At 35.9% G+C, this 72,089-nt stretch overlaps 1 non-coding gene across 1 annotated transcript; it reads right to left on the reverse strand.

The window, feature by feature from the left end:
- Window positions 1–70,081: 70,081 nt before the first annotated feature.
- Window positions 70,082–70,188, reverse strand: LOC141662549 (small nucleolar RNA R71). The gene has a single exon (XR_012550659.1). It is a non-coding gene; the product is annotated as a small nucleolar RNA R71 (small nucleolar RNA).
- Window positions 70,189–72,089: the final 1,901 nt, after the last annotated feature.

The raw sequence follows: 72,089 nt of genomic DNA on the forward strand, positions 1-72,089 counted from the left end.
GTCGAGTTTTGAAATCGATCGTTCGCTTTAGAAAGTCCATTTGGAGTTTTAAGCTCAAACGTGAGAAAACGCGCGTCAAAACTAGGTTTTTATGCGTTTCTCGCTTGCGCTCGCTTTACCAAACCATTTTTATAAAATTAAAAAATTAATATTTTCTCAAATTTTTTTTTGAAAAGTCTTCTCTACTGTCATATCGATTTTTCATAATATTTCCAGAATCTCAAAATTATTTTAAGTCCTTCAAAATAACCATGCAAGTGGACTTAAGTGTAGTTGGCTAATCGCAGAAATATTTTACACTAAAATGACCATAACTCCTAAACCGTAAATCTCCTCATGATGATCTACACATGTATAGAAACTACAAAACAAGATCTATCTATTAATGGCCAGTGGTTTTCAAATTTTAACCATTTTCATGGCCGAATGTCCTGCAGAAAACAGATCAAGTGCAAGAATGCCCAAACTTAATTTCTACTACTTGATCTTAACACAATCACTATCTATAACCATCATAAACACAAGTACTTCTCACGATCCATCCATATACAGCTTATATGCTCTATCTAGTACCACATACATGGATTACAACTCAGCATCTCAAGCCTTTAGCAAGAACATAATCAATACAAACTCAAACAAACACAATCCTTTGGATCTTAACACTACAACAAACATAACTCTTAAATCCAACCATAAAACCTTAAAGGGTTGAAATTTATACCTTCTTAGACACTAGGAAGGTTAGTGCTAGGATGATTGAGGCTTGGTTTGCTTAGAAAACACTTAGAAGGGCAAGATCCTTAAGAAACAAAACCAAGAAACAAGTTCGAATTTTGGAGTTACCTTTCAACACCTCATTCAAACATTTTTATAAAATTTGAAACAAATAAATTGAGGCTTAAATTTTTTACGAAGCTTACCCATGATATAGAGAAGCTATGGTAAAAATTTCATGATATTTGAATGAGTATATTTTGAGTTATGATTTTTTCTTTCTCCCTTGCTCAGAAAACCCGAACTGCTGGAATGAAAAATGGGAGAGCTTTAAGTGAGGGAAAAGGGGTTGTTTTCTTTTATGGCTAAAGTGTGGGAGTGTATAATGAATATATGGGATGTATGCAGCAGATTTGAAAATAATTTGGCAAAGGTATGGGTTGGTTTGATTATGTGGTGAAGTGAGAAATGGGAGAAGTATGGCTTGTGTACTTGTTTGTCTCCCATCACTATTCAACACTATTCTACTAACTATTCTAGTTAACTTCTAATCATCTAGTTACACTCCTAACTAATAGTTAGGACTTGGTTATGCATGGCCAACTTGCATGGGATTTAATTTCTCATTCGTTTATTCATCGTAAACGCAATCGTCGTTCCATTCCGATAGTTTCCACGTATAACGACTTGTTTCGTAGTGATTTCTTTTATCGCTTATAATCCTATGACCAATTCCATTCCTTATCTTGATCATAGAAACACCTTGATATATTATTTATTTCACGTAGTATTCCCGGTTCTACGCTATTCTTTACTGATACGAAAACACGTAGTATAATCGTGAACCTTCGAATTCCGTCTGCTTTTACATTCACTTATTTTCCTCGATAAACAAGAATATGATCTCGGATTCTCAAAATTCCACTATTCATTTTATGATGATCCCCATACGTATTACTTAATCAGCTCAATTTACTATTCACATAAGTTTTAAAATATTACAAAAATCAGGGTTCTTACATATCACCTCAGAATTCTGAACAACATCCTTCATCTTTAGATCAAATATCCTTGTTGTTGCTTGTGGAGTTATTGTAGATGGTAGAGGTAATGCCAATACCTCAGCTGGCATGTGAGCACTAGTACTTGCTACATTCATCAAAACCTTGACTGGTCCGGTTGACTTGCATTCTCTAGCTATGTGTCCAGCCTTTCCACACTTTTAGCATGTAACTCCCGGCTTCGGTATCTTACACTCGTTAGCCAAGTGCCCCTTCTGGTTGCATCTATATCATGACATGTTCAGCTTATTACACACTCCTGGATGTCTTTTTCCACAATGCTTGCACTCTGGTCTCTGAAATCTATTTTCTCCAACTTGTCCTTGGCTTGACTGGTTGTTCCCTTTAGGATTTTGTCTCTAATTCAAATTTCCCTTCTTCTGAAAATTTCCTCCTTTGTGGAATCCAACCCTTTTCACACTCCTGTCTTGTGAGCTTTCGTCTTCAGGCTTCTCTCCATAAAATGGAACCTTTCTCTTCTTGTTATCCTTTTCTTTTCTTTCCTTGACAGCATCCCATTACTCTCAATCAGAGCAGCTTTCTGTACTACTCCATCATAAGTATCAAGCTCAAACATAGCCACTCTATCTTTGATCCAAGGCTCTAATCCTTGTTGGAATCTTTTTGCTTTCTCTTCCTCAGTGTTGGTATACTTAGTCACAAACCTTGACAGCTCCGTAAACTTCTTCTCGTACCCCAATACAGACATACTTCCTTGCTTCAATTCAAGAAATTTAAGCTCCATCTGATTCTGCATGTACTTAGGGTAATACTTTTCCCCGAATAACCTCTTAAACCTTTCCCAATAAACCGACTGATTTGCCTCCATAGCTTTCACTGAATCCCACCAATAGATGACTTCCCCTTTCAGAAAGTAGGTAGCATATGGCGTCTTCTGATCTTCTCCTAACTGAACTAATTCAAAAGCTCTTTCCATTTCCCTAATCCATGTGTTAGCTATTACCCGATCAGTGGTATCATGAAATGCAGGTGGATTCACATTCTGAAAAGCTTTGTAAGTAATAATTTGTCGAGGTGGTACTGGTGGATCAGGTGGTTGGTGTGGTTCACGGTTATCTTGGTTTTCAAATTGTTGTAGAAGAGTTATTTGTTGTTGAGCTATATCATTTTTTTATTGTTGTAAGGGTTCCAGTAATCGAAAAATATTAAGATCTGCGGTAGAAGTTGTTGTCGGGTTCTTCTTTAGGTGGTTAGATCCTGAAATAGAAGTTATATAAAAATAGGTATGAACAATACAGAAAATTTCAAGGTTAAGGTGTCACAAGTCATTATATTCATTCAATCCGGTTTCAAATTAAACAATAAGGATGGTGTGTATAAAGGCATGAGAACAATTGAAAGCAAATAGAACAATAGTGCATAATTATTGAAATTAAGGTCAAGGTACATCAAGATCGGAATAGAGTCTGAACTTAGGGATAACATGCTTAATTAAAGGAAAACAACATGGAATTCTACAAAGTCCAACAATTCAATGACATGAGAAGTAGATAATGGAAAGAACTAAGGCCCTACTCCATCAGATTGGGGTCCGGTAGTCTTCTCCTCACGAAGCATCTTCACAATACTCTGGAGCTCGTCCATAATCATCTGGATAGTATACTGCCTGGTACGGTCTCGGTGCGATGGCATCTTATCAAGCTTAGTGTTAACTTACTGAACCAAGGTCTCAAGTCTCACAGTCATCTGCTCCTTAGGCTTTCCTCCATAATTTTGGCTGTACGGATACACGTTCTTCAATCACTCTAACAGTTGATCGTACTTGCCTTGAAGCCTATCGAACTCACGCCTCAACTCAGCATACACGGAGAAAACAATTGTGTCGGACGGTTCAGAGGATGATTAGGAATGCGCCCTTTGCTACCAAGCAATGCATAGATATATATATATATATATATATATATATATATATAAGAGAATTATTAGCGGATGACTCGAATAACCTATACCTACACTCTCGTATAATACTATAAACCTATATACATATATAACCTATTTGGGCTATTTAGGGACTCTAAACCGTAGCTCTGATACCAAAACCTGTCACACCCCAACTTAACAATAGATATTATACAAATTATTACAATAGTTAACAAAAGGAAATAAATACATCATGATCCAAGATCTTACAATTTAGGGTTTGGAACAGCCCAATACTATTAACTATTACAACCAGATTTTTAAATATCGAGTCCTCACATAAAATGATCACTATTCTACCTGAGCTCGAACATACGAATTGGCATCACAAGTCTACGCGCTGTCTACTTGAATCTAACCATATCTGCTAGCTGTAATATTAGGGTGAAAGCAAGTAGTGAGCCAAATGCTCAACAAGCGCTATAATATACATAAACAAGAATGAAAGAATAATAATGGAAATGAAAGATTCAACAATATAGTATCAAGAGATAAAGTTTCAGGGTGATGGCATCTTTTCTTGTAATAAAAAAATTCAAAACCATTTCTTTATCAAAAACCATTTTATGACGCTACGGATTACAGCTGGTGATCAGCCACGAAGTAATCCCGAACCTCGCTGGGTTCTAGAACATTAATGAAATCCCTAGGCAACCTTTAAGCCTACAAATTAAGAGCGGAAAGGACTTGCATCTCAGTCCAGATCCACTATTTAAAGAAAATATTTGTCCCCTTTTGGGACTGAAAATCCACTTTTTAACTTTTTCATTTTAAAAATTTATTTGATGCCAAGTGCCGGTTAAACTATTAAACAATGAACATCTTTATCAAGGGTTCTAGATCAACTTTAAAGCCATGATCAACTAGACTGATACCTTATCAAATGGAATCGCAAAGTTTCTATTCACAAGGAATCTGACAATGAGGTTTCACAGGGTTGTTGCATAGTATAAAGGAACTAAGTCAAACTAGGTTCAAGGTAATGGTTCCAGATAAGACATAGGTATTAAAATATAAAGAAGATGAGCATCAGTTCAAAGTATAACAGGGTATCATGTTTCAGGGGTAAGAATAGGGTTATCAAGAAATCATGAACGAATTTAAGGAATAAATGACCTTTAGGTATCAAGATAAGGTTACTGAGTATAACTTGTACAGGGTTCAACATCACAATTACTTTGGTATATTAGCATGGTATGACTTTTGATTTACTTACATAGAAATCTTCAAGTAAAGTTAAACTACTTGCAATAAATACTTGAGGGTTCATGGCACTTGCATATAATACGAAAGATAGATTTGGAACCACTTGGATCATATACATCAAGGTGAATTAGAACACTCGCATCATATATAAGAACTGGGTTATCACAAACATGCAGTGTCAACAAAAAGGTAGGTTGAATCACTTGACTTGAGAAAGGCTTGACTTGACTGGCAGGTGGGAGCAACTGGAGCTTCACTCGACTTTAATGGCAAGCTTATCATCATCTCGAGAGCCTACACAAAAATAATAATAACCTCATTATAATATATACTCACTAACTCAACCTAATTATAAATAAAATTACGCACATTGGCACTTAGGCCTATATACACATACACGCTTATAATTACCTTATAAGAATAATAGTTCACTTAGCCACACATGTTCACATAACAGATTTAAGTACATTATAATATTTCCACACACACTATATTGCATCACTAGGCTTGGATGATCTCACTCCACTTACTCATGTCACTTAGTCATGCTAAACTAGCTAAAACTCTTAATATCGACCTCATAACTCGAAAAGCCTTTTCTAAACCATCAAGTTATTATGGACCCTGACTTAGGCCTTACACTCTAATGACATCATACAATCTTACAACTATGATGGTCAACCTAGGCCTCACTCATAAGTGCCCTAAAACTAAAGGTTAAGTGATTGTGCTCATTATAGTGATTTCAGGATGACACCAATGGGTTTTTGAGTATAATTGACACCCTTAATCTTCAAGTTTACCTCCCAAACTTTTACACTAGACTCTTCTGATCATAAGGCAACTCCCAAAATTGGTGTGGCTCAAGGGCCTAGCTTGGGCCTACTCGGGCCTACGCTTAAAGTCCAATGTTCCCCTATTTTCTGGACATAAAAGTGTCCTGATTTGTACTAACTTATGACACATAATTCTAACTCAATTCCTATGCATTATGGCTGGAAAAACTCCTCTGACACTCACACTAACTAGGGCTAACCAAGTCCTAATGAGGGCATACCTATGACATGATCAAAATTCCTCATTTCTAAGTTGTAACAAAACTGTCCCCTACTGGACAGATTTAATGTTTTCACTCGTGCACCTAACCAAGCAACCTACAAACCTCTAAAAAACACCTTAAATCTAAATTATATTCCTAGTGCTAGCTTCTGGTGACTTGGGCCTCAAAGTGCATTAGCATGACAATGTCAAATCTCACTGTAAACCTCATGAAACAAAACTGAAATTCCGCAGAATCTAATGTACCCCTTTTCACCATGTTTCCTACATGACAAACCAAATCAAACATCAACCAAAAATCAAACCAAACCCCAACCAAGGCAACATACTGAACTAACACTCCCACACACAATATTGGCTTAGTGGAGATCATCCTTACCTAAGGTGCAATATAGCAAAACAAGAGTTAACACAATATACTAATTACAAGTCATCTCAAATTTGAAAGTAATACTTAAATCCTTCAAATATATATATGAATCAAAAATACATAACAAGGAGCACAAATCATATTTTATATCTTACCTCAACTGATATTAGAGATTATTAACAAAAATCAAACCAAATGATCAAGAACTTTCGAAAATCATGAGTTGAATCCATGCATGCATGCTTTCGAATTTACAAGCCAAAAACAATATGGTTTCCAAAATAATTTCATAATAAAATCAACATACAAGCCTAGAATTAACCATAACTATGTTATCACTTAGCATGCAAAGAGTTTTATCAAGTTTTTATTTCCAAAACCAAGCTATTATCACATAAACATTCAAAAATCAACAAAGCAACAAAGAAACACCATTAAGAACCATTCAAACAGCTCCCTTATGGTCATGGCCGAATGAAATGGAAGGGAAATGACCATATAAGTAAGAGTTTCACTCTCATGACTTGGCATTCACCATTCCTTATAGTTCTCTCAATAATACAACCTTAAATCCATGAGGATCAAGATTATATTTTGAGTTCTAGTTAAAACTATGACATGCAAGATCAAAACATAAACTTTTCACCCTAAACTCTTTGGATTATTAAAGAACAAGATATGGGGAGTGAGATTACTTAAATGGAAGATGGATGTTTGAATGAAAAATGAAGAAAAGGAAGGGGGTGGGCTTCGGCTAAGGGAATAGCCGAGAGGGGGGTTTGCCTAGAGTGGGAGTGGAGAGGAAGGAGAGAGAGAGGTGAGGGTGGTGTGTGGAGTGAAGTGAGATGATTATAATATCTTGTACTTGATTTTTATTGTTTTGATTTGGCTAAATGAAGTGAGTGGAATTGAGAATTGACAAGAGTAACCTTCAAGCAAACTTGTGCTATTTTGCATGCAAGGATAAGGTAGTAATTTGGCTAGTGAATTAGTTTTTAGTGGGGTTGGAAATTCCAAGTTTACCCTTAACTTGTGTTTGGGAGAAAAATCCATGAATGGGCAACTAAGTAATTTGCAAATTAAAAATCAACTAATTTATATAAAACAATTTCTATAAATATAAATGCACCTCCATAAATCACAAAATATATGCCATAACATAGCTTATGATTTTAGAAATTTAATGATATAAAATTTGAAAATTTATTGTTAAAAGATTTTTAAAATCGATTTTTTTCATATAAAATGAAGTACTTTTGATTATCATTTAAAAATATTAAATGATAAGATTTTCCTTTCAAAATTTTTTTTATATAAAAATTAATACATTAAACACTTAATTTATAGGCACTCAACATATAGATCATCCACATTTATAATTCCACACAATTTAAATCTTAATTATAAACACACAATTATATATAAGATTTAGAAATACCGATCGTAACAGAGAAGCCCAAAAACTGCAGAGAACAGACAGCTACGAATTTTTATTATAGAATCCTACTCGGTATAGAATTCTCATTTATAATTTGATTAGAATAAGAAAATATTTTTATTATTAGACGAGACATCATATTTTATTATTAACTAAGGAGATAGATACATACGTTGATATATACATAGAGAACTAGGGTTTTTCTTGATCTCTTTCATTGGATACACTTGTTTTAGCTTGGATATTAATTTCTCCATTAGTATAAAGTTCAAGGTATTTCTTATTCTCTTGTTTTCATTAGTGTTGGGTAATGAGTTACACACAGAGGGGGGGGGGGGTGAATGTGTTTTTGTGTTTTAATGTTTTTCTTGAACTATTTTGGTTGTGAACAAAGTAAATCAAATCTTGTAGTGAAATGTGTTCATGCAGAAATTAAACATGCAATAATAATGAACACGGATCTTTCGAAACTCACTTAATTTTATATTAAAATTAAGAATGTTTTGCTACAAAATTTCTAGGCTCTTTGTTGATAAAGAGCTTATCTTCTTTTTTGAGAGAATACAAGAGTTCCTGATCTAAAATTGTTACATCTAACAAAAGACCAGTGTTAACTTTATAATTTTGTTAACTGTTGGTTTACAAAGTGTATAATAAGACATGTTATTAACTTTAGTAAACTGTCACTTGTCATTTCCATTTTAGGAAAAGCATATTCTTCATTTCTGGCTTAGCATATCTTTGCATATTGTGTTAACTTTGATCTTCCTTTGTCAGTTAATCTTCACCCTTGATCTTGCACACTCTTCAATCTACTTTTTGTAGACTTGTCAATCCATCTGGTTGGATTGTTTATTGATTGTTAATCCTGGATATTGAACTGGTCTGCACTTTGTACATTGAGATTTTACCTTGAGATCTCCAGTTAGGCATATAAAGATCTTGACATCTCGATAAGTATATTGGCTTATCAAGATCTCTAATACCACATAGTTGATTTGACTTGTAAAGGTCTCTGAGTTCTCTATAAGAGAATTTGGCTTATCGAGATCTCTAATCTTCATATCTTCACTTTGACTTATCGATATCTCTGAGTTCTCTAGTGACTTATTGACTTGTCGATAACTCAGAGTTCTCTAGTCAAATTTGACTTGTCGACAACTTAGTGTTCTCTAGTGAATTTTGGCTTGTCGATATTGAAAGTGTTTGTCCTAAATCCAATCATGTATGATGAGGTAGGAAAAACTTTCTTGTATTCCTATTTGATTTCATTGATATTAATAAAAGACTTGTTTTGGTTTTATTATGGGCTTTATCTATTTAAAGTATTTTAAATAAGATGCTCCATAGTTTAGAGTAAAGATTCTAGAATTATAATGAGATTATAATAGTGAGATCTAGAAGATGATAACTCTAGACTTAAATAGTTCTTGATCATAGGATAACTAATCGGATATTAGTGGATCCGCAAAGATTGGTACATACTATGCTTGCTCCCTTCAGGAGGATGTCTGCTCTCATAGGCATTTGTGTGGTGACACCATAGCTAGTATGTAGGTGCTTATTAGGGAATAAGTTCACTGAACATGACTCGATAAGTTGAATAACTAATGGAGATTACTCACGTGTCAATAGTTATTCACTGAGTGATAGTTGTACAAGTGTCCTTAGACTTGAGATCGTTAAAGTTATCTTATATATAATGAACTATGCTTTGGTTTAGTCCTTAGTCTCAAGGACATCCATTAGGTCTATTCTGGGCATAGGGATTTGTGTATAGAGATAGTTAACGTCAATAGAGGATCTACCCCTTCCAGTATAGGAAGAGAATACCTTATGTTATTCTTAGTATGCGAGTTCTGGAATCTCTGGCTAGAGTGTATGAAATTAGAAAGGAGTTTCTAATTTGCATTAATAGAACTTTGCATTATGAAATAAGAAATCATATGATTAAATTTGATAGGCCTGACACGAGATCCATGTCTTGCATTTAATCGGGATATTGTACGGGTAGAAGGAATTCATTGTACAGTAACTAATCACTGACAGGTTCTTCGTATTCTAAGCAGTGAATTCATATTATCCGTATAGTCGCGATATGTTGAGAAGCATCACTCACGATGTAGAATAAATATAATCAATCAGTTAATTATATTTAGTGAATTTTAGTATTTATGTAAATAATTAATAAAGGTTTATTATTATTTATTTCTACTACCGGCATAATATTGAACCTACAAGGTCACACCATAAAAGAATATTTTCTTTGATGAAATAATAAGAGAGAGAATTATTTTCTAAATAGTTTAGAAAAAGAAATAATGATTAAAATAGTTTTAATTATTATTAAAGCATTTTATAAAGATAAAATGTGGAGGTTAATATATATATATAAAGATATATTATAAAACCTTAGGAGAGCCCTATATATAGAATGAGATGGCTCATTCTATTTACATACTTGGTTTTGTGAAAACCCTAGCCTTCATATTCTTCCTCTCTCTCTCTCTCTCTCTCTCCAAAAAACTCCATTTTTATAAAAGCTTGGTTTTATAAAAGGCTTCATCGAAGAAGATCATTCTTGGTGGATACCGGTAGAGTGCTTCACACACTGAGGGCAACTGCTAGCAAACATAATTATAAAGCTTTGATTTTCAAGGTATGGTTACGATTCCTCCGTTTTTTTGATTTATACGTTTTTCTATATGTGGGATACATGGTTTTTACGGAATAATTATTATATCACGCTTCCGCTCATCCGTAAATTCCTTCATTGGCATCAGAGCTAGGTTTTGTATATAGAGATTCATATAAAAAATTTCAGATTTTTTAATGCATGTATGGATTTGTTATAATTTTTGCAAGTTTATTTAGATTTAATTATGAATTAATTCGAAATAATTTTTGCATAAATCTTGACTACTGATATGAGTTCTACAAGTGTTGTTGATCATCTACGTATTTTTTTCATAATTTTGTGATGTGTAGATTATTTGTTATGAATTTTTAAAATTGTTTTAATTAAAATTCATGTAATAATTATGCATGTTAATAATTATGATTAAAATTTGCACAAGGACCCATGGCTGATTTGATAATTTTCTGCTACTTTCTGATTTAAGAAATTATATTATTTTGATTTTTATTAATTTATTAATCAAATGTTAATTAATATATTAATAATAAAATTAAAATAATAACATATTAATAAAGGTTATTAAGTGAGGGAGTAAAGGAAGGGGGTTATTCCTCTTTTTGTAACAGCAGTCAGCAAAAGAAACGGCAAGGAGAAAACAAAGAAAAAAAACTGAACAACAGCAACGGTCGGCTGTGCAGGCGCGTATAGCGCGCACGCGGGGGGGGGGGGGGGGGGGGTTGTCGCGCATTCCGGGAATGCGTTACACCTTGTTGCGCATTCAAGGAATGCGTTACACACATTATTGGCCTAACCGTGTTGTAACGCATTACCGGAATGCGTTACAGCCCTTGTAACGCATTCTTGTAATGCGTTACAACCTGTCTGTCCACATTGAATTTGATTTTTGGGAGTTTCGTAACTCCGTTTTGGGCGTGCAATATATCGTTGGATTCGTTTTTCCGAGACGGATCTAATGGAGTGCTTAAATATTTTTTATATAAAAGGTTTGAACTGTTTATATTCCCGAAAGTGTTTTAAAGCATGTTTTAATTGTTTTAATTGCTTTTAAATGCTATAATAAATCCATACATCATTATATCAATGTATGACATGATATTACTTGCATGCTTACTTGTTTATGTATTTTTATATATGAGATATATGCCTATATTTACCATGCGATAATAGATTTAGGTGAACTTGAATCAAAATAAGGCGTGCTCTAGAAAATCTAGAATAGAAATCGGTTCTTGCCTTAACAATAATATTATGAATACAATCATGAGATTCTTGTGTTTATGAAACACGTAATTAAATATGAATTTTCAATTTTGAGAGAAAGGATGATTCTGTCAAAAGCAGATTATGATCTGTAAGAAAGGGGTATTAAGTGACGCCTCTTGACAATGCTCCCCCCGATCTGGGAATCATCTGATTATCGATTATTGATTTGAAATATTTAATTTAAAAGGAAGAATCTCTTTATAATATGATTATGATTGTAACATAATATAATCCCTCTAAAATTAAATAATATCAAGTGGTAATTGGCCAATGACACAACGAGCTCGTGTCGGTCAAAGCCTTCCAACATGGTAGAAAGTAGTTCTTATTTTTAAATCATTATCGTTTCGTGCTATAGCCGAGGGCTTTGATTTCGAAATAAGAAATACTTGTCTATTACATAGAGATGTGTACATTGAATTAGAATCTAAAGGTCGTTACATGCTGCAGCCGTGGGCCGTTGGAGACTGATTCAATTGTACGGAATGTTGGGTTAGACTTGACTTAGAATATTGAGTCTGTCGTGCTACAGCCGTACTCAATTATTCAAGAGGCTAAAGTTTTATTATGGAATAACATAAGATGTAATTGACAAGAGTTGTCTTCCTATCGAACATCACATGACATTTCGTGTTATAGCCGAGGTTGTGTGATGGAATGTAGGATCCCTATTCCCACTAGCATTATGAATGCTTAATTTTTCACTTAAGGGGGTTGTATAAATTAGATAAACTAGCGGGAGCTACTTATGAATAAAGACCAGATTCATATAGTGTTTTGAAATGAAATTGAATATTTGCTAAGTGTTGTTATGTGTTTATCATTTACAGATTTACTATATACGTTATGTCTTCTGCATTATCACTCCGGAGCATACTAGATGCTCACAAATTGATTGGTCCTAATTTTGCTGATTGGCTTCGAAACTTGAGAATTGTTCTCAGGGTTGAGAAGCTGGAATATGTGCTTGACTCACCTAAGCCTGCTGAACCTGCTGATGATGCACATAATGATGAACATGTTGTGTATCGTAAATGGATAGATGATGAAAATGTTGCTCAATGTATCATGCTAGCTTCCATGAACATTGAGCTACAGAAGCAGCATGAGCATATGGATGCTCACACTATCCTAGCGCATCTACAAGAGTTGTATGATGTGGCAGGTAGGACAGCTCGATATCAGATATCGAAGGAGCTGTTCGGTTGTAGGATGTCTGAGGGATCATCTGTGAATGACCATGTACTTAAGATGATCAATTTGATTGAACGTCTTGGACAACTTGGTTTTGCCATGGATGGGGAGCTGAGCCAAGACTTGGTCTTGTAATCAATTTCGGGTTCGTTTTTGCAGTTTGTTGTGAACTTTCACATGAATAAGTTGGATGTAATCCTGGCTGAATTCCACAATATGTTGAAGACTGCGGAATCGAATTTTCCCTCTAAGAAGAGCTCAGTTCTTCTAATTAGTGAAGGTTCCAATCCTAAGAAAAGGAAGAAGAACCTTTCTAAGAAGAAGAAAGTAGGTGAGAAAAAGCCTGTTCCACCAAAAGCTGAAAACCCCAAGAGCAAAGCTGTTTGCTTCCACTGTAATAAGGTGGGGCACTGGAAGAGGAACTGCAAGGTTTACCTTACAGAATTGAAGAAGAAGAAGGGTAGTGAGACTACCGCTTCTGTTTCAGGTATGTTCATGGTTGAAGTGAATATATCATTAAATCAAATTTCTACTTGGGTATTAGATACCGCCTGTGGTTCTCATATTTGTAATTCGTTGCAGGGACTAAGGAGAAGTAGGACTCTTGAGGAAGAGGAGGTGATTCTACGGATGGGAAATGGAGTAAGAGTTGCTGCTGAAGCTGTAGGATCATTTCATTTACATATGCCTACGGGCAAGACTATTGTTTTAAATAATTGTTATTTTGTTCCCTCGATTATGAGGAATATTATTTCTATTCCCATGTTAGACTTGACTGGATTTTCGTTTGTTATTTAGAATAATAAATGTTTAATTCTTAGAGATAACGTTCTTTATGGAAGTGGTATTTTAAATAATGGTCTGTATGTATGTGACGTAGAGCATAATTTACTAAAAATTGAACATACTAATAAAAGAAAAAGGGATGATAAAAATCTTACCTTTTTGTGGCACTGCAGACTTGGTCATATTAGTGAAAATAGATTGCGAACATTGCATAAGGAAGGGTTACTTGACCCCTTTGATTTTGAATCATATCCTACATGCGAGTCTTGTCTATTGGGTAAAATGACCAAATCTCCATTTAGTGGACATGGAGAGAGCGCTGCAGATTTGCTAGGATTAGTACACACAGATGTATGTGGACCAATGTCTACGCAAGCCATGGGTGGATTTTCATACTTCATTACTTTCATAGATGATCGATCTAGATTCGGATATGTGTATTTGATGAAACACAAGTCTGAAGCCTTTGAAAAGTTCAAAGAATATAAGCATGAAGTGGAGAAACAAACCAAACATAGTATTACAACTCTTCGATTAGATCGAGGTGGTGAATACTTGAATGGAGAGTTTCTAGATTATCTCAAAGAAAATGGTATAGTCTCCCAGTGGACTCCTCCATATACTCCACAGTTGAATGGGGTTTCTGAAAGGAGAAATCGAACTTTGTTAGACATGTTTCGGTCCATGATGAGCTATGCGAATCTTCCAGTATTCCTGTGGGGTTATGCATTGGAAACCTCAGCATATTTACTGAATAAGGTGCCTTCCAAATCTGTTCCTTAAACTCCATATGAGATATGGAAAGAAAGGAAACCGAGTCTTAAACACATTAAGATTTTGGGATGTCCAGCTTATGTCAAGAAAGTTGACCCAGATAAGCTGGAATCTCGATCCGTAAAATGTAGTTTTGTGGGATATCCTAAAGAGACTTTAGGGTATTACTTTTACACCAATCATAGGGTGTTTGTCTCCAGACATGCTACCTTATTGGAAAAGCAGTTTATCCTTGAAGGAAATAGTGGGAGCAAAATTGAACTTGATGAAGTTCAAGAAGCACAAACTACTACGGTTCAAGTGGAAATACATGTTCAGACTTAACAACCTTCCGTGGAACAGCCCATTCGTAGGTGAGGGAGAGTGTCTCGCCAACCTGAGAGGTATTATGGCCTTATCATTGAGAATGACAATGAGTTGTCAATCATTGATGATGACGACCCTATGACCTATAATGAGGCTATGAGTAGTGTTGACTCAGAGAAATGGCAAAGTGCCATGAAATACGAAATGGAATCTATGTATACCAACCAAGTATGGACTTTGGTTGAAGCACCTGAGGGATTGAAGCCTATTGAGTGCAAATGGGTATACAAAAGAAAGATTGGAGCAGATGGCCAGGTGGAGACCTATAAGGCCAGGCTCATGGCAAAAGATTCAGACAAAGTAAAGGGATTGACTTTGATGAAACTTTTTCACATGTAGCCCTGTTAAAATCAATTCGGATTTTGCTTGCGATTGCTGCTTACTACGACTATGAGATCTGGAAAATGGACGTGAAAACGGCCTTCCTCAATGGGAAACTTGAAGAGGAAGTGTATATGACACATCCAGAGGGTTTTCTGTCCAAGGGAAATGAACACCTAGTGTGTAAGCTGCTGCGAACCATATATGGTTTAAAGCAAGCTTCTCGTAGATGGAACATCCGTTTTGATGAGACAATCAAAGAGTTTGGTTTTATCGAAAACATAGATGAACCATGTGTCTACAAGAAGGTTAGTGGGAGTGCGGTAACATTTCTTGTATTGTATGTGGATGACATACTTCTTACAGGAAATGATATACCGATGCTGCAATCAGTCAAAGTGTGGTTATCAAAGAACTTCACTATGAAGGACTTGGGAGAAACATCCTACATTCTCGGTATGAAGATCTATAGAGATAGATCTAGAAGAATGATAGGTCTTACCAAGGGTACATACATCCAGAAAGTTCTTAAAAGGTTTAGCATGGAAAACTCCAAAAGAGGTCTCATACCGATGAGCCATGGAGTGTCCCTTTCCGAAAAGATGTCTCCTAAGACACCTAAGGAAAGAGAGCGTAGAAGTAAGATTTCTTATGTTTTAGCAATATGATCTATCATGTACGCGATGTTATGTACTAGGCCTGATGTTGCTTATTCAATTAGTGTGACGAGCAGATATCAGTCCGATCCAGGTGAAGACCACTAGAAAGCAATGAAGAACATCCTTAAGTACTTGCGAAGGACTAAGGATATTTTTCTTGTTTTTGGTGTTGGATCTGAGTTGAAAATAGAGGGTTATAATGACTCTAGTTTTCAATCAGAAAGTGATGATAGCAAATCCATGTCAGGGTACGTGTTTACTCTGAATGGTGGTACGATTAGTTGGAAGAGTTCCAAACAGTCTATAACGGCTGACTCCACAGCGGTAGCAGAATATATAGCTGCAAGTCAGGTTGCAAAAGAAGCCGTTTAGATGAGGAAATTTGTTTTTGAGTTGCAAGTTATTCCTAGCATTGAGGAGCCTATTGTGTTGTATTGTGATAACAACGCAGCAATAGCACAAGCCAAGGAACCTAGGTCTCATAAAAATTCCAAAAATGTTTTGCGACGCTTACATTTGATTAGGGAAATCATTGAAATAGGAGATGTCAAGATTGAGAGAGTTGACAAACACAACAACGTAGCAGACCCACTCACAAAGTCATTGTCTCAGATTCACTTTGATCGTCATAAAGAGAAGATGGGTATTAGATGAAAGAGATATGCCCAAAGTCCAATCATGTATGATGATTTAGGAATGACTTTTATGTAATCTGTTTTGATTTCATTGATATTAATAAAAGACTTGTTTTGGTTTTATTGTGGGCTTTATCTATTTAAGTGTTTAAATAAGATATACCACAATTTAGATTAAAGCTTTTTATGGATTATGATGAGATCATAATAATGAGACCTAAAAGATGATAACTCTGAACTTAAATATTTCCTGGTCGTAGGATTACTAACTGGTAATTAGTAATCCGCAAAGATCGGTACATACTATGTTTGCTTCATTATGAAGGATGTCTGTTCTCATAGACATTTGTGTGGTGACACTATAGCTAGTATGTAGGTGCTTATTATAGAATAAGTTCACTGAACATGACTCACACAGCTGAACAACTGATGGAGTTCACTCACGTGTTAGCAGATGTTCATATAGTGATAGTTGTACAAGTATCCTTAGACTTGAGGTCATCATAGTCATCTTGTGTACACTGAACTATACTTTAGTTTAGTTCTTAGTCTCCAGGGACAATAATAAGGGCTCTACTAGGTGTAGGAATTTGTACACAAAGATAGTGTATGATCAATAAAGGATCTACCCCTTCCAGTGAAAGGAAGAGAATGTTCAATGCTGATCCACTTATGCTAGTTCAGGAATCTCTGGCCAGAGTGAATGAAATTAGAAAGGAGTTTCTAATTCACATTAATTAGAACTAAGTATAGTGAATGGGAAAGCATATGATTAAATAAGATAGGCTTGACACGAGTTCCATGCCTTATATTTAATCATGACATTGTAGGGTAGAAGGAATTAATTGTACGGTAACTATTCACTGAATAGGTTCTTGGTATTCTAAGCAGTGTATTCGTATTATCCGGATAGTCGCGATTTGTTGAGAAGTATCCCTCACGATGTAGAATAAATATGATTAATTTATTAATTAATCATATTTAATGAATTATAGAATTTATATAAATAATGATAAAATAGTTCTATTATTATTTATTTCTACTACCGGCTTAATATTGAACCTACAGGGTCACACCATAAAAGAGAATGATTTAATGATGGAGGAATTAATTAATAATGGCTGGTAATTATTTATTTGTGAAATAAATAATTAATTAGCAAATTTAATAATTGATTAATTAAGAGAAGTTCTTAATATTATTAATTAAGAATTTAATTTTTGGAAATTAAATCAAGTGAGAGAATTATTTTTCTAAAGTGTTTTAAAAAAGGATTAATGATTAAAAGGTGTTTTAATTATTAGTTAATTGGTTAATAAGAATAATCAATTAAAGGGTTAATAATAATAATATTTTATGAGAAAATTTTCAGCTGGAATTTTTGCCTATAAATATACTATTATAAACCCTATTTGCCTCAACCCAAAATAAAAATCCTAATTCTAAAGCAGAAAAAGAAGAAAAACCCTAATTCTCTCAACCCCTTCCTCCTCCATTACATAGATCTCTTGGTGGATATCGGTGGAGTGCTTCACACTTGAGGAGCAGCTGCTAGGGATCTCCGCTCGTCGTTCTTGGATCACTTTTAAAGGTTAGAAACGATCCCATATGTTTTAATCACGATTTGTATGCGTTTATTTGGATTTTATATTAAGAAAATTGTTTTACCATGCTTCCGTGATGTATAAAATCCTACATTAGATACCAAGGTGATTGGCTTTAGTTCAAGTGGGAGATTGAAAGTGTTTGTCCTAAATCCAATCATGTATGATGAGTTAGGAAGAACTTTCTTGTATTCCTATTTGATTTCATTGATATTAATTAAAGACTTGTTTTGGTTTTATTATGGGCTTTATCTATTTAAAGTGTTTTAAATAAGATGCTCCATAGTTTAGAGTAAAGCTTCTATAATTATAATGAGATTATAAAAGTGAGATCTAGAAGATGATAACTCTAGACTTAAACAGTTCTTAATCATAGGATAACTAATCGGATGTTAGTTCCACAAAGATTGGTACATACTATGCTTGCTCCCTTCAGGAGGATGTCTGCTCTCATAGGCATTTGTGTGGTGACACTATAGCTAGTATGTAGGTGCTTATTAGGGATAAGTTCACTGAACATGACTCGATAAGTTGAACAACTAATGGAGATCACTCACGTGTCAATAGTTATTTACTGAGTGATAGTTGTACAATTGTCCTTAGACTTGAGATCGTTAAAATTATCTTATATATAATGAACTGTGCTTTGGTTTAGTCCTTAGTCTCAAGGACATCTATTAGGTCTATTCTAGGCATAGGGATTTGTGTATAGAGATAGTTAACGTCAATAGAGGATCTACCCCTTCCAGTATAGGAAGAGAATATCCTATATTATTCTTAGTATGCGAGTTCTGGAATCTCTGGCCAGAGTGTATGAAATTAGAAACGAGTTTCTAATTTGCATTAATATGAACTTTGTATTATGAAATATGAAATAATATGATTAAATTTGATAGGCCTGACACGAGATCCATGCCTTATATTTAATCGGGATATTGTAAGGGTAGAAGGAATTCATTGTACGGTAACTAGTCACTGACAGGTTCTTGGTATTCTAAGCAGTGAATTCATATTATCCGGATAGTCGCGATATGTTGAGAAGTATCACTCATGATGTAGAATAATATAATTATTTAGTTAATTATATTTAGTGAATTTTAGTATTCATGTAAATAATTAATAAAAGTTTATTATTATTTATTTCTACTACTGGCATAATATTGAACCTACAGGGTCACACCATAAAAAAATATTTTCTTTGATGAAATAATGAGAGAGAGAGAATTATTTTCTAAATAGTTTAGAAAAAGAAATAATGATTAAAATAGTTTTAATTATTATTAAAGAATTTTATAAAGATAAAATGTGGGGGGTAATATATATATAAAGATATATTATAAAACCTTAGGAGAGCCCTATAAATAGAATGAGATGGCTCATTCTATTCATATACTTGGTTTTGTGAAAACCCTAGCCTCCATCTTCTTCCTCTCTCTCTCTCTCCCCCAAAAACTCCATTTTTATAAAAACTAGGTTTTATAAAAAGCTTCATCGAAGAAGATCATTCTTGGTATATACCGGTAGAGTGCTTCACACACTGAGGGGCAACTGCTAGCAACCATAATCATAAAGCTTCGATTTTCAAGGTATGGTTACGATTTCTCCATTTTTCTGATTTATACGTTTTTCTATATATGCGATACATGGTTTTTACGGAATAATTGTTATATCAGGCTTTCGCTCATCCGTAAATTCCTTCAGATATCTCTGAGTTCTCTAGTGAAATTTGACTTATCGAAAACTCAGAGTTCTCTAATAAATTTTGACTTGTCGATAACTCTGAGTTCTCTAGTGAAGAAATGACTTGTCGATATCTCTCTGAGTTCTCTAGTAGCTTTCCTGACTTCTCGATAAGTCATTTGGAGTTCTCGAATGACGTCTCTATAACACTTAATCTGTGACTTGTAAAGATCTTGACTTAGAACATTTTTCCCAAAACAAATTTATTCAACTACAAGCTTCTTCATAATTCTTCTGAGGCATGATCTTCTTGATCTTCTTCCAGATAGAATTCTTAGGCTTGACACTGTATGCAGAAAAATACTCCAGTCTGCTCTTTGATATTTTTACAGACTTTAAATGTTACAAGTACAAAATACAAATTAATATTACAATAAAACTTACTTAGAGTTTTCAATTTGACTTAGTCTTGTTGAAGTACAAGTATGTCTTGCACAACAATCTCCCCCAATTTGTGAGAAGATTGATTAACACAAATTCATGCCTGTTAACAAGACTAATCCCAAGTTAAAATGGAAAATAAGACTAATATAAAAATTGACACAATTACAAAAATTGTACATTATATGATTTTGATTTGAGTAATTATAAATATTAGACAAAGACTAGAACTTTTGATTCTTCTCTAATGAGGTCCTTTAGCTATACAAGAATTTCAAGTTCCTTTATGACTGGAGTCCCAGTTAGAGCTTCTATTAGTTTGAGTCTGTCTTGCTTCGGATAACCATCTAACATTACAATTCTAAATTTTAAAAATGAGCCAGCCTTTATATTCAGAAATCTTCCATCTTTAGAAATTATGTTCATCCATTTAGCTTTAAGTTCTTCTGATCTTTTGATGTACATTTAAATCTCTTCATCATACTTTCTCCTTTTCTTCTCATACTCTGCTATACCCCTTGCTCTTCTTTCCTATCTTGCAATCAACCATTCAGCTAGAACTGATTTCCATGCTCTTGTAGCAGTATACTTATCTTTCAACAAACTAATTACTCTCTTGAATTCTGTTGGAGAGAGAGTGTCCATCAAATTGATGTCCAGAAAAGTGAAGGGCCCATCTTGAAAGTAGATTCTTACTTCCTTTAGAGTAACAACCCAGACTCTAACTATTTCCTCAGCCAGTTGTTGGAAATAATCTTCATCTGAATTGCACCAGTTTAAGGGTAGAAAATCATTTTGCTTAAAACAATTCCAGATGGCCTTTTCAGTAACTTCAACTTTTTATGTAGGCTTAGATTTCTTAGGTTTTCTCCCAACAGATTTGAAATGAACTTTGTGTGATGGTTTGACAGAAGGTAAGGTTGAGATTTTCTTAAGAGATGTTTGGCTTGTGGTGATTGGAATTTTTAGAAAAGAGGTAGCAGTTTTTCTGTATAGAAATTTGGGTTTAGAGGCTTGAGGTGGTTTGATGTTTGAGATAGTTAATTTTGAAGGTTGAGCTAGAGGTTGATGTAGTTGTGTTTGGATTTTTAGGGTCTTGTGTGGTTCTGAGCCATCATGATTTTTTTTACTTCTCCTCTCATTTCTTCTCTTTTTCTCCTCTGTTAGAAATATGTTGTGTACTTGATGATAAGCTAATCAAAACACCTTAGTAGATTTAGCTTGGTGAATTTTGTAGCACCCGAAGAATGATCAATTATAGTCCCGACGGATGATTCAATATAATCCCGATCGATGACTAATTGATATCCACCGGGTAAGTAGCTTATGTAACAATAAGTACTGTAGCACATTTATGCAAATAACTTTGTATAGATTATGTAGACTGCTAGTAGATGTGCAAAATAGGTTGATTAAATGTAAATATAAGATGTCTTATAATTCTGCATAAATGAAATGGAGTCAAGTGATAAATGGCTACCCGACGGATGATCAACAAGGCTACCCGATAGATAACAAGCATGTACCCGACGGATGATCAATTCAAATATCTGTTGACAGTGAAAACACAGTCACATGCGTCGAGTGTTTTCAAAAGGAATGTGGCAGCCTCTTTAGAGGGGTTTTGAGAACAAAGAAGCATTACCATTTCCATGCTATTATGAAGATATTCAAAGATGCTGGAATAGAGTAGTGAAGTAACATGGAGTTAGACTTGATAGGTTTTGTTTTATTATCTTGTCTTATTACTATGTAAACTTGGTGATATATAAACCAAGTGTAACAAGTAGAACAACTAACAAGACTAAGCAAATACACTCTCAGAGAAACATTTGTAAGCTAAATCCTGTAGCATTTCTCTGTAAGTTTAGTTATTCATATTTTTAAGCAGTTGTGAGCTATTCAAGCTTCACAGGGTTCTCACTCGATATATATATATATATATATATATATATATATATATATATATATATATATATATATATATATATATATATATATCTGGTGGATACATTCAAATCCATCAGAAAGTTTTAAAGACCTGAGTTTTTATTACTTTGTGTTTGATTTAGTTAACTCTTTATTCTGCACTTTGCAAATCAAATAGTTAGATATAAATTGAGTTAGAACCATTTTTCATAAATCTAAAAAAGAAGTCAGAATTACATTCAACCCCCCCTTCTGTAATTCTTGTTGTATTGTTAGGGAATAACAATTGGTATCAGAGCAAGCTCTTGAAGTACAAAGAGTTTAAAGATCACAACAAAACAACAAGATGAACAAGAAGGATGTTGGAGTGAAGATTCCATTTCTGGACAAAGACAATTATCACCACTAGAAGGTGAAGATGCATCTACATCTTATTTCTTAAGATGAGGCCTATGTGGATTATATAGAGAGAGGTCCTCATGTGCCAATGAGAGCTGCAACAGGCAATGAACCATCTGTTCCCAAGCCTAGGCATGAATGGTCAGATCCTGATATTGAGCAAGTCAGGAAAGACAAGAAGGCCATGAATATATTATTCAATGGAGTTGATGGTGATATGTTTGATAACATCATTAACTGCAAAACAACCAAGGAGGTTTGGGACACAATTCAGATTATCTATGATGGTACTGAGCAAGTAAGGGAGAATAAGATGCAGCTGCTAATTCAACAATATGAGCACTTTCATTGTGAAGATAGTGACTATCTCACTGACATTTTTAGTAGATTTCAAAAACTATAAAATGCTCTGAAGTTGCATGGAAGAGTCTATCAAACAAAAGACTCCAATCTCAAGTTCCTTAGATCTCTTCCAAAGGAGTTGAAACCAATGACACTCTCACTGAGAAATTCTCAGGATTACAAGGAGTTTACCTTGGAGAGACTGTATGGCATCCTGAAAACTTATGAGCTTGAAATAGAGCAAGATGAGAGCTTGGAAAAGGAGAATGAGGAGAAGGTAGAAGCTGTTGAGTCTGCTTCAAGGGTTTGTGAGAACAAGGGTAAATGGCTGGTAGCTGAAAATGAAGACAATTTGAGCCAAGATGACATGGATGATATTAATGAGCATTTAACATTCCTTTCCAGAAGATTTTCCAAGCTCAAGTTCAAAAATAACTTTGGAGCAGCCAAGCCAAATAGAAACATGGTGGATAAATCCAAATTCAAGTGTTTCAAAAGTGGTTTGGAAGGGCATTTTCCTAGTGAGTATAGAAAATCAGATTCCAGTAAAAAGAAGTTTGAGCCTGTTGATTATAAATAGAAGTATTTTGAGTTTCTCAAGCAAAAGGAAAGGGATTTCATTACACAAGGAAATGACTGGGTAGCGGATGGATTGGATGAGGTTGAAGATGTCAGCTATGTCAATCTAGCCCAAATGGCCAAGTCTCATGAAATAGAAACAAGTTCTTCGAGTAATCAGGTAATCACCACTAACCTAGCACACTTATTTAAAGCTGAGTGTAATGATGCAATTAATGACATATCTATAGAATTATATCATTTGCGTGTTATACTTAAGTCCCTCAGTAAGGAAAATGCTAAAATCAAATAAAACAATCTGTTATAAGTGAGAGGAATAATGTGCTAGAGTCTCAGTTTATTGAATTTGAAAAATTGAGAATTCAATGTAAGATTACTAAGGATGAATTAACTGAGTCCTTGAAGAAAGAGGAGATTTTGAAGAAGCAGCTTGAACAAGAACAAAAAGTGATTAAAGCATGGAAATCATCCAGAGATGTGCATGCTCAAATCACTAAAGTTCAAGGTATTGAGTCCTTTTGTGATGCAGCCTGGAAAAAGAGTAAGGAGAAGCTGTAATCCAATTTGGTTGAAGGATTGCTAACAGATGTAGACTCGACGAATGATAAGAGTCATCCGTTGGATAATCAAAAGGATTATCCGTCGAGTGACATAAACCCTCATCCGTCGGCTGTGAGCAAACCTGTGAGCAAAGCCAAACTTGCCAAGTTAAATGAAAAATATGGATCAGTTTCCAAAAACTTTGTTCCAAGTGAATTAAGTCAAGTGAAGAAGGAGAAGAAAGTGAATGTTGGTCATCTGTCCATCAAGCAATTGAATGATAGATTAGAGAAGATTGAGGTAAAAACAGAAATTAAAAAGAAAAATAATAGAAATGGGAAAGTAGGGATTAACAAACATAACAACTACATACCTAATAAGTATGCTCCTAGAAAAATCTGTGTTAAGTGTGGTAGTATTAATTATTTGTCTGTTAATTGCAAACTTGCCATGTCTACTCCTATATCTGTACCATCTTCTTTTCCCAACATGAATGCCATGCCTTCTATGCCTATGAATGTTATGTCTGCTCGGAATATGAATGCACAATTTGCTAATATGCCATTTGCACCTAATCCTTATTATGCTGCATTTAGTATGCCTCAAATGCCATTTAACATGCCTTACTGGAATAACATGTTTGCAAATAGCATGCATTTTCCTGTTAATCAAAATGTGCATGATAATTTTGTTTTAATGACTGGTTTCAAACGTCCAACTCAGATGACTAAGGATGAATCAGATATCCCTAAGTCAAATGAGATCAAACCTAAGAAAGAAAAGAAGAAAGCTAACATGGCAGGATCACCTTTATTTGGTGATGTGTGCAGGGAAACAGAAAGAATCTTTGGTACCTGGATAGTGATTGTTCAAGGCACATGACTGGAGATTCTACCCTGCTCACAGAGTTCAAGGAGAGAGCTAGCCCAAGTATTACTTTTGGAGATGACAGCAAGGGTTATATTGTAGGATATGGCTTGATTTAAAAAGATAATGTCATCATTGAGGAGGTTTCCCTAGTGGATGGTCTCAAGCATAATTTGTTGAGTATCAGCCAGCTTTGTGATAAGGGCAATTCAGTAACCTTCAACTCAGAAGCCTGTGTTGTGACTAACAAAAGAAGCAACAAAGTGGTTCTCACTGGGGTAAGAAGAGGAAATGTGTATCTAGCTGACTTCAACTCATCAAATGCAGAATCTATTACTTTCCTTCTCAGTAAAGCAAGTCAAGATGAAAGTTGGATGTGGCACAAGAAGCTATCCCATCTAAACTTCAAGACCATAAATGAGATTGTCAAGAAAGAACTGGTTAGAGGCATTCCTCAAGTGGAGTTTTCTAAGGATGGACTGTGTGATGCCTGCCAAAAGGGAAAGCAGATTAAAGCATCATTCAGAAAGAAGCTTCATTCAACAATTCAACAATTGAAGAACCTTTACAATTATATACACATGGATTTGTTTGGACCAGTCAATGTGTTGTCCATCTCTAGGAAAAGATTTTTCCTAGTAATTGTAGATGATTTCTCAAAGTTCTCTTGGACATATTTCCTAAAGTCTAAAGATGAGAATAGTGAAATCATCATCAATCTCACAAGGCAAGTCAACAATCATCCTGATTTCAAAGTAAGAAGAATCAGGAGTGACAATGGAACTGAGTTCAAGAATTCTGTGATAAGATCATTTTTTGAAGAAAATAAAATAATGCATGAGTTTACTGCAGCAAGAACTCCATAACAAAATAGAGTGGTAGAAAGGAAAAACAGATCTCTTATTGAAACTACAAGGACAATGCTTGAAGAATCAAAGTTACCAACATATTTCTGGGCTGAAGCTATAAATACTGCCTGGTACACTCAGAATATTTCTTTGGTGAATCAAGCAAAGTGCATGACACCATATCAATTGTTCAAGAACAAGAAACCAACTCTAAATTTTCTTCATGTCTTTGGCTGTAAATGTTATATCTTGAGAAATCAGACTGATCAAAATGGGAAGTTTGATGCTAAAGCAGATGAAGAAATTTTTGTTAGATATGTAGTGGGAAAAGCATATAGAGTCTACTATCTAAGAACCAACATTGTTATGGAATCAATGCATGTTGTGTTTGATGATAAAAAGATTGAAGGACTGCAAGATGAAGATTCTCGTGAGAGTCTCAAATTTGATAATGTGGAGATGGTTAGTGATGATAGTGATGATGAAAGTGATCAGGAAACAATGGCAAAGGATATAACAGCTTCCTATCTAAGGAAGAACCAAAGAAGGTAGAAGAAGCTTTGTTGGATCCTGATTGGATTTTAGCAATGCAGGAGGAGCTAAACCAATTTGAAAGGAATAAAGTATGGAAGCTGGTACCCAAGCCTAAAGGAAAGAATCCAATTGACACCAAATGGGTATTCAGAAACAAGATGGATAAAAATGGAATAGTGGTCAGGAACAAAGCTAGATTGGTTGCTAAGGGCTATTGTCAACAAGAAGGAATAAATTTTGATGAAACTTTTGCTCCTGTTGCAAGACTTGAAGCCATCAGAATTTTCTTAGCCTATGCAGCCCATGCCAATTTCAAGGTCTAAAGCAGATGAAAGAATTTTTTTAGATATGTTGTGGGAAAGGCATATAGAGTCTACAATCTAAGAACCAACATTATTATGGAATCAATACATGTTGTGTTTGATGACGAAAAGATTGAAGGACTGCAAGATGGAGATTTTCATGAAAGCCTCAAGTTTGATAATGTGGAGATGGTTAGTGATGACAGTGATGATTAAAGTGATCAAGAAACAGTGAATAAGGATAATGCAGAAAAATCTACAACTAATGAAGCACATAATTCAACATCTGTCGAGAGACAATATTCCTTATCTGTTGGGAGACAATCAGCTTCATCCGTCGGGACACAAAGTTCATCATCCGTCGGAACATTAAGAGAAGCTGAAAGTTAGAATAGATCACCTATAGAAAGTTCCCCTTTTTCAAATCAAAGATTCACAAACTCAGGGGGAGTTTCTAATAATCAAAACTCAGTCACACATCAAGACAATAATGAAGCCTCTTTATTTAGAGCTAATCTACCTCAACAAAGAAAATGGACTAAAGATCACCCTTTTGAGCTAATCATTGGTGATGCATCTTCTAGAGTTCAAACAAGAAGAGCAACTCAAGAAGAATGTCTATATAGCAGCTTCCTATCTAAGGAAGAACCAAAGAAGGTAGAAGAAGTTTTGTTGGATCCTGATTGGATTTTAGCTATGCATGAGGAGCTAAACCAATTTGAAAGGAACAAGGTATGAAAGTTGGTACCCAAACCTAAAGGAAAGAATCCAATTGACACCAAGTGGGTATTCAGAAACAAGATGGATAAAAATGGCATAGTGGTCTGGAACAAAGCTAGATTGGTTGCTAAGGGCTACTATCAACAAGAATGAATAGACTTTAATGAAACCTTTGCTCCTGTTGCAAGACTTGAAGCCATCAGAATCTTCGTAGCCTATGCAGCCCATGCCAATTCCAAGGTCAATCAAATGGATGTCAAAAGTGCTTTTCTGAATGGAGATTTGGAGGAGGAAGTCTATGTTAGTCAACCTCCTGGTTTTGAAGATCCAAATTTCCCAAATCATGATTATTATCTTTTGAAAGCACTTTATGGACTGAAGCAATCATCTAGAGCCTGGTATGACACCTTATCAAAGTTTTTTTTGCAAAATCACTTCACAAGAGGTACTGTTGATAAAACTTTATTCTTTAGAAATGTTAATAACTCTAGTATACTTGTTCAAATTTATGTGGATGATATTATATTTGGCTCTACAGATGAAAAACTTTGCAAAAAGTTTGCCAAATTGATGCAAAGTAAGTATGAAATAAGCATGATGGGAGAACTAACTTACTTTCTTGGTTTGCAAGTTAAGAAAGTTAGTGATGGATTATTCATTAGTCAAACTAAATACATTCATGATCTTTCAAAGAAGTTTCACCTAATGGATTGCACATCTGCAAAAACTCCCATGGCCACTGCAACTAAGCTTGAATTAAACACTACTGAAAAGTCTGTGGATATTTCAAGTTATATGGGCATGGTTGGTTCACTTTTGTACTTAACAGCTAGTAGGCCATATATAATGTTTGCTACTTGTCTTTGTGCTAGATTTCAGGTTGATCCTAGAGAATCTCATTTAGCAGCTATTAAGAGAATTTTCAGATATCTCAAGGGAACACCAAAACTTGGCATTTGGTACCTTAAAGATTCTGGTTTTGATCTAACTGGTTATTTAGATGCAGATTATGCAGGTTGTAGAATTGATAGAAGAAGTACAACAGGAACCTGCCAATTTCTAGGAAATAAGCTTGTGTCCTGGTTCAGTTAAAAGCAAAATTCAGTTTCTACTTCCACAGCTGAAGCTGAATATATTGTTGTTGGCAGTTACTGTGCATAGATTTTGTGGATGAAAAACCAATTGCTAGACTATGGTCTGCAAGTGGAAAGAATTCCCATTTTCTGTGATAACACAAGTGCAATTGCCATCACTGAAAATCCAGTGCAACATTCAAGAACTAAGCACATAGATATAAAGTACCATTTCATAAGGGAACATGTAATAAATGGTAGTGTGGAACTACATTTTGTTCTAAGTGAAAAGTAGCTTGCAGATATTTTTACCAGGCCACTGGATGAATCCACCTTCTCAAGGTTGGTAAGTGAGTTAGGTCTGCTTAATTATTCCTCAATCATTTCAGATATTTTGCAAGTTGTTATGCAGTGAGAAATTTAATTGATTTTTCTACTTTGGATGAAATTTTGGCTAAGTCAAAATTTACATCCCGACGGATGATCATTATCCATCGAGTTTGATCATCCGTCGGAATACAATTTGTCTATTAAAATCAATTATTTTTCTGGAATATTTTATAACTCGACGGATTACTGATTTATCCTCATCCGTCGAATTGTCTCAATCTTAGCCGTTAAAACTCTGAACACTATCCATCGAGTATACTTACCGCTTGTAGGCATGACACGACGGATAAGTGACAGAATTTTTACAGTTTATTTATTTTTTAAAACGGCTATTTTGGCCTATTTTTATTGGTCCTTTATTTCTCTTTATTATTTTTGTCAGTTTATCTCTGAGATAGTATAAAAGCTAAATTATTTTTCATTCTTTTCTTTTATCATTCTCAAGATTCAATTGCTCTAACTTCTTTCTTCTCAAAAGAAAATTCTCTCTCTGCAAACTTTCAAATCTTTAGCAATGGCACCTTAGTGAAAATCATGTCTCAAACCGGTTACATCTATTAGAAAAACTACTTCTCCGCTCTAGTAAACAAGGAGATTCAACAGTCTGGTGACTATCACAAAATGATGGATTTTGTGAAGAACTGCAAACTCAACTATGCCATGCTGGAATCACCCACCATTTACTGTGAGGTTGTAGATGAGATGTGGAAAACTGCAGTGTACAACTCAACTAACAAGACCATCACATTCAATCTAAAAGGTAAGCAGTTTTGCATAAACAATGATATTATCAAAACATAATTTAGGATTCCTGATAATAATGTAACTACTCCACACACAGACACTGACATTGTTAACATGCTTAACTCCATGGGCTATGCACTCACTATATCTAAGTTAAGTGAAATTAGGAGGTTGGGTCTTAGGAAGGAATGGAGTTATCTATGTGATGTAGTAACTAAAGTGTTTTCTGGTAAAATTAGCAACTTTGACTCTGTTAACATTTCTATGCTTAATATGCTTTACATGCTAGTTACTGATAAGTATTTCAATTTCAGTGACTTGGTTTTGTTTGAGTTAGGCTTTACGTTAGGAGAACTTAATAAAAGAGGTAAAAGTGTATATTATGCTAGATTCTTTATGATGCTTGCTAACCATCTTATTGAGAATATTGAGATTGAGAACCCAACCAACAAGCTGAATTGTTGGGTTCAAGAAAGAAGGATTATTGCAGATTTAAATAGAGCAAATCATCTCAAGGAGGTGCCCTTGTACTATTTTCCAGTAATTGAGGGACCTCAGGTAAGTGAGGTAATTTCTACTGTCTCTACTCTTCCAACCTCACACACTTCTTTGCCTTCTAGTGTATCTATGTCATCTGTGGCAATGACCAAACAAATGCCTACCCAAGCTGCCAAAACAAAAGTTCCAAAATCCAAAGCTAAGAAAGCCCCCTCTGATTTCTTTCAAAAGAAATCAGTTGTAAAATCTACTAAACCTAAAGAGGGGAGTGTAAAGGAGGGAAGAAAGGTGAGGGAAAGGGTGAAAATTAAAAAAGCCCTAAGGATAAGGCTGGTGAGAAGAGTGTACCCAAACCTATCCACAACACAGTTTCCCAACAAACTGTGGTTGTTAATAAGAAAATTAGCTCATTATTGGTTTCATCATCCCAAAAGGATGTTACCATTGAAACAAGTTCCTAACCAGGAGCACAGGCCAAGAGGGGTAGGGACACCAGCTCACCATAAACTTATGCTAGAAAGAAAAGATCAAAACCCTTGGGGATGCACAGGGCTCACACCTTGTGCAATTGCTGCTAAAGACACAGTCACTACACCTTCTCAAAGTCAGGTTGATGTGGCTCCAATAAATGTGGAGTCACAGCCAAAATCTCTCATAATTGAAGCACCTGATACACCAAATTCTCTCACACACTCACTGGATGTTGACATGATTAATACATCACTTCCAAATTCTCCATCTTTAACTCTCTTGGAAAAGCCAAAAATCCAAGTAAGTGAGCATCATCTTTTAGATAATTTGTTGGCTCATTTATCATTTCTTTCTGAGACTGTTGAGACATCTGTGCCAAAATTATCATCAATCTGCACAGAGTCTACAATAGTCTCCATTCCAAACTCTTTCATTTCTACTATCCCGATGAATTTTATCATCTGTCGAGTAGTAATTGTATCCTGACGGATAAGCCTAACGGCAGTCATCCGTCGGATAACCATACTACTAACCCGATGGATATTCCTCATCTGTCGGGTGTCCCTGCACAACTTTAAATTTATTTAATTCTTACAAGTGTAGAAGACTTAGTACTAGTGCAATCACTCTTAGGACTGAGGGAAGGGAGTGGTTTGAGTGAGAGTCTGGGTTGCTCCCAGGAAAAAGGAGAGAAAAAGAGTGAACAACTGCAGTCCATTTCTTTAGGACTGGAAAAAGTGAGTGACAGGAGTCCCACCTTAGATGGTGAAGGTGAGGGTGTGAGGGTGGGGAGCCAAGGGGAGCCCTTGATGCAAAAAGAGAGAGAAAATGAGAGAAAGGCAGGTATAGGAGAAATAAGGATGGATATCATTACTAGTGAGTCAATGAATGCCAATGATGTAGACATTGAGAAACTATCTCAGCATAATTAAGCTGTTATAGGTTCCATCTCTTTGGATGCTGAGACATTTACTCATCCTGTTCCAGCATATCAAATTTTGGTTGGACAGGGCAATGAAGATGCAGAAAGGATGCTGAACTTGGTGCACACCACCCAGTCAATGCAAAGAGCTAAGGATGCCATCACAGCTATGCCACCTAGAGCTGATGATCATGTTGACTATGGGACTGGGGAATCTGCTGATTTCTTTGGTGATGCAAGTGAAGAGGGGTCACTGGACATAGGGAGAAGTAGGCCCTAGTTCCAGGTCTGGTATGCCATCTTGGGTATTTTTAAAGCAGTGTGATGACCACTATTTCAAGACCACCCTTATTCAACTTATAAGTTAGACACACTCTGCTCTTCAATCCACAACAAATGCCAGCACCAAGAAGTTCCTACAAGCACACCTTGCTTCTCTTCGATTACAACAAATCCAAGGTTTTCAACATACTCAGGATGTCAGTTCTATCAAAGATGAAATTGATGAAATGAAAAGGGACATTTCTGAAAGGTTGGATTCTAAACTTCCAGAAGCTACAATGCTTGATATTAAGAGACAACTCAGGAAGAGTTCTGATCTTTCCACAAAGATAGCATCCTTGGATTCCAGAATGACTGCAACGGAAGCTTCTTTAACATCTATACATCTACATCAAGCTCAGCAAACTCAACTGCTACAACAACTAGTGGCTGCACAATTTTCATCCTCTACTCTACTTGATGATAACAAAAAGGGGGAGAAAAGCTCAAGTAAGGGTGAGGGGGAGAAAGGCTTTAGTAAGGGGGAGCTTCAGCTAAACATACAAGTCAGCAAAGTGATTGTGCCAACAATTGCTTTCACAAAGCCACCAGTGTTGGATAGCATTGATCTAATCCAAAGAGCAGCTGCAAAGCTTGAGTTAAAATCAAATCCTAAGATGCTTGATGTTATAGCTTTAGAGAAGGAAATAAAAGAAATTAGAGAAAGATAGATGCAGATATTCAACAAAAGTTTGGGCCAATTCAGAAACCAGACAAAGTCTTCAGTCATCATTCTCAAGTCATGAAAATCTCTGTGAATGACATAAGTATGAATTATCTGGAAAGGGGTCAAACTTCCTGTATCAAATCTCCCAAAGAAAGATCTCATTATGAAGGCCAAAAGGATCTACTCTAAGTTTTCAGACAAGAATCGTATGGATACAGTGTTTGAAACACGTAGGCCGGATGAGAAGAAGCTGTTGGCTAGGTCTATTACATTCTACAAGGATCCAACTGATTCAGTGCTTAAAAGGAGAATTGCTAAAATTTATAGAAATGGTAAGGAGATGTGTGTGGTGGTTGGACACCCACTGTTTGTGAAAGCTAAGAAGGAAGAGAAAGAAAGAATCAGGCTAGAAAAGAAGCAAGCTGCCTTAGAAGCTAAGAAGAACAGACAAAAGAAGGAGCAAGCTGCTATCTTAGCCAAGCTTCAAGCTGTAAAAACCACAACAGGACTACCTCTGCACTACCATCTGTAATTGCTGAATCTCAAGATCTAAATGTGCAAGCTGAACCACAACATAAAAGAACTTTCAGATACAAGGAAAGGGCTAAACGGGCCAAAAAGAAATTGAACTTTAATGATGAGGAAAAGGAAGACTCTATCTCCAAGAAGCCTATAACTACAACTCAAACATCAAAACCCTCTATGGTATTTGAAGAGTTCAAAGTGGTTGATCCAACAAGGAATATTCATGGTGAGCCAATTGTTCCTAAGGATAAGCTAGTAGACTGGGATAGTTTGCCAATTCTTGAGCTAAATTTACCCATTTTCAAGAAAAAGAAGACAAAGACAAGAGCTAGCAAGAAAGTGAATCCAGTGATTCTCAGATCCAAGAAACCAATCAAAACTAAATCTACAGTTAACAAGGGGGACATATTGTACATCTTTAACATCAAGGAATTTTCTGACATAAACCTTTACTTAGATGAATTGGAAGAAGTTAGAGGAATTGATGCTCACAGACATCTCCCTGAAAGGCTGGTGTTCAAATACAAGGGAGGAAGAGAGATCATATGGCCACTTCATAGGATTCTTCTAGAAAGCCAATCTGTGCTAATAAAAGTGTACTCTTCATTTAAAAAGAAATGTTGATACAATGTGACAGCTAGTAGATTAGTTCTAAAGAAGATTGAGGAGATGAGGAGTAATAGAGCCAAAGATGCACTACCAAAGACTTTGTCATTTCCCTTTACAGGAAAGAGAGTGCATCTGAGGCCCTATTGGCTGATGGAATTCAGGGATGAAAAAGAAGTTAGAAGATTCTTCAGATTGGAGGACCAATTCAGTATCTCTAGCAATGAGACTCTTTTAGAAATGCAGCAAATGCTAGATCTCTCAGAAGCTGATGAACTTGAATTCCACAGACAACTCCATAATCAAATTGAAGAAAACAACAGAAGGCTTGGGAAGAAAGCCAGACCATCAAGAAAATAAATTTATCTGCTCAGACTAGAGGAGCACCTTGATAACAATTTTGAGCAATTTCTTTGTGTACTTTGCATTGTTCAATTTTCAGCAATTTGTAGCACTTATCAGTTTTATCTACTATTTTTCAATCTGTATCTTTAGGATGTTTTGTTATCATCAAGTTTCTCTTAATTTATGGATACAATTCCAGTAGACATAAATTGGGGGAGATTGTTAGGAATATGTTGTGTACTTGATGATAAGCTAAACAAAACACCTTAGTAGATTTAACTTAGTGAATTTTGTAGCACCCGATGGATGATCAATTATAGTCCCGACGGATGATTTAATATAGTCCCGATGGATGACTAATTGATATCCACCGGGTGAGTAGCTTATGTAACAATAAGTACTGTAGCACATTTCTGCAAAAAACTTTGTATAGATCCTATAGTAGGTTATGAATCATGTAGACTGCTAGTAGATATGTACAATAGGTTGATTAAATGTAAATATAAGATGCTTGTAATTCTGCATAAATGAAATGGAATCAAGTGATAAATGGCTACCCGACGGATGATCAACAAAGCTACCTGATGGATGATCAACAAGGCTACCTGATGGATAACAAGCATATACCCGACGGATGATCAATTCAAATATCTGTTGATAGTGACAACACAGTCACATGCGTCGAGTATTTGCAAAAGGAATGTGGCAGCCTTTTTAGCAGGGTTTTGAGAACAAAGAAGCATTACCATTTCCATGCTATTATGAAGATATTCAAAGATGCTGGAATAGAGTAGTGAAGCAACATGGAGTTAGACTTGATAGGTTTTGTTTTATTATCTTGTCTTATTACTATGTAAACTTGGTGATATATAAACCAAGTGTAACAAGTAGAACAACTAACAAGACTAAGCAAATACACTGTCAGAGAAACATTTGTAAGCTGAATCCTGTAGCATTTCTCTGTAAGTTTAGTTGTTTATATTTGTAAGCAGTTGTGAGCTATTCAAGCTTCACCGGGTTCTCACTCGATATATATATATATATATATATATATATATATATATACATTTCTCTGGTGTGAAGAGGTTTTAGCACATAAACGCAATGAAAATGTAAATTTAAATCTTAAAAAAAAAACCGAAACCCTCCGCAGGATCCATGCGAAAAATAATATTTAATCCGTAGTTCAGTATGATTACCTTAAGAAGCTTTATGTTAATGGAAAGATGGAGGTCTTTAATAGCGATCCAAGAACGATGAACGAAAATCCCTAGCAGCTGCTCCTCAAATGTGAAGCACTCCACCGGTATCCACCAAGAGTATAATGTGATGGAGGAGGAAGAGGTTGAGAGAATTAGTTGCCTCCCTCTTGTTCTACTTTAGAATTAGGGTTAATTATTTGGGTTGAGGTAAATAGGCTTTATAATAGTATATTTATAGGCAAAATTTTCAGCTGAAAATTTTCCATAAAATATTATTATTATTAACCCTTTAATTGATTATTCTTATTAACCAATTAACTAATAATTAAAACACCTTTTAATCATTAATCCCTTTTCTAAACACTTTAGAAAAATAATTCTCTCACTTGATTTAATTTCCAAAATTAAATTCTTAATTAATAATATTAAGAATTAATTAAATCTCATTTAATCAATTATTAAATCTGCTAATTAATTATTTATTTTACAAATAAATAATTACCAGCCATTATTAATTAATTCCTCCACCATTAAATCATTCTCTTTTATGGTGTGACCTTGTAGGTTCATTATTAAGCTGGTAGTAGAAATAAATAATAATAAAACTATTTTATCATTATTTATATAAATTCTCTAATTTATTAAATATGATTAATTAATAAATTAATCATATTTATTCTACATCGTGAGGGATACTTCTCAGCATATCGCGACTATCCAGATAATACGAATTCACTGCTTAGAATACCAAGAACCTATTCAGTGAGTAGTTACCGTACAATCAATTCCTTCTACCCTGCAATGTCATGATTAAATACAAGGCATGGAACTTGTGTCAAGCCTATCTTATTTAATCATTTGCTTTCCCATTCACTATGTCGAGTTCTATTGAATGTAAATTAAAAAATCCTTTCTAATTTCATTCACTCTGGCCAGAGATTCCTGAACTAGCATAAGTGGATCAGGATTGAACATTCTCTTCCTTCACTGGAAGGGGTAGATCCTTTATTGATCATACACTATCTTCGTGTACAAATTCCTATACCCAGTAGAGCCCTTATAATTATTCCTGGAGACTAAGAACTAAACCAAAGCATAGTTCAGTGTACACAAGATGACTATGATGACCTCAAGTCTAAGGATACTTGTACAACTATCACTATGTGAACAACTGCTGACACGTGAGTGAACTCCATCAGTTGTTCAGCTGTGTGAGTCATGTTCAGTGAACTTATTCTATAATAAGCACCTACATACTAGCTATAGTGTCACCACACAAATGTCTATCAGAACAGACATCCTTCATAATGAAGCAAGCATAGTATGTACCGATCTTTGCGGATTACTAATTACCAATTAGTAATCCTACGACCATGAAATTTTAAGTTTAGAGTTATCATCTTTTAGGTCTCATTATTATGATCTCATCATAATCCATAAAAAGCTTTACTCTAAACTATGGTATATCTTATTTAAACACTTAAATAGATAAAGCCCGTAATAAAACCAAAACAAGTCTTTTATTAATATCAATAAAATTAAAACAGATTACATAAAAGTTATTCCTAAATCTTAATACATGATTGGACTTAGGACACATCTCTTTCAATCTCCCACTTGTACCAAAGCCCATCTTGTCTTTATGACGATCAAAGTGACTTTGAGAAAGTGGCTTTATGAGTGGGTCTGCTACGTTGTTATATGTGTCAACTCTCTTAACGTCCCCTCTTTCAATACAATACAAGAAATATTACCGCGCTCCCACTAACCCTTTTGTAGACACATGGTTCATCTATGTTTTTGATAAAACCAAACTCTTTGATTGTCTCATCAAAACGGATGTTCCATCTACGAGAAGCTTGCTTTAAACCATATATGGTTCGCAGTAGCTTACATACTAGGTGTTCATTTCCCTTGAAAAGAAAACCCTCTGGCTGTGTTATATACACTTCCTCTTCAAGTTTCCCATTGAGGAAGGCGGTTTTCACATCCATTTGCCAGATCTCAAAGTCGTAGTAAGCAGCAATCAAAAGCAAAATCTGAATTGATTTTAACAGGGCTACAGGCGAAAAAGTTTCATCAAAGTCAATCACTTGCCTTTGTTTGAATCATTTTGCCACGAGTCTGGCCTTATAGGTCTCCATATGGCCATCTGCTCCAATCTTTCTTTGGTATACCCACTTGCACCCAATAGGCTTAACACCTTCAGGCGCCTCAACCAGAGTCCATACTTGGTTGGTATACATAGATTCCATTTCGAATTTCATGGCACTATGCCATTTCTCTGAGTCAACACTACTCATAGCCTCATTATAGATCACAGGGTCGTCATCATCATTGATTGATAACTCATTGTCATTCTCAATGACAAGGCCATAATACCTCTCAGGTTGGCGAGACACTCTCCCTGACCTACGAATGGGCTGTTCCACAGAAGGTTATTCAGTCTGAACAGGTGTTTCCACTTGATCCGTAGTAGTTTGTGCTTCTTAAACTTCATCAAGTTCAATTTTGCTCCCACTGTTTCCTTCAAGGATAACTGCTTTTCCAAGAAGGTAGCATGTCTGGAGACAAACACCAGATGATCGGTGTAAAAGTAATACCCTAAAGTCTCTTTAGGATATCCCACAAAATTACATTTTACGGATCGAGATTCCAGCTTTTATGGGTCAACTTTCTTAACATAAGCTGGACATCCCTAAATCTTAACGTGTTTAAGACTCGGTTTCCTTTCTTTCCATATCTCATATGGAGTTTGAGGAACAGATTTGGAAGGCACCTTATTCAGTAAATATGCTGAGGTTTCCAATGCATAACCCCACATGAATACTGGAAGATTCGTATAGCTCATCATGGACTGAACCATATCTAACAAAGTTCGATTTTTCCTTTCAGATACCCCATTTAACTGTGGAGTACATGGAGGAGTCCACTGGGAGACTATACCATTTTTTTTGAGATAAGCTAGAAACTCTCCATTCAAGTATTCACCACCTCGATCTGATTGATGAGTTATAATACTATGTTTGGTTTGTTTCTCCACTTCATACTTATATTCTTTGAACTTTTCAAAGGCTTCAGACTTGTGTTTCATCAAATACACATATCTGAATCTAGATCGATCATCTATGAAAGCAATGAAGTATGAAAATCAACCCATGGCTTGCGTAGACATTGGTCCACATACATCTGTGTGTACCAATCCTAGCAAATCTGCAGCCCTCTCTCCATGTCCACTAAATGGAGATTTGGTCATTTTACCCAATAGACAAGACTCGCATGTAGGATATGATTCAAAATCAAAGGGGTCAAGTAACCCTTCCTTATGCAATGTCCGCAATCTATTTTCACTAATATGACCAAGTCCGCAGTGCCACAAGAAAGTGAGATTTTCATCATCCCTTTTTCTTTTATTAGTATGTTCAATTTGTAGTAAATTATGCTCTACGTCACATACATACAGACCATTGTTTAAAATACCACTTCCATAAAGAAAGTTATCTCTAAGAATTAAACATTTATTATTCTGAAACAAACGAAAATCCAGCCAAGTCTAACATGGAATAAAAATAATATTCCTCACAATCGAGGGAACAAAATAACAATTATTTAGAACAATAGTCTTGCCCGTAGGCATGTGTAAATGAAATGATCCTATAGCTTCAGCAGCAACTCTTGCTCCATTTCCAATCCGTAGAATCGTCTCCTCTTCTTCAAGAGTCCTACTTCTCCATAGTCCCTGCAACGAATTGTAAATATGAGAACCATAGACGGTATCTAATACCCAAGTAGAAATTTGACTTAGTGACATATTAACTTCGATCATGAACATACCTGAATCAGAAGCGGTAGTCTCACTACCCTTCTTTTTCTTCAATTCTGCAAGGTAAACCTTGCAGTTCCTCTTCCAGTGCCCCACCTTGTTATAGTGAAAGCAAACAGCTTTGCTCTTGGGGTCTTCAGCTTTTGGTGGAATCGGCTTTTTCTCACCTACTTTCTTCTTCTCGGAAGGGTTCTTCTTCCTTTTCTTAGGATTGGAACCTTCACCAATTAGAAGAATATAACTCTTCTTAGGGGGAAAATTTGATTCCGTAATCTTCAACATGTTGTGGAGTTCAGGCAGGCTGACATCCAGCTTATTCATGTAAAAGTTCACAACAAACTGCGAGAACGAACTCGGAAGTGATTGCAAGACCAACTCTTGGCTCAGCTCCCCATCCATGGCAAAACCAAGTTGTCCAAGACGTTCAATCAAATTGATCATCTTAAGTACATGGTCATTCACAGATGATCCCTGTGGTGCCCTCCAAACCCGGGTCAGAAGTTTGGGGTCCACACCACACATAATATACATACACCTGTATAAGAAATATTATTTATAATGACCCTGCTTCACAAAACCACGGATCGCAACAGGTTAAAGTATGAAAACAGGCCACAATTTTAACTTTTATTACAACGTACCAAATCCCAACTAATTTAACTTACAATTGATAATACAATCATTCTTACAATCTGACTATCTCTATACCGCCTGAAACTTCTGCTAGCTTGATCCAACTCACTGGAACCTTAGCCCGCACTTTGGACTGAAGAACTTCACTATCATCCTCATTCTTTTCAACTGTAAAATATATAAAAGAATCGCAAGGGTGAGCTAACTAGCTCAACAAGTCATAATAGTGATAACTGAGGTTAAACAATGATCAAATGAGATGATTCAAGGAGTCAAGTTGCTTTTTAACTCATCATTAGAATTGGATATTCATTTTAAGTTTTAAAAACCAAGGTTAGGCTGCTGATCTGTCACGCACTAACCCCGAGCAAGCACACAGCACTGCTCTAATTACTGGATCCAAGGCACATATTGGCCTAACTTGACCATTGGTATGGTCTGATCACGAATCTGGTCCACATATATATAAAAAAACTATCCAATCCTAAAGCAGTTCAATATGATAAACGATATAATTCAATAGAACCAGTTCATAATCAACGATAGTTAAACACTTGAAATAAAGCATAAGGAAACTTATGGATATCTCAAGGGGATTTCAGGGTATGTATAAGAATCGGTTTTCAATTTGTACAAGCATCCGGTATTAGGTCAGAAATGATTTTTTTTAAAGTATAGTTCTTTGATGTTATAAAAAAATGGTTGCAGTATAAAAGTTTCTGTGTTTTCAAATAATTTTGTTTTAGTGTTTGGTGTTCGGTGGTTATACCTTTAGGGAGTAGTATCATATTGGTGTGATTTGATATTTGAGGATCAACAAAGGATGGTTTACAAAGAATAAGGCTTGCGGCTCAAGATCAAGAAAGAATCAGGGTTCAAGGTAAGTAGTTTAAAACACTTGCATTATAAAACAGGAGTTATGTTTAATAATAGCAACATGTTATGAAACAGTTCGAAAACATTGGTAATATGTCTTGAAGAAAAGTTCAGAAATACTTGCCTTACAAGGCTTTACAACTATTACCGATCAACTCTGAGCCGACTTTGCTACTCTGGCTCTAACTTCCAACCACTAGATCCCATTGGATTCAACTCTGACACTCAGGTCTTTCTGTTGAAACTCTACTGAGCTCGTCAACTGACCACTAGGTTATCTTTAGTCCATCGTCCACTTTCAGGTTCCCGACTATAACCTACAGGGTCGAAATACCCTACGTTAGACGTCTAGGTATGCTTGACATATCCTCAATACTAATTTTTACTCAATGATATTCAAACTCGACTCATAATTATATGGATTATTATAATATAACAACACACCCAACAGTCAGGGTTCACATTCTCGAGAAATCGGTTTGGTGTTCGCTTTCCGAAAATACGTATACTTGTAATTTCACAAAATCAGGGTTATGGATTTTAGCAAATTATTTAATCACAGCGTGCAATCAAGTTCCATATAGATCACAGATATATATATCTATATAACCATTCGACGTCCCCATAATCGTCGGATACGCTCCCGTATTTTCGTAGGTGAATTTCGAAGAAATCGGGCAGCGTCTCTTTTGTTTATCGGACTACCCGTCGAAACGATTCGACGTCAAACCAATCAACAGTACAACAATCACAACTCCTGTCAACTCAAATTCATAACCCAATCACAATTAAATACGCAATCCAAGTCTCAATACAAAATCCAAGTCTCAGTACAAACTCTAAATATCGGATAAATATTTCTCGAACTAAATTTGTATTTTGAAATTTTAGGACTCAGAATAAACATCACGGTCCACCGTCGGCTCGCCGAGGCTCATTGCCGACGGCGATAAAATTCGCGGGTTTCCGTTTATTACGGACGTCCGACACGAATTCCATCGATTATTTATTATAATTTTCTGCAGAAATATTATTTCACAAAACATCAATCAATTATTATTTTTCCTGCAAAGAAAATAAATTAAGAATTTAATCAAAATATTTGAACCAAGGTAGCACAGACCCGCGTGCTAAGCACGCGCCACCATAACCAACACACACACACACTGCTTTACACACATACACACTCACACACAGCGCACACACTAAACACACATATATACACACGGCGTATGTATATACATACGAAAATAACAGGAAGCCAAGAATAGCAGGAAACCAAGTCGGAGTAAAACCGGGAACAAACCGGAAAACAAGGTCCACGGCGGCAACCTGAACAAACAGCCGGTAAACAAACCGGTGATGCAAAAGGGAAGCAGAAAAGAAAAAGAACGGAGAGAAGAGATTAAAAGAGAGGAGAGGCGAGAGGATGAGGACAGCCCCCCACCTGTGTTTTCTATCTCCTTCCCCCTGTTTCTTTCTTTTCCTTTCTTTTTATAATTGCTGTACAAATCGTTGCAGTACACCTGATAGTACAGTTTGTAGTACAGTAACTGTTTATTCAAACACATATTATTGGATAATTACAAAAATTCTGAGACCCGATTTATCTCTAAATTCGAATTTAACGAACCGAGGTGCACGTAAAATAACTTCAGAAAATTACGAAAATTGCCTTAAAAGGTTACAAATATCATGAAGTTTATAAAATAAAATTTCTCTAATTTTTAAAGCATTTTTGAAACGCAACTCGTATCGTATTTCACGATTAACGAACCGAGCTGTTCTTAAAACAAATTCTAAAATTCGCGAAAATAGTCTTAAAATATTAGAAATACCCCGAAGTAAATGAAAACGAAATTTTTGAAATTTTAAAATAATTTCTAAAACGCACTTTATATCCGCTTTTAACAAATAACCGAAACAACGTGCGAGTGAGATTAATCCCGAAAATTTCCAAAATAATTTTAAAATTCCCGGAATATTCCAAACTTAAATAAATATGAGTTCCATAATTTTTGAAGAATTTTGGAATTAAATATGGCTTTTACAAATAAAAGCATTCAGAAAATCATTTAAAGATAAATAATTAATAAAATATTGATTTCTCAATTTTATAAAATCCTAAAAATAATTATTGTAATTATAAAATCATAAAAACAATTTTAGAAACATTCGCAATATTTATGCAAATAAATTTGCACTAAATCCACTTTTAAAAGTGAAAACAATTCAATACGATCCCATAATTAATCGCGCGGACAACCCGGTACACTATAAATCACATATGGATAATAATCAAACAACACATAGTGATCAACACTAACACACATATCTTATTTATTTAATAATTTCCATAATTGCACAATTAAATAATTCAAAAAGAATACACGAGTCGTTATATCATTTCCCCCTTAAAAAGATTATGTCCTCAGAATCTGGTCTAGTTACACAAGTGAGGATATTTGTCAAGCATATCTGACTCTAATTTCTAAGTAGACCCTTCTACTCGAGGGTTCAAACGTACTCATAATAGGTATGCATTCATTTCCAAGGACTTGCCTTTAACGATCAAGAATTTGGATTGATCACTATATGTTGAATAACTTTGACAAGAGCCCCATTGGCTTCTGATCAATCACTTAATTCAAACTCAATACTTATCACTTTACCATTGACAGGTAAACTACATTAGGTGTACATACAGGTGTAATGGTCATATCATTTATGAATAACTTTATCTATATTTATCAATACCTCGAATGGTTCACTAATTTTAGGACTTAACTTGTCCCTTCTACTTAGACTTATCCAGTTTCTTATAAGACGACCCTTTTACTAACACTACTGGTCCTATTTCTGTGATGGCCTCAACCCCGGGGTCAGGAGTTGACGTCATCAACAACAATAATAACAATTATAAATCAGTCTAAAACATAACTACGACCCCTTTACCAAGACATTTTCCAGGTTTAAGTATGACTCAGGTTATTCAGCTAACACAACTTAAACTTACAACAATCATCTCAACGCAGCTAACTTAATGCAGCAACTCAACAGACCACCTGTGGTCTAGCACAACCATCTCAGAGGAGTCTGACACGAAAGGAACTGGAACTTTGCCCAACTATCACCGAAGAATCTCCTAGGCATCTGCAATATATATATATAACATTCTGCAAGGGTGAGCAATTGCTTGCTCAGCAGTACCACTATATGAATAACAAGCAAAATAGTTTAAAGTAAAGCAGTTATAGGAACATAATTCATAAATTGTTAGAAAGCAAGTAAAATAGGTATAAACTGGATATCAAAACTAGCATGCTCTGTAAAACAACAACATCAGTAGTGTGCTATGAATAAATATTAGAGAATAGTTCTAGCATGCCATTTTCATTTCCAAATCCGCTATATCAACTACTCATGCCCTTATGGGAATCACATAAAGCCAAATCAGATACGTAGCGGATATGTGAAAATAGCTGATCAGGCTATCAACACCAGACGGCTCTAACTGCCATCCCATTTACCTGTTCCGGAACTCAGAGACTAGCTAGGTCTCTGACCTGCTGGACTAATCGGTTTTATAATGCGCGCAACCGAATTAGCCTCTTACGCCACCTCAATAGGCCTACTCTGGCCCCATTGTATCCCATATCTGACCGTTTTATCCAGTTTTCAAAAACACTTGTACCTATCTCATTTTCAAAATCATTTATTTAGCCAGCACACATATAAAATCCGTTTCGCAAATCATTTCATTTGAGACAGGTACCTTTCGAAGTTACTTTTCCCCAAAACAATTCGAAAACAATGATTTTATAACTACAAGGGATACGTAACTTAAAACGTTTCTGTTTCATTACGAGAATAAAACATTTAGCTATTCATATACACTGAACCATAAAAGAATGGTCAGGGGTACTTGCCTTGCAGAGCTTTACGACCATCTCTAATTGATTTTGATAGAGTTGAACGCTCAGGCTCTCATTGAAAAAAATGACTGTCTCACTAGAAGACATCCCTGCTTCGCAGCAATCTATCTCAAGATAGTATCCAAGACTCTCAGGGTTCTTTGCTTGGGAACCTTGAGGCACTTGCCGACTGATCACTAGATTAACTTAATTCAATATCAATTCCAGAGTCCTTCGACCAGAACCTACAGAGCCGAAATACCATACGTTAGACGTCTAGGTATGCTTGACATATCCTCAATACATATCTACCCATTCGATATCAAATCCCGACTCGTAATTATATACATTATAATAAAACATTCAACAATCAGGGTTCACGTTCTCGAGAAATCGGTTTGGTGTTCATTTTCAGAAAACACGTATACTCGTCATTTTACGAAATTATGGTTACTGGATTTTGACCGAACATTCACCACAACATATAATCAGGTTACGCACAAGATATATGTATATACTTATTTACACTCATTCGACTCTCCGATAATTACAGGGTATGTTCCGAATTTCTGAATTTAATTTCCAAAAATTCGGCAGCACCTCCACTGTTTATCGGTCTACCCGTCGAATCAAAGATCGACGTCACAATAACCAATCAATCAGGCAATCAAACAACAACCACCAATTACAATCCAATTTATACGCTCGACTTCGATTTATAATAACTAATTATCGTACCGAAAAATAATTTTATGAACTAATTATTTATTTTATAATTTAGGACTCAGAATTAATTCATCACGGTCCACCGTCAGCTCACTATTGTTCATTGCTGACGGCGGCATAATTTCGACGGTACCCCTACGGTTTCCTGTCGAAATTTCGCCAATATTTACAAAATTCACTAATACTCGATTTGAATTAATCACAGGGAAAATAATCAGAATCACAGAATCAATTTTATGAACTAAAGTTGCAAAGCACTGCAATCGACCAACAACATCACCTCCACAGTCACAACAGTGGCAACACACACGCGCGGAAATACATACACACGCACGTGCGTGTATATACCACCATCAAAACTGAGGTAAAACAGCAAAGTCATCGGAAAAAAGAAGAAAAACGCGAACAGAGAGGCAGTAATAGGCAATAACAGGCGGAACAAATAATTACCAGCCACAGGAAGTAATCGGGGAAAAGGATGAGGGAGTAATAAGGGAAACGGAGAGATATGGGGGAGGAGCTTGCCAATAAAAAAATAAGGGATGGGGGGTGTGCATCTGTTTTTCTTTTTTTTTTTTACCCAACAGCAACAGCCACGTATCCAAGGTGCAAGGAACACAAGACACGTGTGTTTTAACTTGACACGTACCCCCTGCACCGCCCAATTCTGCTCCACTTTTGCGTCCTAACGAATCACTTGTGGAAAAATAATAATTCTAAAAATTACCAATCAAGTTTTAAAATTTGTGGTATAATAAAATACTAGTAAAATAAAAATTTCAAAATTTTTTGACTATTTTTGAAAGGCAATTCATACCCGCATTTAACGATTGACGAACCGAACTACACTCAAAACAAATTCAGAAAATTATGAGAATAGTCTTGAAATGTTACAAATATCCCGAAGTTTATAAAAACATAAATTTCATAATTTTAGAATAATTTCGGAAACGCAATTTATACCCGCTTTTTAACAATTAACGAAACAAGGTGCGGGTGAAATTAATCCTGAAAATTCCCAAAATAATTTTAAAATTCTCAGAATATTCCAAACTTAAATAAATATGAGTTTCATAATTTTTGAAGATTCCCATAATTAAATATGGATTTTATCATTAAATACACTCAGAAAATCATACAAGGCTAAATAATTGAGGAAATATTGATTTCTAAATTTTATAAAATCCCAAAAATAATTATTGTAATTATAAAACCATGAAAACAAATTTGAGAGACATTCCAAATATTTATGCAATTAAATTTGCACTAAATTAACTTTTAAAAGTGAAAACGATTCAATACAACTCAATAGCTAATTACACAAACAACTCTGTATACCCTAATTCACACAAGGATAATAATAAAACAACACATAGCGATCGAAATCAATACACATATTTTATTTAACTATTTATTTTAATAATTATACTTTTAAATAATATAAAAGTATACGAGTCGTTATATCCTTCCCCCTTAAAAAGATTCTGTCCTCAGAATCTGATTTAGCTAAACGAATGAGGATATTTGTCAAGCATATCGGACTCTAACTTCCAGGTAGACTCTTCTACTCGGGGATTTATTCATCACATACTCGCTATAAATATAATTTATTGATGAGGACTCGCTCTCAACGATCTAGGGTTTGGATCGATCATTCTATGCATAATAATTTTTGGATAAGAGCACACTGGCTCCCTAGACAATAATTTGATCCGAATCAGATACACATCACCTTAATATTGATACGCAAGACATATTATATATATATATACTACAACTACATCAGCCACGTCAATTCATGGCAACTATACCTATTTTTATCAATACCGTGAATGACTTACTATATTGAGGACTCATCTTGTCCCTTCGATTCAACTTAACCAATCTCTGTCAGGGTAAAACTTTCGCCTCTACCCCGATCCTCCTTCTATATATTCATATTCTTTCAATGAGAATCCGCTTTCTCTCTTTGTACATTTCGAGTCATTTCAATTCTTTCCCTGGGTACACCGCCCTCTCGATCTACTAAATTAATTCAGGATTTAACACTATCTCTATTCCTACTTTATCTCGATAGAGTGAGGACCACACTTATGTCCAAACACACTTCATAAGGTAACATTTTCTTACTAACACGATAGCTATTAACATAGAAAACTCAATCCACAGTAGGTGATTACTTCAGTTTCCTTTGTCAACTCAACACATATACTCTCCACATTTCTTATATTGACCAAATCATCTTCTCACTTTGACCCTCTATCTAAGGGTGATAGATAATACTGATTTTCAATTTAGTTTCCAACATCCGATCACTTCTTACTCATTTCCATCAGTTAAGGCTGGGAAATAATCTTATATACTAACTTCTCATCGCCTTCATATACTCAACTTCAATTCCCAAAGTTTTCAATTTCTTTACCGATTCCTTAGCAATTTTGACCACATTCACTCATTTTTCTCTGCACGCGACATGAACTACTTCATTGGCTTTGCTTAGATGGTTGTTAGTGAAATACTCCAAATCTTTTGTTATTTTCAACCAAATTCATACTTTAAAACTTGGCGTATAATTGCTTCCCTTCTAATCTTCGTAGGGAAATCCTTGGGCGTTCTACACAGACTTTCTTAATCCTTAGATAGCTGAGGATGTTATCAATAAATACAATTTACTTATCCAAGTACTCCTTATACACCATGTTCCTTGATTACTTATGGATAACTGATGCACTTATTACTCCACATAATATCACCAGAGATTACCATGCTCATAACTCATTCTGATTGCAATCTTTGACATGTCCTCAGATTGGATCTTATGTCAATCCTCGAGGAATAAAACACTCTTTGAATTAAATCACATAAGTAATTAATTCTTAATAGGGGTTATTTATTCTTATTTGTCATCTTATTAAATTCCTGATAATCAGTACACAGCCTCATAATTCCATCCTTCCTCTCTACAACATCACTGATATGCTCACTTTTCTCGTTCTCATAACTTTTACAATTAACAACTAATTATTTCGTTCCACTTGCATTCAGACACTTTAGGGCATTTATTTATGACTCAAACTTTTCAACTTCTGATAATCAACACATAATCTTCATACATCCATTCTTCTTTCCTATAAACCACATCGGTACACAACACAGAATATACCTTGTCTCATTATTCTTTCATCTCCCAATTCTGAAGATTTCTTGACCAATTAATTGATTCCTACTGGTTCATAAGATCCGGGGCTTTTGATACCAGCCCGTCTCTGTACAGTAACCACTGAGAAATTATCTCTTATGTTCCGAGGTAATCCTGATAAGTAATTCAATAAAACCTTTGGGATCTCACTTGCTGTGTGGATTCTTTTCAACTTAGGTACTTTCTTATTATTATCTTTTACATGCGCTAGTCACGCCTTATATGGCTTTTGCATCCAGAAACTTACCTTACTATTGGCTTATGTACAGTTTACACTTCGATTCTTCTGAAATCACTCATTGCCATAATACAGGACAACCAACTCAATCCTAAGATCACCTCAACTTTTCTAGCTCGAAGGGTGTCAGATCAACTGTAACTACGCCCAACTTCTAAACGCTGGATTTGTTATTTCTTTTGAAAGTTCTATCTCTAGCTGAGCTGGACGTTGGCTCTTGGGATGTAGTATCTTGAATACCCTCTCTACAACTCCTTGCAATATGACCACTCTTTCCATAATTACGATACATAATTCCTTGATTTTCTGAATTACATTCCGATGCATAATGACCCTTATATCTACGCCTGAAACATCGCACATTCTTTTTGTATGTAACATTGCGTCTCCTTTCACCGAACTTACAATCCACTACTCACTTGACTAACTGGGCTAGACTGGAAACAACTGAGTAACACTGGACTTAACCTGTAATAAACTCTATCTCCAGAGTCTCTTACCCCTATTCCGGCCAAACCAATTCTCAAATCCCTGAGTGGATTCTCCTTGGTTTTCTTTATCCTTAGCACCTTCCGACTTCCTTTCCTTATCACTTTCATCCTTAACAATCAACTTATGGTCACCTTCCATTCCTAGGGCGACCTGAACCATAGAGGAGTATGTCTTAGGTTGCAATGCCACAACTCCTCTGCAAATTCCAGGTTTCAACCCTTGTTGGAACCTCCTTACTTTATGAATCTCCATACTTACATACTTAGGAACTAATCGGGCCAATTCTGTAAACTTGGCCTCAAATTCCAACACACTTCTTCCACCTTGTTCCAGTTCTAGAAACTCAATTTTTTCATTTGACTTCACACGCAATCTGGGAAATACCATTCCAAAAACAACTCAGTAAACCTAGCCCATGAAACAGGGCCTTCTTCTTCTAACGCTCTGGTTGATTCTCACCAATAATTCACTTCATTTTTCAACAAATAACTTACATAATCGGTCTCACGGTTATCACTTACTTGCAAGAGATTGAAAACTTCCTCCATTTCTCTTAACTATGCTCCAGCAGTTACTAGATTAGGTTCACATTTAAACTCAAAGAGATTAACATTCCAATAAGATTTGAAACAAACACTTGGGTTCACTCCTTGCTGTTGCTACTGCAACAGTAGTTGCTGAACCTATTGGATTAGCTGCAACTGTTGTTGCTGCTGCTTGCGCAACAAGTCTAGAATTTCATTTATAATTGGACCCTCTACAAAACTACTACTATTTTCTTTAGACTGGGTAACTTTCTTGGGTGGCATTTTCCTGGAATATATAAATGAGTTTTATTCAAAACATAACAAAAGATTTGACAGAAGGTATCGCCGTTTAAACGGTGCACCTATAACAGGAAAATGCTGCCCAATCACAGTACTCAAGTCCTTATTATCGGGGTCCACTTACAAGAGAAATCTAGATTAATAGCACTAGCAATTATAGCAACAATAACAGTAGCAGAATCAACAACAGTTCAACAGATTTAAAATATAAAGAACTAATCACCATAGCACGGTTCTACAATATAACAACAATTGACTAACTCCCGTCACTACTCAATTACCACATCAACTTTAATATACTACAAGACTTGGCTGGCTATAACAACCACCCATATTGATAAATTAAATCAACTTGAGGAACGCTAAACTCTTTCAGGCACCATAGTCTCAATTTCAACCAACCTTTCCTCCAGGGATGATTTACTATCACCCTCAAGGGATTCATCAATCACTGAATTACCTTTTCCGAGACTATAACTCCATCCTTAGATCTTGAACTCTCACGGTTACCATTATTCTCCAATAACATCCTGGTATAAAGCTTTCCTTCTTCCTGACAGTTACTCTGACTTGCTTTCAATAACGAGGACCATCCAATCGCAGAAATTCATTATCATAGAATATTAAAAGATATTTTAACTCAAGGAAATCAAATAAGAAGAAATTATGAAGAAGATGTAGGCATGACCGAGAGCAACCATACAGGTACATAAGATGGCCAGTCTTAGTACCATACGGTCACAACACATAACTCGGTGGCGTCCCACCAGACCCTTTTGCCACACAGACAAATGGTCAATTCATATGCATTGTTTGCCCCAATCAACCAAAAATCACCAAGGAAAGAAACAATATTTCAGATAAGAAATTTACGAATATAATGGAAAGAATCTGATTTGTAAGGAGATCAACAGAACCCTAAGTATCTTACCTCGGGTTCACAACTTTCTCACAAGAAGATAAATAACTTATGGAATAAAACAATTATTCTGGAGATAAAATACATTTCAAGGAAGAAATAAAAGAGTTCAACGACATCACCTCCCGTTCTGATCCACATTCACTATCAAACTTAGTCGTCATAACAACCCATAACTATTACCATACTATCCGAACTCACCAAGATCACATAATCAGTCCAATAACATTCCTTGACACAGAAAATGCAATATTTAGAAACAACGTTGGTGTCTTCTCAGCTGGCACAATAAGGACCCGCTCAATGCTGAATCCTCACCATCAGACTAGAATTCTCGGGAGGGAAAACTAGAAATCTCTATCAAACATTACTAATAATACCTATACGAAGGAGATGTACTCCACACTAGGGCAGTTCCAATCAATCCTCAATAAATGTCAGGGTTGCGCTTCCGAAAACCTTGACTAAACTCATAGACTTGCTCCTCTGATTGAGTTGCTGACTCACACCTATATACATCCTTTCAACACTCTTTCAACACTAACCATAACCTAAATCAGGGACTCAAACCTGTAGCTCTGATACCAACTGTGACGGCCTCAACTCCGGGGTCAGGAGTTGACGTCATCAACAACAATAATAACAATTATAAATCAATCTAAAACATAACTACGACCCCTTTACCAAGACATTTTCCAGGTTTAAGTATGACTCAGGTTAATCAGCTAACACAACTTAAACTTACAACAATCATCTCAACGCAGCTAACTTAACGCAGCAACTCAACAGACCACCCGTGGTCTAGCACAACCATCTCAGAGGAGTCTGACACGAAAGGAACTGGAACTTTGCCCAACTATCACCGAAGAATCTCCTAGGCATCTGCAATACATATATATAACATTCTGCAAGGGTGAGCAATTGCTTGCTCAACAGTACCACTATATGAATAACAAGCAAAACAGTTTAAAGTAAAGCAGTTATAGGAACATAATTCATAACTTGTTAGAAAGCAAGTAAAATAGGTATAAACTGGATATCAAAACTAGCATGCTCTGTAAAACAACAACATCAGTAGTGTGCTATGTATAAATATCAGAGAATAATTCTATCATGCCATTTTCATTTCCAAATCCGCTATATCAACTACTCATGCCCTTATGGGAATCACACAAAGCCAAATCAGATACGTAGCGGATATGTGAAGACAGCTGATCAGGCTATCAACACCAGACGGCTCTAACTGCCATCCCATTTACCTGTTCCAGAACTCAGAGACTAGCTAGGTCTCTGACCTGCTGGACTAATTGGTTTTATAATGCGCACAACCGAATTAGCCTCTTACGCCACCTCAATAGGCCTACTCTGGCCCCAATGTATCCCATATATGGCCGTTTTATCCAGTTTTCAAAAACACTTGTACCTATCTCATTTTCAAAATCATTTATTTAGCCAGAACACATATAAAATCCATTTCGCAAATCATTTCATTTGAGACAGGTACCTTTCGAAGTTACTTTTCCCTAAAATAATTCGAAAACAATGATTTTATAACTACAGGGGATACGTAACTTAAAACATTTCTGTTCCATTACGAGAATAAAACATTTAGCTATTCATATACACTGAACCATAAAAGAATGGTCAGGGGTACTTGCCTTGCAGAGCTTTACGACCATCTCTAACTGATTTTGATAGACTTGAACGCTCAGGCTCTCATTGAAAAAATGATTGTCTCACTAGAAGACATCCATGCTTCACAGCAATCTATCTCAAGATAGTATCCAGGACTCTCAGGGTTCTTTGCTTGGGAACCTTGAGGCACTTGCCGACTGATCACTAGATTATCTTAATTCAATATCAATTCCAGAGTCCTTCGACTAGAACCTATAGAGCCGGAATACCCTACGTTAGACGTCTAGGTATGCTTGACATATTCTCGATACACATCTACCCATTCGATATCAAATCCCGACTCGTAATTATATACATTATAATAACACATTCAGCAGTCAGGGTCCACGTTCTCGAGAAATCAGTTTGGTGTTCGTTTTCAGAAAACACGTATACTCGTCATTTTACGAAATTAGGGTTACTGGATTTTGACCGAACATTCACCACAACATACAATCAGGTTACGCACAAGATATATGTATATACTTATTTACACTCATTCGACTCTCCAATAATTACAGGGTATGTTCCGAATTTCTGAATTTAATTTCCAAAAATTCGGCAGCACCTCCACTGTTTATCGGTCTACCCGTCGAATCAAAAATCGACGTCACAATAACCAATCAATCAGGCAATCAAACAACAACCACCAATTACAATCCAATTTATACGCTCGACTTCGATTTACAATAACTAATTATCGTACCAAAAAATAATTTTATGAACTAATTATTTGTTTTATAATTTAGGACTCAGAATTAATTCATCACGGTCCACCGTCAGCTCACTATTGTTCATTGCTGACGGCGGCATAATTTCGACGATACCCCTACGGGTCGAAATTTCGCCAATATTTACGAAAATTCACTAATACTCGATTTGAATTAATCACAGGGAAAATAATCAGAATCACAGAATCAATTTTATGAACTAAAGTCGTAAAGCACTGCAATCAACCAACAACATCACCTCCACAGTCACAACAGTGGCAACACACACGCGCAGAAATAAATACACACACGCGTGCGTGTATATACCACCATCAAAACTGAGGTAAAATAGCAAAGTCATCGGAAAGAAGAAGAAAAACGCGAACAGAGAGGCAGTAATAGGAAACAACAAGCGGAACAAATAATTACCAGCCACAGGAAGTAATCGGGGAAAAGGATGAGGGAGTCATAAGGAAAACGGAGAGATATGGGGGAGGAGCTTGCCGATAAAAGAATAAGGGATGGGGGTGTGCATCTGTTTTTCTTTGTTTTTTTTACCCAACAGCAACAGCCACGTATACAAAGTGCAAGGAACACAAGACACGTGTGTTTTAACTTGACACGTACCCCCTGCACCGCCCAATTCCGCCCCACTTTTGCGTCCTAACGAATCACTTGTGGAAAAATAATAATTCTTAAAATTACCAATCAAGTTTTAAAATTTGTGGTATAATAAAATACTAGTAAAATAAAAATTTCAAAATTTTTTGACTATTTTTGAAAGGCAATTCATACCCGCATTTAACGATTGACGAACCGAGCTACACTCAAAACAAATTCAGAAAATTACGAGAATAGTCTTGAAATGTTACAAATATCCCGAAATTTATAAAAACATAAATTTCATAATTTTAGAATAATTTCGGAAACGCAATTTATACCCGCTTTTTAACAATTAACGAAACAAGGCGCGGGTGAAATTAATCCTGAAAATTCCCAAAATAATTTTAAAATTCTCGGAATATTCCAAACTTAAATAAATATGAGTTTCATAATTTTTGAAGATTCCTATAATTAAATATGGATTTTATCATTAAACACACTCAGAAAATCATACAGGGCTAAATACTTGAGGAAATATTGATTTCTAAATTTTATAAAATCCCAAAAATAATTATTGTAATTATAAAACCATGAAAACAAATTTGAGAGACATTCCAAATATTTATGCAATTAAATTTGCACTAAATTCACTTTTAAAAGTGAAAACGATTCAATACAACTCAATAGCTAATTAGACAAACAACTCTGTACACCCTAATTCACACAAGGATAATAATAAAATAACACATAGCGATCGAAACAAATACACATATTTTATTTAACTATTTATTTTAATAATTATACTTTTAAATAATATAAAAGTATACGAGTCGTTATAATTTCTATATTCATACTTTTCCCCAATATAATTTCGTCTTCTTTCTTTGTCTACTCCGAGCTGTTGTAACGAGTAGCACTACGCTCTTAGTGTATAGAATTAACTTAGAATTTAACAACTTTCTTTCTCTCACTTTATCTCAATAAAAATGGGAACTTACACTCGCGTTTCGCATGAAGCTTGGTAAAGTAGCATTCCAAAGCTGACATCGATGATAAATGATCATTTCAGTGTTTTCTTAAAACTCAACCTCTCAACATATCTTATATTTTCTCAATCACTTCCATACTTTGACTTTCCGTTTATGGATGATAGGCGGTGCTCATTTTCAACTTGGTTTCCAAACATTTGAACATCTCTTACTCTTTTCCATCAGTTAAGGCTAAAAAGTAATCTCATATTTTCATGTATTGTTATTTCTAAATATTTGAACTTCAGATTTTTCCCTGTTCAATTCATTTATTAACTCCTTGGTGGTCTTAATTACATCCAATCCTTTCTATCGGCCTAAAACATCCGTTACCATACAGTTTTGCTTAGGTGGTTGTTAATGGATTAATTCAGAAGCTTTTGTTAACCTTAGTCAAAATTTCATTCTTGAAGATTCAACGTATAGTTGCTTTTCTTCCCATTTTTGGAGAAAATCCTTGGGCATCCCACGCAGACTTCCTTATTTTTTGAGTAGCTGAGGATGTTATCAATAAATATAGTTTTCTTATCCAAGTACTCCTTATACACCACGTTCCTTGATTCCTTATAGCCACCTGATACACTCGTTATTTCACATAATTTCACCAGAGCTTGCAATGCTTTTAACTCACTTTAATCGTAATCTCTGATATTTTCTCGAATTAGGTCTCGTAGGAAATTAATTTTTTTTATAGGGGTCACTTATTCTTATTCGTTGTTTTGCTAAACTCTCACTTCACAATTCGTCTCTTGTAAAGTCACTTCCTGGATCTGCTTTATCCATTAGGCGTTCCAATACTTCGTCTTAACTCTTTGACATGTCCGACACCTCCTGATTTATCTTGAAATTTCCTTCTTATACTCGGTTATCACTATTTTTTATTTAAATTTCCATATATCTTGGCATCTCTTCAATAACTTAAATATTTAATGTTGTGAATTCCCTGTGGGATTCATTTCTTAATTCTTCTACTTATAGCATCCAAGTGCTGGAAGAAAATCTGGAGATATCGTGATCTTCCTCCCGAGCGCATAAATTTCCTTTTTCTAACTACTAACATCGTGATCCCTTATCTTATCTTGACATTTTATCTTTCCCTTCACAACTTCCACTGAAAGGTCACACTATCCATCTTTCTTCCTTTTGGATTATGAACTTTAGCTTCTAATTCCAACTTCGAGAATCCTATAGTTAATCCTTCTGATGTAGTTTCTATATCCGTTCTCTCTTTATCACTTGCCACTACATTTGTTTTTCTCGTGAATACTTACTTCAAACTCCTATGGTCCGTATAAATCCTACACCTTTCCCCGTACATATCATGTTTCTCAATCATTCAAAGCGAATATAATTACTGCTAGTCCTGATTGTGAGTAGGATACTTCTGCTCATAAGGTTTCAGTTGTCTGGGTGCATATACAATAACTTTATTATACCACATCAACACACATCCTATTCCCTTATGAGAAGCATTACTATAAACTACCAAATCTCCTTGATACCTTCAAAGTGATAAAGCAGGTACTATAACCATTCCTTCATTTAACTCTACAAAACTTTCTTCACCCTTCTCCATTCCATACTTATTTATTGCTTTTCCAAATTAGCTTTGTCAAAGGTATTGCAATTTTCAAGAAATCTTGTACAAATTTTCAGTATAGCCGGTCCATGGTAAAATTTCTTACATTTGTTGGTGCTTTTGGCCTTTCTTTATTCATGGTGACTTTAATTTCTACTGAACCTCCTTTAATCTCCTCCTTACCAATTATTTACGCTTCCTATCATCAAAACTTTCACCTTGCAACTTTACATACAACTTCTTTCTTTTCCGACTCCTCCGTTGTCATTAAATACTTCGCATGGTTCTCCATTGACTTTAAGTGACACAAATACAACCTATTCAGATATTCCTTAAAGATTATGTCCATTAAGTTCAATTATCACGGATACATTAGTTGATCCAAATGACAATACGAGAATAGTACTTAGTTCTGAAAATTATTTTTGATATATCCATAGGTTTAATCTTCAGTTGGTGAAATACCAAGTCTTAAATCAATCGCATAAAAGTACTTTGCTTCTTTCGTTTGGTCAAACAAATCATTGGGTCGAGGTAACAGATAATTGCTCTTGATAGTAAACTTGTTGAGCTTTCGCTGGTTGACGCATAATCTCATACTTCCATCTTCCTTATGAACAATTAGTACCGGTGCACCTTATAGGGTACACTAGGTCTAATCGCTCCTTCTTCTAACATCTCCCGCATCTATTTTGCTAATTTCCTTACTTTAACTGGTGCCATTTTGAGGAAAGCCTTGGTCACTGGCTTCGTTTCAGGTGCTAAGTTAATCGCGAGCTTCATTTCCCTATCTGGAGAAAATTTTGGTAATTCGTCTGGAAATATATCTTGAAACTATAAAATCTTCAAATTTTGTTTACTCCTGACTTCTATTCATAATCACCATAGTGCTTACCTCTCGGTCACCGTAACTTCTTAGCTTACATCATCGTTAACAAATTCTTTACCTTCTTTCATCCTCTGAACCTTACCACCTTCTCATTTGGCGTCCTCAGAACTATCTTTTCATCACGACGATCTATCTGGGCATCACGCTTAAATAGTTAATTTATTCCTTAGAATAATATCAAATCCTCACAAACTTATTGTCAAAAATCTCACTTTCACCATTGGTACTCACTTACTTAACAAATACACGTTCTTGAACTTGTTAGTCTTTTAATCATAATATTACCAATTCAACGAGGTAAATCATCTTATCAACAATACCTTAGGGAATAAACAATCAAGTTGCTTCCACCTCTTCCAATACTTTAACGCATAAGGTATTCACCATAATCATCCATGTCATCAGTCCTTATTCTAAATAACATGTTTCACAGGAAAATTGCATATTCTCGTTCTCGAAGACGTATTCCTTATTGGAGTAGATTCCCTTGGCTCTCAGTGGATCCTTCTCTGGGGCTAGTGATTGCAATCCTTGCCATATGCCCCGGTTTCCCTCCCATGCCTGAGAGGTAGCAGGAACTTTGTCCGCTTGATTCATAATACGTTGACTTCTGTTCGAAAAACTCTTGCAAAGAACGAAAATACAACGAAGCAACTAGGATTCACAAGTCAACAAAAATTAGAGTTGAAAAGAAAGAAGAAACAAGAATTTGAATATGAATGGGAAAACCACATTGGTACTTAAGATGGCCAGTCTTTCGTACCATATGGCATACAACACATGATTAGGTGGCGTCCCATCCGACTCTTCGTCATCTTGACAAAGCGTCTCACCATAACACTGTTTGTCCCAATCAGAGAGCAAAACTTGAGGAAACAATTAAATTTGAAAGGAATGTAATATCCTCCTTTTCGATATCATAGCAAAGAGTCTATTTAAGAAAAGAAGTTCATACATTTTTAGGAATTGAATAGGAATATATGTTGTAATATTGAAGGCAAGAACGATACCATTGGTCACCCTCCACATTTTATTTGTATTCATCTTTCAAGCTCGTTCGATCATATCCCAATTGCGTCATATAACAACTTTTAGAAAGTCTGCTGAAATGTCTTCGCAAACCAAGCACTATAATGAATTTTTACTTGCTAAGTTTTGCGTCTTTAACATCGCACTTACACGTATAATATCTTAACAATTCGATCATAATGGCGTTCCTACTAGGTAACTTCGAGATTCCTCTTTTAATTTAGAATAACCACGTACCATTCGACATAACGATCCTTTTGTTAATAATATTCTACTTTTAGAGAGGCCTGGAAATTTTTCCAATCTTCTTCGATCACGCTCTGGCTTCTGTTGAATCAATGAATTCTTAGAACTCTGATAGTCCTAGTAATTGAATGTATAGTTATTCCGTACGCTGATTATGTTATAAATTTTTATCAAACAATACCTGCACTTTACTGTTAGGAATAATCAACTTCTTCATAATCATAGGTTACTTCGTTCTCGGAATTAGCAATACTAAGTCTGAAGCAGCATCCTTCCAGGTAATTCGGCTCTCTAACAAACAAGAAACTCAAATAGTAACTTGACAACAAATGTTTAAAAATCATTTTATTCAAAAAGGCTTTTAGAAATTTGTAAGGGAAAATCTTTTTCAAAAACTTGTTTAAAAAGTTTGGAAAATCACAAACCTGGTTGTCCTTATTATATGAGTTAGTTGTTGTCCTTCCGACCTATAACAAGATACCATATTAAAGAAATAATTACATAAAAATTCATTCACTCCAATCTACCTTTTCTCCTTTATCGGGTCCATTTTCCTTCCTTAATCGACGAAAACTTCAATTATCGTTGCATGTTATCTTATTTGTAGCTTCACGTCAAAGCTTCCATACTGGTAATACTCCCGACATTACCGTTGCAGTAGTTAAGTAAAACAGGCTATCCAATAGTCAATAGTCTATTTCATAGAATAAAGTTTGCTCGTATCACATCACATTACTACTTTACATATCGCATTTATCATATCATCATCATCATTTAATTTCACAAAAATCCCAGGTTTATACTTTTCTCTCTTACTCTTTCAAAAATTCATCTAGTTCATCCCATACTTATTCACAAGTGGCTTAGTCACTAAGGGCTTCTTTTAACCCGATAACAGCTATCCTCTGAAACACTTAAATCTCCTCTCCAAACTTCGTCTCACCTCTATTTATAACTCAAGCACTCACCATTTACTGTAGCTCTCGAATCCATCCTCGTAGGTACAATCGCTTCATAGGACAAGTTCTAAACCGGGGGTATAGAACAGGATGTAGGGTAAACCAAAAAGATACTCTCACAGCCGAATGTCCAGTGAAAGAAGAATAAACAAATGGAGGTTCTTGAATAGGTAATCTCATATCAAAAGGTGGAAAAGTAGCGTAGAGAAGCTTGAAGAAGTGCAACCGTTATAACAGAAGGTAGTGCCATTAATACCGGTGGAGGAACAAGGTGCAATTCCAATCTGAGAGAAGATGACGATCCTCGAACGAAAAACTCCAAATGATCAAATAACACCGAAAAATCAAGATCTTCCATTGCCGTTGTCTGGAATTCACGTCGCAAGATGAGAATCCTGAATTGCAACACGAACCATGCCGAAGACTTACTATATAGTCGCACTCATCCTCACAATGTCTTATCTTTCTGTTTCATATTCCTAATCCTAACCCTCTACCCAATCCCGACAATCCAGGCTTATTTCAGTGACTTATAACCTGTAGCTCTGATACCAACCTGTGGCGCCCTCCAAACCCGGGTAAGAAGTTTGGGGTCCACACCACACATAATATACATACATCTGTATAAGAAATATTATTTATAATGACCCTGCTTCACAAAACCACGGATCGCAACAGGTTAAAATATGAAAACAGGCCACAACCTTAACTTTTATTACAACATACCAAATCCCAACTAATTTAACTTACAATTGATAATACAATCATTCTTACAATCTGACTATCTCTATACCGCATGAAGCTTCTGCTAGCTTGATCCAACTCACTGGAACCTTAGCCCGCACTTTGGACTGAGGAACTTCACTATCATCCTCATTCTTTTCAACTGTAAAATATATAAAATAACCGCAAGGGTGAGCTAACTAGCTCAGCAAGTCATAATAGTGATAACTGAGGTTAAACAATGATCAAATGAGATGATTCAAGGAGTCAAGTTGCTTTTTAACTCATCATTAGAATTGGATATTCATTTTAAGTTTTAAAAACCAAGGTTAGGCTGCTGATCAGTCACGCACTAACCCCGAGCAAGCACACAGCACTGCTCTAATTACTGGATCCAAGGCACACATTGGCCTAACTTGACCATTGGTATGGTCTGACCACGAATCTGGTCCACATATATATAAAAAAATTATCCAATCCTAAAGCAGTTCAATATGATAAACGATATAATTCAATAGAACCAGTTCATAATCAACGATAGTTAAACACTTGAAATAAAGCATAAGGAAACTTATGGATATCTCAAGGAGATTTCAGGGTATGTATAAGAATCGGTTTTCAATTTGTACCAGCATCCGGTATTAGGTCAGAAATGATTTTTTTTAAAGTATAGTTCTTTGATGTTATAAAAAAAATGGTTGCAGTATAAAAGTTTCTGTGTTTTCAAACAATTTTGTTTCAGTGTTTGGTGTTCGGTGGTATCATATTGGTGTGATTTGATATCTGAGGATCAACAAAGGATGGTTTACAAAGAATAAGGCTTGCGGCTCAAGATCAAGAAAGAATCAGGGTTCAAGGTAAGTAGTTTAAAACACTTGCATTATAAAAAAGGAGTTATGTTTAATAATAGCAACATGTTATGAAACAGTTCGAAAACATTGGTAATATGTCCTGAAGAAAAGTTCAGAAATACTTGCCTTACAAGGCTTTACAACTATTACTGATCAACTCTGAGCCGACTCTGCTACTCAGGCTCTAACTTCCAACCACTAGATCACATTGGATTCGACTTTGACACTCAGGTCTTTCTGTTGAAACTTTACTGAGCTCGTTAACTGACCATTAGGTTATCTTTAGTCCATCGTCCACTTTTAGGTTCCCGACTATAACCTACAGGGTCAAAATACCCTACGTTAGACGTCTAGGTATGCTTGACATATCCTCAATACTAATTTTTACTCAATGATATTCAAACCCGACTCGTAATTATATGGATTATTATAATATAGCAACACACCCAACAGTCAGGGTTCACATTCTCGAGAAATCGGTTTGGTGTTCGCTTTCCAAAAATACGTATACTTGTAATTTCACAAAATCAGGGTTATGGATTTTAGCAAATTATTTCATCACATCGTGCAATCAAGTTCCATATAGATCACATATATATATCTATATAACCATTCGACGTCCCGATAATCGTCGGATACGCTCCCGTATTTTCGTAGGTGAATTTCCCGGAAATCGGGCAGCGTCTCTTTTGTTTATCGGACTACCCGTCGAAACGATTCGACGTCAAACCAATCAACAATACAACAATCACAACTCCCGTCAACTCAAATTCATAACCCAATCACAATTAAATATGCAATCCAAGTCTCAATACAAAATCCAAGTCTCAATACAAACTCTAAATATCGGATACATATTTCTCGAACTAAATTAGTATTTTGAAATTTTAGGACTCAGAATAAACATCACGGTCCACCGTCGGCTCGCCGAGGCTCATCGCCGACGGCGATAAAATTCGCGGGTTTCCGTTTATTACGGACGTCCGACACGAATTCCATCGATTATTTATTATAATTTTCTGCAGAAATATTATTTCACAAAACATCAATCAATTATTATTTTTCCTGCAAAGAAAATAAATTAAGAATTTAATCAAAATATTCGAACCAAGGTAGCACAGACCTGCGTGCTAAGCACGCGCCACCATAACCAACACACACACACTGCTTTACACACATACACACTCACACACAGCGCACACACTAAACACACATATATACACACGGCGTATGTATATACATACGAAAATAACAGGAAGCCAAGAATAACAGGAAACCAAGTCGGAGTAAAACCGGGAACAAACCGGAAAACAAGGTCCACGGTGGCAACCTGAACAAACAGTCGGTAAACAAACCGGTAATGGAACAGGGAAGCAGAAAAGAAAAAGAACGGAGAGAAGAGATTAAAAGAGAGGAGAGGCGAGAGGATGAGGACAGCCGCCCCCACCTGTGTTTTCTATCTCCTTCCCCCTGTTTCTTTCTTTTCCTTTTTTTTATAATTGCTGTACAAATCATTACAGTACACCTGATAGTACAGTTTGTAGTACAGTAATTGTTTATTCAAACACATATTATTGGATAATTACTAAAATTCTGAGACCCGATTTATCTCTAAATTCGAATTTAACGAATCGAGGTGCACGTAAAATAACTTCAGGAAATTACAAAAATTGCCTTAAAAGGTTACAAATATCCCGAAGTTTATAAAATAAAATTTCTCTAATTTTTAAAGCATTTTTGAAACATAACTCATATCCGTATTTCACGATTAACGAACCGAGCTGTTCTTAAAACAAATTCTAAAATTCGCGAAAATAGTCTTAAAATATTAGAAATACCCTGAAGTAAATGAAAACGAAATTTTTAAAATTTTAAAATAATTTCTAAAATGCACTTTATATCTGCTTTTAACAAATAACTGAAACAACGTGCGAGTGAGATTAATCCCGAAAATTTCCAAAATAATTTTAAAATTCCCGGAATATTCCAAACTTAAATAAATATGAGTTTCATAATTTTTGAAGAATTTTGGAATTAAATATGGATTTTACAAATAAAAGCATTCAGAAAATCATTTAAAGATAAATAATTAATAAAATATTGATTTCTCAATTTTATAAAATGCTAAAAATAATTATTGTAATTATAAAATCATAAAAACAATTTTAGAAACATTTCCAATATTTATGCAAATAAATTTGCACTAAATCCACTTTTGAAAGTGAAAGCAATTCAATACGATCCCATAATTAATCGCGCGGACAATCCGGTACACTATAAATCACATATGGATAATAATCAAACAACATATAGTGATCAACACCAACACACATATCTTATTTATTAAATAATTTCCATAATTGCACAATTAAATAATTCAAAAAGAATACACGAGTCGTTATAATCCCGCAGACATCCTACAACCGAACAGTTCCTTCGATATCTCATATCAAGCTGTCCTCCCTGCCACATCATACAATTCTTTTAGATGCATAAGGATAGTGCGAGCATCCATATGCTCATGTTGCTTCTGTTGCTCAATGTTCATGGAAGCTAGCATGATGCATTGAGCAACATTTGCATCATCTATCCACTTACGATACACAACATGTTCATCATTATGTGCATCGCTAGCAGGTTCAGTAGGCTTAGGTGAGTCAAGCACATATTCCAGCTTCTCAACCCTGAGAACAATTCTCAAGTTTCGAAGCTAGTCAGCAAAATTAGGACCAGTCAACTTGTGAGCATCTAGTATACTCCGGAGTGATAGTGCAGAAGATATAACGAATATAGTAAATCTGTAAATGATGAACACATAACGACACTTAGCAAATATTCAATTTCATTTCAAGACACTATATGAATCGGGTCTTTATTCATAAGTGGCTCCCACTAGTTTATCTAATTTATACAACCCCTAAGTGAAACTTAAGCATTCATAATGCTAGTGGGAATAGGGATCCTACATTCCATCACACAACCTCGGCCGTAGCACGAAACGTCATGTGATGTTCAATAGGCAGACAACTCTTATCAATTACATCTTATGTTATTCCCTAATAAAACTTTAGCCTATTGAATAATTGTAGCATGACATACTCAATATTCTAAGTCAAGTCTAACCCAACATTTGGTACAATTGAATCAGTCTCCAACGGCCCACGACTGTAGCACGTACCGACCTTTAGATTCTAATTCAATGTACACATCTCTATGTAATAGACAAGTATTTCTTATTTCGAAATCAAAGCCCTCGGCTATAGCATGAAACGAAAATAATTTAAAAATAAGAACCACTTTCTACCATGTTGGAAGACTATGACCAACACAAGCCCGTTGTGTCATTGGCCAATTACTACTTGATATTATTTAATTTTAGAGGGATTATATTATGTTACAATCATAATCATATTATAGAGAAATTCTTCCTTTTAAATTAAATATTTCAAATCGATAATCAGATGATTCCCAGATCGGGGGGAGCATTGTCAAGAGGCGTCACTTAATACCCCTTTCTTATAGATCGAAATCTGCTTTTGACAGAATCATCCTTTCTCTCAATATTGAAAATTCATATTTAATTACGTGTTTCATAAACACAAGAATCTCATGATTGTATTCATAATATTATTGTTAAGGCAAGAAATGATTCATGTTATTCCCAGTGGACTAACAATGAGATTTACAGAAGGGGGGTTGAATGTAAATCTGAAAACTTTTTCAAGTTTTGAGCAGTTTCTAAGGCTAAGTGTTTTAGTGAGCAAATGTGTGTGAATGGCTTGAAGCTGATACAGACAGATATATATTAAAACACAAATGTAAAGAACACAAAGAACTTAAAAACTTTTCTGGTGGATTTGTTGTTCCACCAGAGATGTGTTAATTAGAAAATCTGTGATTCAAAGAATTAAATCACAGCTGCTTCCTAGTACAAACTAGATGATTTTCTCTCTAGATTTTTCTAAACAGCTCTTGAAAATTCACATCTAATTACTAGCTGCTACTTGGTTTATATATCACCAAGTTTACAAGTGAAGACAAAACTGTAAAATACAATTAAAAAGGCTCTTCACTTGTTTCTTCTTCATTTCTCTATTTAATGCAATTTAAGTTTAGCTGTTAATCTTTGAATACTCCCTTGTTTGCACCAGAATGGAAATGCTGCATTTTCTTGATTCCTCCTAGAGGCTGCCACATTCCAGTTTGTCTCTGTCAACCAATGTGCCTCTGTTAGCTTATGAATTATCACTATCAACTGCTAATGAACTAAGCATCCGTTGAAGCTTTCATCCGTTGATGCCTTATCCGTTGAGGCTTTATCCGTTGAAGCTTTATCCGTTGATGCATTAGCAGTTGAAGCCTTATCCATTGAAGCACTTATCGATTGATGGATATTATCCGTTGAAGCTTTAGAGACATCCGTTGGAGCTTTATTTCTTATCCGTTGAAGGTCTTCAATATCAGTTGATACTTCTTCACTTATACAAAATTACAAGGCATGAAATATTTACAATTAGCCCTCCTATTTGCATATCCATTAGTAGTCAACATGAATGATAATTTCCTACAACATCTAAGAATTACAACTTGAATCCAAAGAATGAAATGTGCTACAATACTAAACTTATTTCTAAGTAAAGTTACTCCTTCAACGGATAGCCAAGATGGTCTTATCCGTTGAGGCTACAAACACTAGATTTCTACTTAAATGTTTTGTTTAACTTATCATCAAACTAATACACATATTCCTAACAATCTCCCCCTATTTATGTCTACTAGAACTGTAGGCATAAATTTGGGTTTAGCTTGATGATAACAAAACACTTGACAAACATATTAACTGTAATAAAGCAGAAATTCAAAAGTACTGCAAAAATGTGTATGCTAAGATGGAATTGAAGAATTACATTGTTTTCAAGGGTGCTCCTTTAGCCTGAGCAGATTAATTTCTTTTCCTTTGATCCCTTGTTTTCTTTCCTAGCCTCCTGTCATTCTCCTCTATTTGAAGTTGAAGTTGTCTGTAGAATTCAGCTTCATCTTCTTCATTGATGTCTAACTTAGATTACATATCCTTGAGAGTTTCATTACTGGCAATCTTGAGCTGATCTTCAAGTCTGAAAAATCTTCTGACTCCTTTGTTGTCTCTGAACTCCATCAACCAATGAAGTGATTTGTGAACTGTAATTCCTTTTTCTTGAATGAGTAATGTTCTAGGCAAGGCATTGGGCTCCCACCAAGTCTTCCTTATGTTTGTAATCTTGTTGAGAATCTCAGTCTTGGCAGTCCTGGTAAGGCCAGAATCCCTTTTTATGGCTGAGTAGACTCTAACCAAGATAGAGTAGCCTTCATTCAGAATCCTGTAGAGAGGCCAAGTTCTTTCCCCACTTCCTTTGTATTTGAACACTAGTCTTTCTGGTAGCTGTCTGTAGGCATCTATTCCCCTTACTTCCTCCAGCTCATCCAGATAGAGTTCAATGTCTGAAAATTCTTTTATGTCAGAAATGTGAACATAATCATCCTTAGAGGCTTGTGGCTTAGGCTTAGGCTTCTGAGTGAATTTGATTGAGGTTGGAGGTGGTGTTGATTTGATTTTCCTTTTCTGTTTCTTTGGTGGAGAAGTGGTTAAGAAGGTGGGCAATTTGATGGTGTCCCAATCAATTGTTCCAAATTAGGAGTGATTGTTTCACCATGGATATTTATGAAGGGGTTAGGCACAATGGGTTCAGGAATAGAAGGTAGTGGTTTGGATTTTGATTGGGTTTCTTCAGTCTCATCTACCATCTTTCTTTTTGCATTGGCCTTCTTTCTGTTCCCTTTCTGCCATTCCTCTCTTTCCTTACTTCTTTCTCCCACATCATCACTAAACATATCCCCCATACCTACATCTTCACTCTTGTCTTCAATTTCTTTCTTTTTTTCAGCTTGACTTGACTTTAGCTATTTTTCAAGCTTTGCTTGTGCTCTTTTGTCAGCCTTTAGCTTTTTGGCTTCTTCCTTCAACCTTCTGGCTTCTTCCCTCTTGGCTATTGAGAATTTGGGATGTCCTTGCATCACATATATGCTCTTTCCCTCTCTAAAGATAATAGCCATGTTCATCCTTTCAACCACATCCATGGTCTCTTTGTGCTTTATGATACTTCTACCCAAAACCTTGTCTTCATCAGGCTTTGGAAGAGGAAAATCCACTTCTTTCATCTGAGCAAGGCTTAGAGGATTCTTTGTAGAGTCCTTATTGGATCTGTTGTTGGGCTTGAGAACCATTGGTTTCATATTCTTGGAAGAAGTTTCTCCAACCTTATTCCTCCTAACTGGCTTGAGCTCCAAAATGATTGATTCCACCTTTGTGCTATGCTTCACAGATGGTGATTTAGAAGTTGTAGAACCAAAATTTTGTTGCATCTTTTCATCAATTTTCCTCCTTTGCTCTTTGACTTGCAATTCAGCTGCTGCTATCTGGATTAGATCAATTTCATCAAGCTTTCCTTTGATTTGAACTGTTGGAGAAGTGGTGATGGCAGGAACTAGCACTTGAGATATTTGAACTGTTGTTGATGGCTCTCCTTCCCCTTCCCTTTTATTCTCCCCCTTTTTGTTATCATCAAGAGTAGGGGTCAAGCCTTGTGCTTTTGCCAGCTGCATTAGTAGATTTGTCTGAGTTTGTTGATTCTGAAGAATGGTGACCATAGAGTCTTCAATGATCTGAACTCTGTTTTCCAATGTGGCTAGCCTCTTGTCAACATCAGATTCTTTCCTCAGTCTCACTAACAAATCTTGCATAGTACCATAAGGCATGACGGAATCCAACTTCTCAGCATTGTAGGATTTCAGATCAGCAATATCCTGCTTGAGTTCATCCACACTTAGATTCTGTTTGATATGCTGCAACTGCAAGAGATGCAGAGAGTCCAGATGAGCTTGAAGAATTGCTTTTTTGTACCAGCATCTGTAGTCTCCTGAAGGGCCTTCTGAATAGTCATTACTTGCTTGACCAAAGTTACACCAAACTGTCCTGGTGTAGATGCCTTTGTCCATACCCAATCAGGTAGATCTAGAACAGAACTTGGGCCTGCTTCTTGATAAGTGGCATTTTATACCACTTAGAGCGTCTTAAAATGGCTTAAATTGGTGTCTTGAAATCAAGTATTTTGTGTATTTGATGCGTTTTTCTAGTGTTTATGCATTTCAGGGTATTAGTTGTATTTCGGGGGAGGAATCATCAAGAATAAGCCTTGGCATGTGTTCACCATTACGAGAGCAAAGAAACGGGCAGATTACGGCGAAGAAACGGAGCAAAATCAGATTTTTTCCAGTAGAGGTCTGAGCGCCCGCTCAGCATTGCTGAGCGGCCGCGCAGCAAGCTGAGCGTGCGGCCGCGCAGGGTCGGGAAAAAAGATATATTATTTCAGGACTTCTACTTCTGTTTGGTTTCCACTTCTATATAATCTGAGTTTTATGGGACTATTATATAAGTAGATTTGAGACGTTTTCACAAGTGTGGATTGAAGAAGATCGTGTTTTTATGCAAGGAGCAAAAGAGATAAGGAAGAAGACCGATTTAGCACACCGCAACGAAGAGGAAGCATATTTTCTTGTGATTCTTGTTTCGTTGTAACGTTGGATGCTAGTCTTCTTAGTTTGAACTTATTTACTCTTGTGACGTACTCTGTTTTAATATAATTAGTTTAGTTATTATTTCCTTGTGTTTGTTTATCATGATTTCATATGAACCCACGATGACGATAAGTGCTATTATGGGCTAATCGTGATCATGGGGTTGCAACGGATTTATTATGGAATTCTTTAGTAATTGTTTAATACTTTAGTGTGTGATGATTGTATGATATCTAGTATTGGTTGTGCGTATTCGTCTTATGTGCGTCGCGAACATATAAGATAGGGTGTTAATCTCTTGTGAAGCGACGGTGGATCTTGAGATTTAGAACTTACCATGCTAGCATAGGTTCATGTACGTTGTGCATGATTAGTGGGTAACTCTAACAGTTTTATTTGCCCTATGTAATCAAAAGGAATAACTTGTGCTTAAATCGTTGTGTTGTCAATTTTTGTAGACATATAGGAACTCAATATAATTGATGACTATTCAACTTCTATCTTAATTGTGGATGTTTGGTAGAATGGTATTAGTATAATGAAAGTTGGCTTTTATCAGTTTCGTGTTATTCGATTAATATCATCACTGTCACATGCTAAAGGTAATAACAATGACTATTGAAGGAAGTAGTAATGAAGTTGTGATCTCATGAGTGTTTTATTATTGATAATTTGAAGTGTTAAGTAAGTGATTAATTAAGCAGTTAATTGTAGTTAATATTTAATCAACAATCTTAAGTGTTAGTGTCTTAACATTGAGAAGTAATCATACATTGGTGAGTGAGTTTAATTAGACAATAATTTAGTCTGAGTCTTTGTGGGAACGAACTAGAAAGTATTCTATATTACTTGCGAACGCGTATACTTGCGTGAATATTAGCGCGTGTTTTCGCCCTAACAAGTTTTTGGCGCCGCTACCGGGGACTCGGCGTATTTGTTTAGTTTATGTACTTACCATCATTGGTCATTAGGACTCAGTGATTAGGACGTAGTAGTTAATTATTGTTTCCGGTTGTGTTTCAGGTACTTTAGCAAGCGTTTATGCAAACTCATTCTCGTGCTCGCAAGAGGACTTGATATTCCGGAGAAGTTAGATTTTGAGGATTCAGATTCAGGAACTGAGCGGAAAGAACCAGTAAACATGGGAGATCGTATTGTTCAAGCTGATCCAGCTCTTATGGATTTTTCTCGGCCTAAAATTGATGACATTCAGTCAAGCATCCTTCATCCGGCTATTCAAGCTAACACCTTTGAAATCAAGCCGGCCACTATTCAGATGGTGCAGAATTCTGTTTCTTTTGGAGGAGCGGCAACTGAAGACCCCAACATGCACATAAGGAATTTTGTTGAGATCTGCAGCACTTTTAAGTATAATGGCGTGACTGATGAGGCTATCAAGTTGAGGCTTTTCCCATTCTCACTGAGGGACAAGGCAAAAGACTGGTTATATTCTGAACCAGCTGGGTCCATCACTACGTGGCAAGATCTTGCACAAAAGTTTCTGGTGAAGTTTTATCCAATGGCAAAGACTGCTGCTATGAGGAGTGCTCTTACTCAGTTTGCGCAGCAACCTACAGAATCTATGTGCGAGGCTTGGGAACGCTACAAGGAAATGTTGAGAAAATGTCCACATCATGGAATGCCGGATTGGATGGTGATCACGGGTTTCTATAATGGTTTGGGGGCCCAATCTCGGCCCATGCTCGATGCAGCAGCTGGAGGCGCCTTATGGGCTAAAAGCTATACTGAGGCATATAATCTTATAGAGACGATGGCTGCAAATGAGCATCAAAACCCAACTCAGAGGATGATGTCAGGCAAGGTAGCAGGTATTCTGGAAGTTGATGCAGCCACCGCCATTGCAGCCCAGCTCCAAGCGCTATCAATGAAGGTTGATTATCTGGCTACATATGGAGTTAATCAAATAGCTATGGTTTATGAGCTTTGTGCAGGTTCTCATGCTACGGATCAGTGTTCTCTTGTCAACGAATCTATTCAGTATTTGAATAATTATCAGTGACAACAACAGCCTGTGCCAGCGACCTATCATCTTAACAACAGAAATCATCCAAATTTCAGCTGGGGGAATAATCAGAATGCTATTCAGCCACCATATCAGCAAAGAGTGAGTAAACAGTTTAACCCACCTGGATTCCAGCAACCACAGCAGTATGCTACAAGGCAATCATATCCTCAACAGGGAAGCACAGCTGCACCTACTAGTGCTGATTTTGAGGAACTTAAGCTGTTATGCAAGAGTTAGGCGGTTTCTATCAAGACCATGGAAAATCAAATCGGTCAATTAGCCAATGCAGTGCTCAATCATCAACCTGGCACCCTTTCCAGTGACACGGAAGTACCAGGCAGGAAGGAAGCTAAAGAGCAAGTCAAGGCTATTACCTTAAGGTCTGGAAAAGTTGCTGATGCTGAAAAGGCAAAAGAAGGAGAAGCTGAAATTAGAGATGAAGAATCTAAGTAAAAGGAGAAAGCGGCGGAACCAAGGAAGACTATTGTTGAACACACTCTGCTTGAGGCTAATACAGGGGAGAAACAGCTCTATCCTCCACCACCTTTTCCTAAAAGATTGCAGCAACAAAAGCTGGATAGACAGTTCGGGAAGTTTCTGGAGGTGTTCAAGAAACTTCACATCAATATACCTTTCGCTGAGGCTCTGGAGCAAATGCCTAGTTATGCGAAGTTTATGAAGAGTATTCTTTCAAGGAAGGTGAAACTGGAGCAGAAGTTACCACCAAAACTGAAAGATCCAGGAAGCTTCACCATTCCTTGCACCATTGGCAATCTGACCTTTGACAAGTGCTTTGTGATTTGGGAGCAAGCATTAATCTGATGCCATTGTCGATCTTTAAAAAGCTGGATCTGCCTGATCCAAAACCCACATACATGTCTCTACAATTGGCTGATCGTTCCATTACTTACCCAAGGGGCATAGTGGAGGATGTGCTCGTCAAGGTGGATAAGCTCTTCTTTCCTGCAAATTTTGTTATTCTGGATTTTGAGGAAGATAAGAAGATTCCCATAATCTTGGGAAGGCCTTTCTTGGCTACTGGCCGTACCTTGATAGATGTGCAAAAAGGTGAACTTACTATGCGGGTACAAGATAAGGATGTGACCTTCAACGTATTCAAGGCAATGAAATTCCCTACAGAAGATGAGGAGTGCTTAAAAGTGGATGTGATTGATTCTGCGGTTACTTCGGAACTCGATCACATGCTAATGTCTGATGCATTGAAAAAGGCCTTAGTGGGGGATTTTGACAGCGATGATGAAGATGGCAACGAGCAATTACTATATCTGAACGCTTCTCCCTGCAAGTGAAAGCTGGACATGCCGTTTGAATCTCTTGGTACTTCTAACCTTAAGAATGCTGAAGGAAAGCTCAAACCATCAATAGAGGAAGCACCTACCTTGGAGCTCAAGCCATTACCTGAACACTTGAGGTATGCCTTTTTAGGCGATTCATCTACGTTACCTGTTATTATTTCATCTGACCTTTCAGGTAGTGAGGAAGACAAGCTCTTAAG

Source organism: Apium graveolens, chromosome 5 (genome assembly GCF_009905375.1).
Source record: "Apium graveolens cultivar Ventura chromosome 5, ASM990537v1, whole genome shotgun sequence".
In the NCBI taxonomy this organism is placed as follows: Eukaryota; Viridiplantae; Streptophyta; class Magnoliopsida; order Apiales; family Apiaceae; genus Apium; species Apium graveolens.